General features: G+C 43.3%; 1 long non-coding RNA gene across 1 annotated transcript; it reads left to right on the top strand.

Annotated features, from left to right (window-relative positions):
* The first annotated feature begins 26,132 nt into the window (after nt 1-26,132).
* On the top strand, nt 26,133-27,257 carry LOC145803178 (uncharacterized). The gene is made up of 3 exons (XR_014345298.1): nt 26,133-26,455; nt 26,708-26,869; nt 26,956-27,257. It is a non-coding gene; the product is annotated as an uncharacterized LOC145803178 (long non-coding RNA).
* The last annotated feature ends 44,832 nt before the right edge of the window (nt 27,258-72,089 follow it).

Below are 72,089 nucleotides of genomic sequence, written 5' to 3' on the forward strand. Positions count from 1 at the left end.
AGATGCAAGAGAAGCAAAAATGAGGAAAAATGAAGAAAATGGTAAAACTTTGAAAAAGTCAACCCTAGGACAGGGGGAAAAATCAAAGAAACTCAAAGCCCGAAAATGTGTACTAACCTTGAGACAAATTCGAGGGGAATGAGCCTAGAATGGTGGAAATGAAGAAATAAGCGTCGAAATCAAATTCTGATTGGTTCAAAGTGAAGAGAGATAGAAGGTTTTAGCGAAGAAAATGTTTTTAGGGTGCTGGAAAATGCGTAGAACGGGTGGATCTAGAGAGAAGGAGTACCTAAAGAGCAAGGCAGAAGAATTTCGTGCAAGGGTTTGTGAGGAAATGAAGTGCCATCACTTGTTTTTAAAGACCCAAGTGTGAAAAGTCAAGTTTGCCCCAATCTGTCATCGATGGCCCGTAGTGCCACATCGATGGCCAGCATTGGTATATCGGCGGCCTCCCTTGATGGCCGGCAGGTAGGCTTCCACAAGCTTCCTCTGCCATTTTTCCTTTGATTTGTGTCCACGGATTTCGAGAAGTGCAAGGTATGCTCAGTGTTTGACTCAAAATGTCTTCATGGAAGGTCAGAATCGCATTTCCAATGCACGATGGTCATCGCTCATCAACACGAATAGGGTGTATCCTTTTTAACATGTTGTAACTCTTTCGAGAGGTAAATCGGAAGTTGCCTTTGAGTCGTCTTTAGCAAACATTCTTTTGTCGTTGCATAGAATGTGCATTGCTTTTATCGTTGCGTAGAGCATGCATTTTTGAATAGTTGCATAGAACATGCATTATCATGTTGGCATAGAATATGCATGTTGCATTGAATATGCGTCATTGATTATTTTGCATAAAATATGCCTCTGTTTTGTTTCTTGCTGTTGTGCACAGAAGCATGCCTCTAACATTTGGGTTACGGTTATTCATCTTGCATGGAATATGCATTTGTATTGCATTGTACCTATTGAGTTTCTTTCTTATGCAGGCACGATATTGTATGTACGGTTCATTCAGAGGAATTCCACGTAAGATCATTCCTGTCCTTTGAACACCTTTGTTGCGTAGAAACACTCAGGTACGTCCGGTGTTTACTCTTCTCCTTGGGTTGCGTGCTCGATGTTTATGCCACCCCTTTGGTTAGAAGCATTGGGTTGCGTACCCGATGTTTATACCACCCTTCCGGTTATAAGCGTTTAGGACGTGTCCGAGGCTTATACCCCCCCTTTGGTTAGAAACATTGGATTGCGTGCCCGATGTTTATACCACCCTTCCGATTAGAAGCGTTTGGGGCGTGCGTCTGACGCTTATACCACCCCTTTGGTTAGAAGCATTGGGTTGTGTGCCCGATGTTTATACTACCCTTCCAGTTAGAAGCGTTTGGAACGTGTTTCGACGCTTATACTACTCTGTTTTGGTTAGAAACATTGGAACGTGCTCTGATGTTTATACCACCCTCCAGTGTTTGCACCGCTCCCTTTTCCCTCTCGTGCGTGGCCCGTTAGGATGCTTTGGTTAAATGCATCTGGACGGATTCCGATGCTTATATCGCTCTTTGTTTTGGTTGCATAACAATTGGATGTGTTTCACTTGTTATCACTGCTTCTTTCCTCGTGTGTGCCACGCGTTGGGATCTTGTTTGCCGCCTCTGGTGCACCCGACAGTTGTTATTTTTTACCTTTTCTGCGTGAGGCGTAGTTAAGAATGGATAATTTTCTTACATCCTTTCTGCATGAAGTGTAGTTTGGTTCGTGTTAACTTGTTTATGTACGAGTTTGCTATAGCATTTCTTTGCATAACGTTTGCATCTTGATGTTTCGTTACAGCCCTCATTGCATGATCATAAGTCATGTTCTTGCATCGTACATATCATTTGCATTGTGCCCCAGCCTGCAGGTGCAGCTATATCATTACCTTGAATGTCTGTCTAAGTCTTCCGGCCTTGTCAAAATTGGTCATCTCTGGGCTTTGATATTCACTCACGTCATCTCTGTGACTCTCTCGTTCTGTCAAAGAGGGGCAACTGTAGACACCCCATTTTTTACCGTCCTCAAGACTTGGATGTTCTTGTAGGTACATCCAGTGACAAGTCTGATTGCTCATCGAGCGCTCGGACTCCACAGCAGAGCTCCCCAGGTTTGAGCTTTCCAAACCCTGCATCAGTTCTATCTCATTTTGGACCATGTTTTGGTCCTTTTAGCATGTTGCTTTTGGAGCACTGCCGACAACTTTTGGGCACTACCAGCCATGGATTCTGGCCTGTCGGCCATTAATGTGCCTTGCCGGCCATCACTGAGCCCTTGCCAGCCATCACTGATGGCCGGCCGGACACCAGTGTATCAGTAGATATTTTGTGATATTTTGTGCCAGCTGTTTGCACAGGTTGGAGCATATGCTTGCACGTGGATGGTTGGATCTTTTCAAGAGGATTTTGTGTCTTCTATATATAGAGGCCTTCCCTTGCATGCCAAGGGTTAGAAATTTTGAAGACACAAAATTTCTCTCTCTCTCTCTCTCTCTCTCTCTCTCTCTATAATCCTCTCTCTCTAAATATTTTGCCTCAAAGCTTGAATTCTCTACACTTTTGCTTGTGAGCCCTTGATCAAACTTGATCATCTTTGTGTTGAGGTTGCTTAAGGTCCTATTTAAGCTCTAAAAGAGGGTTTTAGCTTGGTTTGGCTTGCCTTTGTTGCCTATATAGCATATTCTCTTCAAAGAGGTAGAACTTCTTGTATTTTTAGCTTAATTTAAATACTTGTTTGGCCATCTTTGCATGCTATTTTGAGGCTGGTTTTGACCTCTGAAATCTCTGTTTTTATGGTTTAAAATGGTGGTTTGAGGTTTGGTTTGGAGTTAGGGGTGCTTCACCTTTTTTGTAGTTTGTTTGGTTAAGTGTTGTGCCACTTTTCAAGTTTTTAAAACAGCTTTTTTTTGGCCTTTTAACCCCTGAATTTTAGGGGAATTTCAGTGGTAAAAACTTAGTTTTGAGGTCCAAAATAGGAGGGGGCGGCCTCCCCTCCTTGTGCCTTGTTTGCAAGTGTAGATGGCCTAGCATTTGAGCATGTTTTTCTACCTGTTTATGACTTGATCTCAGCATGTTTTTGCTACTGATTTAGCATGCTTTAGCTCTATTTTGAGCCTTCTTGGCCATATGAGCGTTGTCTTGCATGGTTGTAGTGCAAATGGTCTTCATTAGCTTAGTGTTTTAAGGTCTCTAACATGTTGTGCATGTGTTGATTGCATGTTGTAGTATCTTTTAGCATGTGATTTCAGTGCATATAACTCTGTCACACTCTCACTTAGTTCACTCTTTCATTACTTTTGAGAGTTGTACCTTGAGCCTTGTTTGTAGCCTAACATGTGAGCATGTTTTTCTTGCCTTTTGTATTTCCATCTTAGCATATTTTAGCCACTATTTTGGCATGTTTTAGCTCTGTTTTGAGTTGGTTCAGTCATTTGAGCTTGATATTGTATGCCTCTAGTGTAGTGCTCTTCACTAGTTTAATGCTTTTGGTTTTTGAGCATGTCCTGCATGTGTTGCTTGCATGGTTTAGTGCCATTTTTCATGCCATTTCAGCACTGAAAAGTTTGCAACCTCCCTCTATTCTTCACTTTTTGTTTTGCTTTGGAAGTGGTCTTGAGCCCCTTGTTGGCTTAAGTGTGAACTTGAGGTTCTCATGCGTAATGGTTTTAACCCTCTCTTGAGGGTTCCTCCTAACCAACAGCATCAGACCTCTTTCATGCTCAAGGCTCTCGTGGTTTAGGCCCTCTTTCCAATTAGAGGACGTTCACTTTGGACTTAACCGGTTAAAGGATGGCTTGGTAATTCTAAAATGACTAAACAAGAATTGGACAAGTAAAACATGACCAAGATAAGCATGTTGTGTTTGCATTGCATGTGTTCAATCGGACGTTATATTGAACACAAGGTAGAATGGTCCATTTCATACTCAAAGTGATGAAATGAGCCAAAGCTCCTTTGTCTCCATCACCCTTGATCATGCATGATAGGGTGGTGGTCTTTAGAGTCTTGTTTTTGTGCATTTATTGAAAGTGTACTACTTGGATCTTTGGCCATCATGCATTGAAAATGCTTGATTGGTGGTTTTGGATCTAAGAATGCCACTCCTTTGATGTTTTGAGATGATAAGGAGGGGCATAGTACAAACATATCATTGGAAAACCCTCCATTTTCCTCTTTATGTGCTCTGTTGCAGTGTTGTGATTCAGCACACCAGTGGCCGGCAGTGGCTTTATCCTTGGCCGGCATAGCACACTCTTGGCCGGCAGATGGCCAGCAATAAGAACTCATGGCCGGCAGGGCACTGCTGCATTCCTCAGCAATGTATTGGTAAGGTGGAGCAGAAAGTTCTTGGAGTAAGCCTGCAAACAGAGCCTCTCAAGAGCAAATCAGAAGGCGTTTCGGGCGAAAATCGAGTGCATGCATATTCAATTTCCTGGAGCAGAGCTGAGGCTGTGTAGTTAGTGCTTTACATGTTTAGTTAGCATGGTTTTGTAATTTAATTAATTAGTTTGCTAATTAGTTAAGTGTTGTAATAATTAAGTAGCTTAGCTTAGCTATTTCTTTATTTTGTTGTGTAATAATTAGTCTAATTAGTTTAATTAGATTAGCTTAGCTTATTTATTCAGACCCTCCTTCGTGAGGGCATAATGTTGTAATAAGTGTGTGTGTGTGTGTGTGTGTGTGTGTGTGTGTGTGTGTGTGTGTGTGTGCATGTCTTCCAAACCCCACTTCTTTCTCCCTTTTATTTAACTGCTTTCGATGGTTACATTAGGGCACGTTTTGATTAGCATACCTTATGCTTTCATGTTTGCATCCATTCATTTGTCTTGCATGCACCGAGGCTTGGCGCATCATTCAAACTGCATTGTATTTCAATACTTATTTGAATATGTGTTTCAAAGCATGTTATCAAAATGTTGCATTCATATGCCATCTTAGATAGCCGAGCCTATTAATCGCATATTGCATGTATTGCATTAGGCATCTTAATATAGTTAGGATCATGCATTATTTCTAACTAGCTTTTTGTTTTCGCTTGGAGTAAACTATAAGTTTTACGCTTCAGCATACTTGCATGAGTATGAGTGTTGCCATGTTTCGCATGCGTGGCATGAGGCTATTTCCTTAATTGTTAAACTGCATGAATGCCTGCGGGTGAAGGTTTGGTTGCTTGAATGGGAACAATTCGACGAATGAGAGTTTTAAGCCCACTTTGTAAGGTAGAAAAATCATGTTTTAAGCTCACCCAAGGGTGGCAAATCCGTGCTTTAGCCCACTTGAGGGTGGCACCTTTAAACCATTTTCGAAAACAAACATGAGTTGTTTTGTTCCAATTATTGCGATTTAGTCTATACTTACTTGCTTGCGTGTCAAATGGTGAAGTTAGCTAATAACTAGATAAGAACACATGTGTTTATAAAACAACATATCATGCTTAGTAGAGACCAATCCTTTGATCGGGCGAGCGGGGGTGCTCATTTCATGACCTTCCCTTCTTGTACCCAAGTTCCCGAGCCGCAGCAACTTTGGTGATGATGAACACGTGGCCTTTGGCACGAGTCAGGGTTTCCCAAAATTTCCAGAACAAAATATTTAGGTGGCAACTCTGTAATCTGGCAAAGCAGTCCAGTTTTGGCATTTTTTGATTCAAAATCTGATTTTCCAAAATGATTTGCCCGATTGGACTCTTTGGTGTTTATCAGTTTCACATTGCACTTTGTGAAACTAGATTCAGAACTTTGACAGGAGACCGAATTGTAGGACCAATTTGCGTCTCTCCAAAATGGGGGCACGTGAGGAAAGTCGAGTCTACAGGTACACTCGAAGATGAAAGTGGTGTTCTGCGTAGTTCGAGGTCTCAATGAAGGGGCTATGTTTAAGTTCCGAAACAATCCCAAACCATCCATATTCCCACTGTTTAGACCCCAAAAATCCATTTTTACACATTGTGTCACCCTGTGCTAAGTCTGAAGTAGAGAAACAGGGGATTCCTTTGAGGCACAGCCATGCCTCATTGAGGGCCAACCTTGGCTATTGATGGCCGATCATGCCTTAGTAACAAGAAACACTATTCTGGGTGGAAGCCCACCAACTGTCTATTTTTGAAGATATTTATGACTCTCTTGCTCAAATTATATAAAAACAAAGTTGTATCTCTGTTTTGAGGGTTGAAGAATTTCTAAAAAGCTTATACACCTTGAACCTATATCCATACACCATATACACCTTCACACCTTAGCCTTGGAACCTTGGTTGAGCCTTGAGCACCACAATTCAAGCTTGAGTGTGTTTGGACTTAGTTTGATTCACAAACAAAAGATTACTTCCTTGATAGGAATAAGCTTGTCATCTTCTCTCTTTCTTTCATTTCTATCATTTACTATAAAGTTCTTGTATTTTTGTATTGTTTTGATCTTCCTTCAAGTGTCTAAGCTTGGGTTTGGAGAGCTACCAAAGGGTAGAGAGAGTTAACACTCTTTCTTAACCTTCACCTATAGCTCAAACTCTTTCTTTTACACCCTTTTCTTTGCTTTCTAAATTGATTTTCAGATTTTAAAAGAGGCAAAAAAATCATGCTTTGAGGTTTCAAAAATGGAGGGGTTAGCCACTTCTCCTTGTTCTTGCTTACTAGCCTAATTTTCTTTCTTTGTTGTTTATCTTGTTAGGCTCTTTTCATGCACTATGAGCCACTGTTTTTCACCCATTAAGGGATGCTTTAGGGCTATCTTGGGTTGTTTAATTAATTCATGCTTTGATTAGTTTGCTTGTTGTCTCATATATTCACATGCATACCTTGTTGTATGTTGTTCTAGCTTTTCTTTAAGTAATTTCCATGTTTACGATGCTTCATTTTAACAACCAATCTATCATCCATTTCTTTCATTTGAGAGTTGTTTCAACCGGTTGATGGTTGTTCAAAACATGAGCTAGAGATCTACTCTTAATGGTTTAATATCTACAGAGGTTCATTGCCAACGGCATAGTCTCCCTTTCATGTTGAGAATCACTTCCCGTTTGACACAATTCTCATATAGTGGATATAATCATCGCCTTGGACTTAATGGACTAAAGAATGGAAAGGACTAAGAAAAATTGCTAAAATGAACCAACCCACATAAAGAAAATGAGTTATATTGCTTGGATTCGGCTGGACGTTATGTCGAGTCCATTGAGTCAAGGGTTGACACACAACAATTCGTGGTGTTTTGATAACCCTTGAAGCGTCTCTATTTCCCTCTTTGAGTTTACTTTATGATAGGAGGGAGGGGTGGTTGTTATTCATTGCATTCATTGAATTTTGTCCAAACTGTGGCCGAAATTATCAAGAAAACAAATTGCTCATTGATGGTTTTGGAAACAATTCCAACCTTCTCTTGAGGATTTCCCATGACATAGAAGTGTGAGAGGGACAAACAGAGTTCAGAATAACTCTGTCTGCATTGTTTTCACTTCAGAGCACAAAACAAGATTTTGCTTGAAATTAAAGCACAATTAGCCCTTTTTGGACCCGACCCGCCTCATTGTGGCACGCCCAACCATCAATGTTTGGTTAGTAGTGTGTTTTGCAGAAAAACAGAGAGTAGTGGCTGAAGGTGAAATAGAGCAGACCCAGGCAGACAGAGCAGTTCTTGGACACTGTGCATGCAACCCTTGTGCATCCTTGCTTACATCGATGTTGTAGATTAATGCTTCGAGTATTGTTGTAATTAATTTATTATTATTGTTGTAGTCAATTCTTGTTATAATTATTGTTGTAATTATCATTATTGTTTATTTTTGTAATTGTTATAGTTAGTTAGCTTAGATAGCTAGTTTATTTCTCATTATCATCATTGTTGTAATAAAGTAGTTATATAGTTAATTCTTTAATTCATTCATTAGGTTTTATAATAATTAGTTTAATTTAGACTCTCGGACATTGATTCGCACCCTCTTGCACGAGGGCAAACATGTAACAAGTTGTATATCTTCCAACCCCACGTCTTTCTCCCTTTTACTTATTTGCTTACGATGGTAGTGTAGAACATCATTTTTCAAATTAGCATTCTGATGATTTACATCCATTGTCTTGCATGCATCCAAGATTCGGCTCATCATACTAACCAAATGTTCAAATTCATTGCTTGAATACGTGATTCATCACATGTCTTGAATGGAATCATATGCCATGTTCATAGGCTATTAAAAATACATAACGCATGTGTTACACTAGTCATATTGCATTAGTTAGGAGCATGCATATTTTCTAATTATTTTGCTTTGTTTTGGCTCGGAGTACTAGGTAAGCAATTTTGAATTTTGCATCTTGCATCAAATGTTTGTGTTACCATGCCAAGCATATTTCTATGAGGCTAATTGCTTAAATGTTTGAATGCCTGTGGATGGAGGCTAATTGTTAAAATTGGGACAAATTGATTAATGTGCATACAAGCTCACCTTTTCAAGTGACGAGTACTAAAAATAATTTTCCAATGAACACGAAATCAAAGTGTTCAACTCTTCGCAAATTAGTTTATACTTGTGTGCCCATCACATAGTAATGTTAGTCTAAATAATCGGAACAAGAGCATATAATGTAAATAAAAATCACATCATGATTAGTAGAGGTCGATCTTTGATCGAGCGAGTGGGGTGCTCAATTCATGACCTTCCCCTCTCGTACCTAAGTTCCTGAGCCGAGGCATTTTGGTAATGATGGCTAAGTGGCCTTTGGCGCAAGTCATGAGTTTCCTAAATTTCCTAAACATATTTAGGTGGCCACTCCGTAATCTGGCAAATCAGTCTATTTTTGGCATTTGATTCAAACATCGGTTTTCCAAAAGAATTGTCGAATTTGGACACTTTTTGTGTTTTCATTGTTTCACATTACACTTGTGAAATCAAATTTAGAACCATGGGAGTCCAAACTGTAGGGCTAGTCGTATTTGAAAGGAGCACGAAAAGTCAAGCTACAATTTCTAGCGACTCCGCTGGGAGTTAGAGAACTTGACTTAAAATTCATGATGTGAAATTTTATCTACACTTATATGTTCTTTGCATTGTATTTGCATGGTTACTTTAAGTCACTTTGTTTTCCATCTGCTATTCTTAGACGGTTTGCCAGAGGCTTGCCCAAAAGGCTAACGAGTCATGGGCTCTGCCATGTTGGAAACACAACCCTTGGATCTGGATTACCGTTGTACTGCTTGGTCCTCCTTTGACTTCGCGGTGTTAGGTGTGAGAGGTATATTAGGTAATCTTGCTAAGGTACCCTTTCGACCATTTGTCCTAGTTGCATCTAGTGAAGCTATAGTGACTATTGTAACTTAGGACAGGATGTCACCCATATACAGGATGTTGTGAAACTCATTGTTTGAAATAGTACAGCCTAGATCATGTCAAAAATCAAGGACAGGGTAACCCTACCCTCATAGGACATGTCAAAAATCATGTCAAAAATCAAGGACAGGGTAACCTCATAGGGGTGTTTTGGTTCTTTTACTTAATATGTGCTTTACTGTGAGGCTATACAAGATGGTTCATATCAGTATGAGTTTAAGAATAGAGTTCAGTGGGGATTACAGTTCAACTGAGTGCTATGACTGTTGTGAATTGGGGTTGAAATGCTATCCGATTTTGATTATGTTTTTCTTTCTTTCTTTTTGCTAGATAGTTTACCATCATAGCTTCAGAAAGACCCGATATTCCCTAAGTTATGTGGACTCATTTTGTCAAGCTTTGCAAAGCTCAAGACCTTGTTGGTGGCCAGCCAGTGTTAGTCTCACTTCTGCTAATTACTTGATGAAGAAGGAACAGACAGTCAGCAACACCAGTACAAAGCCTTTTGCAAACACTTATCAGTTCTCACTCAATCAGACCAGTATCTAGTTCACCGAGACCAGCAATGGCACAAAATACAGTGCAGAACGCGGAGGAATTTGCTGCCATGACGGCGGCTTTCCAGAGAACCATGGATACTGTAAACCAAAGGATACTTGCACATGATGAAATTATCACTGATCTACGACGTACATTTGGGGCATTAGCGTCAACCATACATCCAGTCCCCACTGCTCAGCCAAACCGGGATCTACCCCCTCCGGTTGAAAATCTGCAAGTCCTAGATCTTCAGGACATGTTTCCCCTAGCTTCATGTAATTGGCCTCCGGTTCAACCCCCCGTAGGAATTTTTCCTTTTGATATCAATGAAATTGATTCTGCTTGGTCAAGATTGCTAGATTGGAGAAAGCACTGAAGAATTCCCAAGCCTTCACTCCATTCTGGATATCGAAGATGGACACACTGAGGCGTCAGTCAGATTACTGAAGAAATTTAAGATGCCCCACATTGATAGATTTAATGGAAGTCGGGATCTGATTGTGCATGCTCGGTTGTTTTCAGATGTATTTAGGCCCGTGGGTTTGTCTCGAGCACAAAAGCTCTCGTTATTTGGTAGAACCCTATTTGAAGTGGCAGCTATTTGGTATGCTAAGTTGGAAGACTCAACAAAGCGGAATTGGGAGGAGTTATCCGAGGCATTTTTGAATCAGTACTCTTATAACACCCAGATAGAGGTAACTATTAGTGAGCTGGAGGCTATTACCCAGAACCCCAAAGAATCCTGCATCGATTTTGTCGCCCGATGAAAAGCCAATGTAGCTCAAATGACAAATAGACCTGCTGAAAGAGAGCAAGTTCGACTAGTGGTCTAGAACCTTGAGCCAGACATGCTGCAGAGAATGATAGTGGCACCGTTGTCCACATTTGCTTCCTTACACGAGCTGGGGGTCCAGATTGAGAGTGCATTCAAAAAGGGCATTGTCCATAGAACAAGCGAACCTGCAAGAAGGCCATTCTCTCAGAATACCAATGCTAGCAATAGCACTATTCCATGGCCTATGGATGTTAGTACTATTGTTTCAACGGCCAAGATGGTTGATCCCTTTGCTATTGCCATAACCTCACAACCTTCACAAAACACCAGCCTACCCCGAAACCGAAGACTTTTTACTCCCCTCCATATGAGCCCGGCTCGCGCCCCCAAACTATTAATGGAAAAGGAGCATCTCAAGCCTCTCAATCCACGTCCACTTCCGGACCCATTGCCACCCAAACGTGACGCTGCCCAGTGTTGCATCTTCCACCAAAAACATGGCCATCCCACGGACATGTGCTACCATTTACGTCAAGAGATTCAGGATCTCATTGACAACAAAGTCATTGCCCTACCCTCCAAACCAAATGTAACAACTGATCCACTTCCTATACATAACCAAGTCCCCCCGCCTAGAAACATTAACAAGATATATACACTACCGCCAACCTTCAACCCAAGCATATACATTACCTCATCCCATCTACCAAAACTGGAGGTGGTTATTCCAGAAGGCACATACATGTGCATGAAAGATTAACACCACAAACCCAATCTAGGCTCGTGGTAGTAGAAATAGAGAAAGAGGAGAATGCGTTGAAGACAGGGTCGTCTGATACCCGTGTCATGGAGAAGGGGGTCTCGCTCGCAGAGGAGTACGATCCCAGTTTATACATTGTGGCCGTCAATCAGCCAAAGCCAGTAGTCATATTACTAGATGTCATCAGCATTAATGCTATTGGAGAGGACCAGTTAGGGCAGAATCAGAACGATTGGCTGGAATAGGGCCTAAATGTCTTGGCTGAACAAGAAGAATACCTGGCTGAGTTGGAAGAGGATCTAGACAAACTCTATTTCTTTGAAGAGGAGGATACAAGCAATGATCAGATGGGGTGGTAGGACTCGAGCCAGCCAGAAACAAGTAATGGATGGTTGAGTAGGGAGGAGTCAGATGTGGAGGAACAGATGGGAGAGACTGAGAAGGAAAAGGAAATTTGTTGCTACTGGTAAGGCTAGGGTTGCACCTCTGACTGAGAAAGAATAGGCACTGGAACAATTTCAAACGGAAAGGATAGAAGAGATCTAGGCAAAGATACCTTTGGAGTAGGGAAAAGGAAAAGAGAAAAGAGAACCCGAGACAATAGTAGGTGATGCCCAAACAACCAAAAAGGTTGAATAAGAGCCCACCGACCGAAAAATAATGTAGAGGAAGCTCAGAAAATATTCGGATTTAGAAACCAAGACTGCAGTGGAGGAAGAATGGCACAATGACGGGGCGCGTGATGTTAACATGCTTCAAATAGAACTTGATGGTAGCCTAGCCATGACTACAAGAGAGTGATGGGAAGATTGCATCCTAAGTCATGTGTACACTGACGAAGGGTGAAACGATGATACCTCGGATGACACCTAGTATATTGATGAGATCAATCATATGACTTGGAGTGGTCGGTACTTCAAACCCGCAGCATTAGATTAACCGGAGTCTTCCAACAACGAGGCCGAAAGAGCAAAAGACAAGGATGTTGAAGAAAACCTGGTCTTGAAATAGCTCAAGAAGATTCAGGTGGACATATCAATTGGGGGCTAATAATGGCATCCTGGGAGCATAGGCAAGCATTGTTGGAGGCAATAAACTGGACCAAACTGCCTATCAATACCACTGCTAACCAATTGGTATCGTTGGTTACATCTGGGACATTATGCCAGTGATATCTTTTACGGATAAGGAGTTACCACCTGAGGATGCCAACCACAACTGACCCTTATATGTAACCTTGGAAAGTCGAAAAAAGTGGATTCCGGTGGTGTTAGTTAATACCAGATTGGCGATCAAAGTATGTCCAGTGAGAATTGCCTACGCCATCGGCTTGAGGCCAGTTGACTTTAAGCCTACAACTCAGGCCTTCCGGGCTTATGACAATACAAGCCGGGATGTTGTGGAAACGTTCAAGAGCCATATTCTAATTAGCCCGTCAGAACATGAGGTGGAATTACATGTCATGGACGTTTTGGCCACTTTTAATCTACTACTAGGAAAGCCCTGGCTACATCAGATGAGGGTTGTATCATAAACTATCCATCAGTTAGTGAAGTACCCCTTCAAAGGTGGGACTGCCAATATGTATGGTAATGATGTGATTCATCCTCCCCAGGAAACCACCGCGCCATTATTGAAAATCATACATGGGGAGGAGGACGTGTTCCTTTCTGGCTTCTCTCTAGAAGAAGCCCTGGTGGTCCAAACTGTCATGGCGGAGGGCAACGGAAACTACGTGAGTGCACAATCCATTTACATAATGAATAAGTAGAGGCATATGCCAGGATCAGGACTAGGCTGAACTAGTAGGCAAGGGAGCGCTGTCGCCAACGAGATGAGTTACAACCCCCACGCATTTGGGTAGGGATACAAACCTACCGCTGCAGATTGGCAAAGAAAGGGGATGGAGTTGTGAGGAAGGCTGAAAGCAAAGAGGACTGGGCGGCAGTACGAGTTAGTCCACAAACCAATACAGGGGACCTTGAATGGACGTTTTGTTTGCTAAGGGGAAGACTTCCCCTTCTGTGGATTCCCAGAATCCTGGTTTGACAACGAAACAAAAACAAGTATCCGGGGTTCGAGATCTTCTTCGGACACTAGTTACCAGAAGAGGAGGATGAATAAGTAGACCTGAGCTCTAGCACAGATCAAGATGGGACTGCAAACTTGGACATCGATCAAGGTGGGACTGCAAACCTGGACATTGAAGAGGAAGAGCTGTTGGGAAAAGCACTGGCTGACTTACTGACAAGTTCTACTGCTAGAGCTGAGACTGCCAACTTGGGGGATTGTTTTATTATCTCAATGATTGAGGATAACCCAGCAACGAATTTCTCAAACTTTATCGTGGATGCATCTGAGGCTCTACATCTGGTCCAGAAGTTTGAGCAAGGCATCATCAACAGTTCTGAATCGGATAGCGAGTCAGGATCTGATTCCACTGAGTCTGTGGAGTCGGAATCAGATTCGAGTTTGTTTGAGTCTGGTACTTCTAGGAGTGGTAACTCGGATACCAAAGTCCTGTCCAGGTCTTCTTTTAGCTTTTCTTTTGAATCCACTATAACCGAAGATCCCGACCTTTTGAATGGGAATGTTGTGAACTTTGCCTACATCTCTATTCCTTTGGTTTGTTGTACTGATCTTAATTTTCAAAAAATTTACATAAACGAAGAGGAAGAAATTCCTTGGGTTTTGAAAAATTCCATTGATCATGAGGAGGAGAGGCGTGTTAAGCCCTGTACAGATGAAATCGTATCAATTAACGTGGGTACTGAGGAAGATCCTCGCTTGGTCCAGATCGGGTCCACACTGTCTTCGGAGGAACGCGAGTGTTTAATCGCTTTGTTAAAAAATTTCAAAAATGTTTTCCCGTGGTCCTACAAAGACATGCCTGGAATCGATCCTGAGATTGTACAGCACCGGATCCCTCTTGACCCTGAGGCCTGGCCAGTTAAGAAAAAGCTGAGCAGAGTTCACCCAGATTAGGCTTTGAAGATCAAGGAAGAAGTTACCAAACAGATTGAGGCAGGGTTCTTGCTTATATCTGAGTATCCAACGTGGTTGGCCAATATTGTTCTAGTTCCGAAGAAGGATGATAGGATCAGAGTCTATGTCGACTTTAGGGTTCTAAATAAGGCTAGTCTGAAGGATGATTTTCCACTGTCGCACATAGACGAGTTGGTAGACTTCACCGTCGGCCATGCGCTGTTATCATTTATGGATGGATTTTCCAGGCATAACCAGATCTTGATGGCACCTGAGGATAGAGAGAAGACCGCATTCACTACTCCGTGGGGCACCTACTGCAACCAAGTCATGCCGTTTGGGTTAAAGAATGCTGGGGCCACTTATCAAAGGGTTACAACCACCATTCTGCATGACATGATCCACAAAGAGGTTGAGGTGTATGTGGACGATATGATTGTCAAGTCCAAAGATTGAGAGGGCCACTACACTGCCTTAGAGAAATTCTTTCAACGGATCAGCAAGTATAGATTGAGGTTGAACCAGCAAAAATACACCTTCAGTGTAACAATAGGGAAGATGCTGGGTTTCCTGATCACATGGAGAGGAATTGAGGTAGATCCTTCCAAGGACAGAAAAGGAGATACGCAGCTTTCTAGGTAAAGTGCAATTCATAAGATAGTTTATTGCCAAATTAACCTTGACTTGTGAACCACTATTTGGTCTCCTGAAGAAAGGAAAGAAGTTTCAGTGGGACGATCGCTGTCAATTTGCTTTTGAACAGGTCAAGCAGTACCTGCAATATCAGCCTGTATTATCACCACCAGAACCAGGAAAATCGTTGATCCTATACCTGTTACTGACGAACTCAACCATAGGGTGTATGTTAGCTCAGGAATCGGAGGCCAAAGTGGAGAAAGTCATTTACTACTTGAGCAAGAAAATGCTAAACTACGAGACCCGTTACACTTCCCTCGAGAAAGCTTACCTAGCCTTGGTATGGGCTACCCGAAAGTTGATGCACTACCTGTTAGCTCACTCAGTAATTTTGGTTTCGAGATTAGATCCCATCAAATATCTCATCAAGAAACCAGTGCTTACGGGTAGGCTAGCCTGTTGGTTGCTTATTCTCTCCAAATTTGATCTCAAATATGTTACACACAAGTCGGTTAAAGGGAGAGCTATAGCAGAATTCCTGGTAGATTGCCTAGTAGAGGGAGATGAAATAGTGGAGCAATTTTTCCCAGATAAAGATATTTAGCAAATAGAGGAGAAAACGTGGATGATGTACTTTGACGGAGCAGCCAATCAATACGGTTATGGGACCGGTGTGTTGCTGATAGCACCCGATGACTCCCATATACCCTTAGCCTCCGAACTCTGGTTCAAAGTATCCAATAATGGAGCAGAGTATGAGGTGTGTATTGCTAGTTTAGAAGCCGCACTGGAACTAGGGGCAAAAAGGTTAGACGTAATCGAGGATTCAAATTTGGTTGTGTTCCAAGCCAACGGAGATTGACGGGTTAAAGCAGAGAAAATGAAGGTTTACCATCAGGCCTTAGATATGTTAATTCTGAGGTTTGAAAAGATAACATTTACCCATCTGCTAAAGGAGAACAACCAATTCACTGATGCACTAGCAACTCTATCTTCTATGGTAGACATTCCATTGGGAGTCAGGATGCGTCTGATTATTATTGAACAGAAGTACACGCCGGCCTATGAAACCATTGCTGCGATAGATGAGGCTTCAGACATGAACCCCTGGCATTACGATTTGGAATTTCCTGGAAAAGGAGGCGTATCCACCAAGAGCAAATTCCAAGGACAAAAGGGAAATATGGCGTCTGGCCATCCAATTTATCATCTGCGGGGGCAAGTTGTACAAAAGAGGCCATTTGGGAATGCATAAGCTTTGTGATAAGGAAGAGGAATCGAAGCGCCTTTTGGAGGCCATTCACGGAGGAGAATGTGGGGCCCACATGAATGATGTGATGCTGGAAAATCCTTAGGTAAGGCTACTATTGGTCAACCAAGGAAGAGGATTGTATTGATTTTGTACGGCGATGCCATAAATGTCAAATTCATGCCAATCATATGAACATACCACCGTCTAAACTCTACAATATGACTTCACTATGGTCTTTCTCAGTTTAGGGAATCGACGTTATTGGTGCAATCACGCCAAATGGATCAAATGGGCATGAGTTCATTCTGGTAGCAATCGACTACTTCACCAAAAAGGTGGAGGCCCAGTCCTATTCTGTGCTAAAAGCGTCGCATGTGGCTAAGTTCATCAAAAACAACATCATCTGTCGATATGGGGTTCCGAATGAGATCATATCCGATAATGGCTCACACTTCAAGAAAGAGGTGATAGACTTGTTGGAAAAATATGACGTGGCCTTTATAAATCATCTACATATAGGCCACAAACCAATGGAGCCATTGAGGCTGCAAACAAAAATGTCAAGAGAATTCTGTAGAAGATGGTTGAGACCTACAAAGATTGGCTGGAGAAGCTGCCGTTTGTACTTTGGGGCTATAGAACCTCAATCAGAACATCTACAAGGGCAACCCCCTATTCTTTTGTCTATGGGATGGAGGTTGTTCTGCCAATCGAAATTGAAGTACCTTCACTACGAGTTATGGCTGAGTGTCAGATAGCGGAGGCGAACTGGCAATAGAGCAGGTTTGAGGAATTAATGTTGTTTGATGAGAGGAGGCTAAAGGCATTGTATCATGTCCATGGCTACCAACGCAGAATCGCTAAGACTTTTAATAAGAAAGTTAAGTCCAGAAACCTTAAAGAAGGGGACATGGTGCTGAAAGACAACCGAGCTCCCATCCATGACCCTAGGGGCAAGTTCAGACCCAATTGGACTGGTCCTTATATCATCAAATCCATTTGGTTTGGAGAGGCAATTATACTCATGGACTTGGATGGCTTGGAATTCTCACAACCGATTAATATAGACAAGTTGAAGAAATATTACCCTTGAGAGGCTTGCTAGGCCGAGAACTCAAAAGGGTGACCTAGGAAAAAGTTAGAGGAAGAAAAATTAGAAATAAAGAAAAATTGAGCTCGCAAGGTCGAAAACCCAGAAGGGCAACTTTGGCAAAAGTTAGAGCGCAAAAGGAGATAATAAATACCCGAGTGAACCTTAACCGAGCTACATAAGGCCTAATTCCCATTTTTGGGATACATAGGCAACTTCATCCCAAAGTTCGTCCGTAACCATCTCCATCTCAATTGTCCTATTCATTCATATTTGATCAGGTCATTTTTCTCCATTATCGTTTAGTTCGGTTGTGTGATCTTTATATTGGTAGAAGAGCCAGTGTGGCCAATGTAGCTATAGGTAGTTATGATCTTCTGATTTGGGATTGTGCATCTCGATGGTTGATTCTGTGTGTGTCTGTGGACGTCCCCCGAACGCCCCGGGAGGGTTAGTCCCGTTCTGCTCATTTGGGGTTACTACAGTTCGGACTCGACTTGTGTCACGGTTCTTAATCTGAACCAAAGAGTCCAAATCTGGCAAATCGTTTTGAGAAACAGATTTTTGAAAAAGTAGTGCCAAACATGGACTGCTTTGCCAGATACAGAGTCGCCACCTAAATATTTTTAAAATGGGGAAATTTAGGAAACCCTGACTCGGTGCCGAAGGCCACATGTCCATCATCACCGGAGTTGTCTCGGCTCGGGAGCTTGGGTACGATCGGGGAAGGTCAGCTATGAGCACCCCCTTTCGCCCGGTCCGAAGACCGGCCTCTACTAACCGTGATATCTGATTTTGAAAACTTTATGTGTTCTTATTCTGGTTATTAGCCTAGAATTACTATGTTATGCGCACAGCAAACAAGTATAGACTAGATTGCCTAATTTGGAAAGAAACATTGCATATCCGTTCGTTTTGAAAATGCTTTGGAATTTGCTACTCAAACAATCCAACCTTCACCCACAGGCATTCAAAACAGTTTAACACATAAGCATCTAGCCACATGGCAAGCATACTATCATGTTAACATTCACACACATGCGAGATGCTAAAGCATAAATACTAACATCGTACTCTGTGCCAAAACAGAGAACTTGTTAGCAAACATGCATGATCCAAGTCCATGCTAAGTGCCTAATGCATCGCATACAAAGTGTTTGTTAGAATAGGCTCGGTTATCCTAAACATGTCATGTGAAAATGCACAATTATCACGTATTCAGTTTGGGAATTGAAGTATTGATGCAATTAGTGTGATGTACCGAGCCTAATGCATGCAATACAAATGCATGGATGCACACATGCATAGCATGAGGTATGCTAAATTAAACGTGCCCTAATACTAACCATTAAAGCGGGTAAGTAAAAGGGAAGAAAGAAGTGAGGTTGGAAGACATACACACCACCCACACACACTTATTACAGACTTGCCCTCGCTCGGAGGGACCGAATAAATATTACAAATTAATTAACTACGCAAGCTAATTAATATTACAAATTAACTAATTTAATTAACAAATTAAATAAACTAATTAAAATAGGAAAATGCCTCGGGAAGCGCGCCACCATGCATGGGCTGCCTCTGTTTTCCTTCCTTTCCTCCTCTGGAGGCTGTCAAAGCCTCAGGACTGATCCCTTGGACAGAGAGGATCACCACCGGCTGATTGAGATTGCCACCGGCAGTGTGGTATGGCCATCGGCACAAAATTGAATCTGTCGGTAGAGAAATTGTTGCCGGTCAGCACATTACACTGCCGGTCGGCAGAGTATTCCTGCAGAACCTGCAACTCACAGCAACAGAGGGCAAGGCAAAGCATGGCAGCACAATTCAAAGCCTGTATGCACCAACCATGTCTCTTATCATTGTAATGACTCAAAGGGACATGTGTCTCGGTTCCCGGACCACCAATCACGCATTTCCATACATGATGGCCCAAAGAACCAAGTATGCAACTTTGATTTCAAATGTATGCAAACCAATCAAACAAATTAGGCCCAATTCCTATCACCAATTCAAGGAACAAGGCATGCATGCAAGATGCAATGCAATCTAGGCATACAAGCTAAGAATGCAACATGGCATGGCAAGGCACTTATGCAAGCATACGAGCATACATATGGCAATGCAAATAGATGGAAAGATGGACTTATACATGAATTAGGCAGCTCTAATAAGGCCTAAAACAGTGGCCATGGTGCTAAAAAGTGAGGGCTAAATGGCATACACACACACATGCACATAAGGACCAACACTTAAGCACAAATCAAGCAACATTCAAGCACACTTGAAAGGGACAAACATGAACAGTTAGCATGCATTATAAGCTTTGAAATCATGCCAATACATGGTGCCAAACCAAGCAACAAATCAAGCAAAGCATGCACCAAATGGCCTAAGTGTTCAAAGCGAATCAACGTGGCATTGAACTACACTCAACAAGACCAAACATGGCATGAAAGGAAGGACCAAAATCAGAGGTTTAGCATGTTAAAACAAAGCTAAAGGACTACTTAGATGGCATCTAAGTGTCTCAAAAACAAAGGCATGCATAAACACCAAAACATGGAGCATCGCTACACAAGCTTCCAAAGCATTAAAGAGGCATACAAGGCAATCAAACAAGCATGGAAATGGAACTGAAATGGCATATAGAATGATCCCAAATTACCAAAAAAATGCAAAGATGCCATGCTACACATGCACATACTCAAGGCTAACAAGCCCAAATACAAAGGAGTTATATCAAGCATGCAAAGATCAACCCAAATGACTATGGACAGAGCTAAAACATGGCAAGATATGCACAAAATCTTCACAAGACTAAGCCTAAAACATGCTCTAACAAAGGCTAACAACCTAAGACATGTTAAGGCATAAACAAGGCATTACATGGCAACTATGCTAAGCATGCATGGAGTTCCAACACCAACCTAAGATCATGTTATATTATGGATATATAAGCATGAAAAACAAACCAAACATGCTCAACACACACTTAAGCATAGGCTTCCTTTAGAGGCCAAAATATGTCCTTTTTAAGGACAACAAGGAGAGGGGGTGGCCCTCTCCTTCTTGGGACTTCAAAGCATCATCTTCACCACTGAAATCCCTCAAGATTTCAGTGGTGAAGAGACCTCAACACCAAAATCCCGGAGCTAACACAAAATGGCTCAAAATGAGGCCTTTTGAGGCCTAAGGGTGGTCAAAAACCCTCAAACAACAAAACACTCTTAATAAACAATAAAGAGGGCCTAAAAACAGAACTTTTTTATGTTATACAATAATCACAAAAACAGCTCTAAGATAGGTATAAAATCAATGCAAAAATGGGGAAAAAAAGGACTAGAATCTCACCCTTGAAGACCCCTTCACAAATGGTGCTCAAATGGCCTCCTTGAGCTTGAATCCAACACCAAAACTTCAAAACAAACTCTTTAGAACCTCAACTCCAATAGGAAGGTGAAACACTAGGTGTTTGTGTGCAATAGTAAGACACAAAGCACCTAGTGAACAAAATGAGAGGGAAAGAGAGATAGAATGTGTATCTCACCCAAACCCTAGAACAAGAGCTCAACAATGGCTGTTTTACTCTCAAAATATCCTAAGTCTCTAACCAAGCCTCTCTCTTCTTTGCCTTAGAGAGAGCTTCTCTCTATATTGTCTTGTAAAGCTTACAAGACAAGCTTTGCAAGAGGGAGATCCCTCCATACACGTGTATGGAGGGGAGCAAAAGCAAGACAGCTGTCTAAAAATATCTGCAAAAGCAGATGAACAGCAATCGGCCGGCCAAAAATGCCATCTTGGCCAAAAAGAGTGCCGGTCGGCAAAAAATAATGCTGACCGGCAACAAATAGTGCCGCCCGGCAAACTACATTGCCGGTGGCAGCAAACACCAGCCGGTGGCCTCTAGCCAGTGCCGGTGGTGGGTGGGGATGGTCTACAAGCCCCACCCTGCCTCTCAAAGGCAAGATGCAAGTGTTTGGTGCAAAACTAGACACTAAACGGTCAAGTTCGGAAATCCTGAGGCAAGGCGCGCGAGCCGAGGCCTCCGGGAACTCCAAACGAACACAAATATGGATAATCACCGAGCGTTCAAACGGTGACGTCCAAGTCTTGAGGACGGTCAAAAATGGGGTGTCTACAGTTGCCCCTCTTTGACAGAACTCGAAAGTCATAACAATGACGGGAGTGAATGTCAAAGCCCAAAGACGACCCATTTTTGACAAGGCCGAAGACTTAGACAAACATGCAAGACAAACAAGGTATGCGCCCGAAGGCAGGGGCAAAATGCAAGACAATGCACGGAGCCGAGCATAACTTATGATCATGCAAAGAAAGCTGTAATGAAGCAAACATGCGACAATTTTAAGCTAGCATACCAAACTACACTACAATGCAGAAAGGATGTAAGAGAATTATGGAATTCTCAATACGTCTCACTCGGGAGATACAATACCTGTGCGGCTCATCTGGTTGCACCAGCTTCAAATGAACCGTACATACAATATCGTGCCTGCAAGGAAAACAAACTTAACAGGTACAATATTGTTAGCAACATGCATGACAATGCAAAATGGATGCAAAACGATATGCAATATATACAAAACAATGTATAAACAATGCAAATGAAGATGCAATGTAACTGAAACAATGCAAGCTACATGCAAAGCAATTGAATCGTGATCCAATCACGAGCGGTTCGGGGCCACACCTATGTCAAATAGATTGATGGAGGTAACAAGTCTGTCTACCACAGAACGGTCAACTGAACTATGAGTATTGTAGACAGACGCAAGAACAAGTATTGGGTGGAATTGACATAAGTGGGGAAACGACCCGCTGGAGAAAAGACTACGATCCTAATGCCGGATGCAAAAATTACACTACAATGTAATGGATGGATATGGCACGCAGGCCAAACCAAATCTTGCCTAGGAAAGGCATGTATACATACAAGCCATGTGTAACACAGAAAAGGTGCCGCAACCCTCAACCAACATATCAGCGTGGAATCGGCGCGATACACATGCAGAACTGTGTTTTAACATGAAAAGTAAGGACACATACCAAACCAAGCTCAACCTGGAAAGGCGCAAACCATAGGCGGAAGGTGATGCAATGAATGCATGCAATCTACAATGCAATATCTACAAATATGCAATGGAGTGGATATTTATAACATGCATGACAATGCAGTGCAATGCGACCTACTGGGGAAAATGTAATGGATGCATGCGAGCTACAATGGAAATGCATGACAATGCACTATGATGCAATGACTATGATTGCACCTTTCCCTATCTTACCAACAGGGCGGTATACTAGGTTGGTCCAGTATCCAGAACTGAGGCGTAGACATGCCGCCTCAACCTATGGGGCTTCCATACAGATTTCAAGCCGAGGGTAAACCCCTGGGTATTTAAACCAGACTTTAGTCTCGGAACTCCCGAACCTTTGCGTTCTAGGCATAAGCCGTTCGAACTCTAGTTTCCACCGTCCCAGTTGGTCTTCTAGGAACTCATCGCAAGCATAGGTAGGTGGCTTTACCAGACCACCGAAAGTCGTTCGGGCATGACAAACACCGAAGGAATTGCACCTTCAGAGGATTTAAGGTCTCCTAGACCGGAATGCAAAATGTATGCATGACAATGCATGTTTTTGTTTGTTTTTGTTTTTTTTTTGAAATGCAAATGATGTATGAAATGCATGTTGCATGGAATGCGCGACAACACGCGGCTTAAGATATGTACAAAGCAATAGTGTGTACACCAATGCAATAAAGGTCTTGCACCTTCCAAGGAGTTAAGGTCTCCTAGACCGTACGTGTTTAAGGTCTCGCCAGACCATGCGTGTTTAAGGTCTCGCCAGACCACGGGGGTATTTACAAGACGCGTGACAATGCGCTGAAGGTTTCGCACCTCCAAAGGATTTAAGGTCTCCTAGACCGTGCGTGTTTAAGGTCTCGCCAGACCGCTAAATACCTGTCCGGTTCGTCTGGTCGCTCCAGCCTCAAATGAACCGTACATACAATATCGTTCCTGAAAAGAAAACAAACTTAACAGGTACAATGTTGTTAGCAATATGCATGACAATGCAAGAATGAGGCACGCATGCCGTATGGAATGTGAGTTGATGCAAATGGACTTATATGCCAAATAAAAAAAAAAACGTGCACATCAATGCACCGGAGGTTTCGCACCTCCCAAGGATTTAAGGTCTCCTAGACCGTACGTGTTTAAGGCCTCGCCAGACCATGTATTGCACGATGGTATGATGCGCAAAATAGCGCTATGCGTTAGGCAACGCGAGTGCACAGGACAGTGCGATGGAATGCATGCAAAATGCAATGAGATGCGCAAAATAGCGCGAAATGGATACATGCAAGATGCAAGTGAGGTGCACAAAACAGTGCGATGCGCAGAACAGCGCGAACAACTTTGAAATGCACAAAATAGTGCGATGCGCAAAACGGCGCGAACGAATTTTGAAATGCACAAAAATAGTGCGATGCGCAGAACAGCGCGAACAACTTCGAAATGCACAAAAATAGTGCGATGCGCAAAACAGCGCGAACAACTTCGAAATGCACAAAAATAGTGCGATGCGCAAAACAGCGCGAACAACTTTGAAATGCACAAGACAGTGCGATACGCTAAACAGCGCGATTGATTTTGAAATGCACAGGACAGTGCGATGCGCAGAACAGCGCGAACAATTTTGAAATGCACAAGACAGTGCGATACGCTAAACAGCGCGATTGATTTTGAAATGCACAAGACAGTGCGATGCGCAGAACGGCGCGCGGTTTGAAATGCACAAAACAGTGCGATGCGCAGAACAGCGCGAACAATTTCGAAATGCACAAAACAGTGCAATGCGCAGAACAGCGCGAGGTTTGAAATGCACAAAACAGTGCGATGACAAGTGTGACACGCATGCCACACGGAATGTAAATGGGCTTAAATGCGCAACAACGCACGTATTCCAGAATGCATGGCGATGCATGGAATGGAAATGCAATGATGATGCATGAGAAATGTGCACAACAATGCAAAGGGGTGCGTGTTATAACACATGTAACACGTGCATAACAATGCAAATGTGTGGCGCGCGACAGCGCGATGCAATGCACAGAAGTAGTGTGATGAACTCGTGCAACACACACATGGGGTAACTTTGAATTTAAAAGGATACAAAAAGGATACACCTTGTACGAATTCGAGCGCCACGCACTGAAGCCACGGTCTGCGGTCAGAACGGAGGCGGGTTGAGCGTCGGAGATGCACTTTCTTGAGCTATGAAGACCCAAAACAACTCAAATGGCCTAAACAAGGCTGTGGGAACCCCACCGGCCGAAAGATGAGGCCACCGGCTGGCCATCGGCACAAAAACAATTCCATCGGCACAAAAAAGTGCCGGCCGACACAAAACATTGCCGACCGGCAAACAGTTGCTGGTGCGGGGCAGTTTTGACTTTTCACCTTGGGTGTTATAAAATAGGGTTTCAAACCCTATTTCCTCACTTCTCCACCGCCGAAAACCTTCACACTCTCTCTCTAGAGCGTTTTTCCTTCCCCGTTTCTCCGTTTCTTCGCGTTCTACGCCCGTTTCGTCGTCGGATTCGTGTTTCTCTTCGCGTTTCGGACGTTTTCGACCGATCACATTCTCGTTTCGGTGCCTCGTTTGGCGTTCTCGCCTTTTCGGGGTTTGTTCCCCTCTCTTTCCTCTTCATTTCCGTACCTCTTCACATTTCGGCCTTCCCGGCCATTTTCGACCTTCTCGGGAGTTGACTTTCCGGTTGACTCTTCGTATTCCGACTCGGTTTTCCTTTTCCGGGCCATTTTCACATCATTCTCTACATGGCGGACGACATTGCACGTGGCGGGACTCCCCCGGACCACGAGATGGATCCTGGGGTCGAGCTCTTACCACTAAGCGAACGCCCGTTCGACCCGGCGACCTACCGGCCGGCGATCCATGTTCTGCCCCCAGACGGTCTGCGTCAGTTCCGGAGCTTTGAGAGGCATGTGGCGCCTGAGCTACTGCTGCATGAGCCTACCTCCCACCTTTCATTCGGCACTTCCGAGGTAACTCCCTTCTTTCTGCTTTACTTTCTGCAATGTAGGATACAAAACTGCCATAGTTAGTTGTATTCTCTAACTGCTGAAATCTGATATGCCGTAGACTGTAGTTGACTGTAAACATACATACAACTGATATCTGTTTGAGACTGACACATGCACACACACTGCACTAGCCCTGAATCACCCAAACACACGGCACACACTGTATTTCACTGCATACACATTGGCACCCAGTATTTGTCTGAATCTGTCAAACTTGCACACATGCTATATCTGTCCTTTCAAAACTGCATTTTGAATGTTGTCTTGCCACCGTTATTTTCTGTTTGCAGGAGGGTTCCCATACCATCCGCGGGTATGGGAATACTGGTGCACGGGAGTGGTATGATGAGCTCCCTGATGCGGTCCGACGCATCGTGGACCGAGCGGGCTTCGGGACCTTCTGCCGAGGGCTCTCTAGGTTGTCCACATACAGACCTCTTCTTGCTGCTTTGGCGGAGAGGTGGTGGGACACCACCGATTCTTTCCACTTTTCTGCTGTAGGGGACATGACGATGACCCCTTATGACTTCTCGATGCTCATAGGCATCGGGGTAGGGGGTGATCCGATCCCCTTCGACACCGACATGGATGAGTGGACCGCCACTCAGGTTTATCTGCTGGGGGAGGCGCCGCCACTAGCTCGTCCAGGTTTTGTGCGGTATTCCTGGTTCGAGGTACAGTTTCGGGTCCAGCCCGCATTGGAGGAGGAGGCGCAGATGACCCCGGAGGACGAGGAGAGGTATGCTCGCGGCTTCCTCATGTTCCTGTTCGGGACTACTATCTTCGCCGACCGGGCGAACACCGTGCCTCTCTGTCTTCTCAGCGCACTGGTGGACGTCCGAGATATTCTGCACTATGACTGGGGTGGCGCTGCTCTGGCCACTCTCTATGGGTACATGAGCTCGGCTTCTCGCGGCAGCGGCCAGCTCCTCGGAGGCTACTGGCGGGCTTGGGAGGTATACTTCTTCTCCGCTTTTCATTTCTGTCCAATATTCTCTGTACTCTGTACACTGCACCCACTGTAATCTGCTTTATACTTGCTGTATACTGTACACACGGCACACACATACATTCTGCTTTACACTGACTGTACACTGCTCACACTGTACACTGCACACAATACACTGCACAACACACGGCTCTGCCATTTCTGCTTCATTCTGTGTATCCTACTTTATCTGATGGTCATACTGACATCTGTTTTGCAGCTGTGGGTTTACGCCTACTTCCCTAGGCTTGCACCCGTACCAGTCGCGGAGCCTCCTCCGGCTGTCCCGTTCTCGAGTCGCTTCGACGGGAGATGCACCCGGCGACCACGAGAGACATTCGGCTTCTTCCGTCGATATTTTGACACCATCACCCCGGCCGAGGTATGTTTTATTTTCAGTTTATTTAGCTTCGCTTTCCCACTGTATATTTCAATAATAGTAGATAACAAACTGTCTGTCACTTTCAGATCACTTGGCGGCCATGGGCTTCCTTGCCGTCGGCGATGCGGGGTCGGTTCCCTGGTGCTGAGGAGACCTCGCGTTTCCGGATTCTGCTTGAGGGCCCGGTCTGTCGGGCTTGGTACCTGGGGGAGCGTTTTCTACGCCAGACCCGCGGGTTACCTGAGCAGATAGTCCCGGTTCCCCCTCCTGCAGACATGAGGGAGACCGAGGGGCTCACCACTGAGCAGCTAGATGATTACTCCATCGGCTGGGAGGAGGCCGGCTTCCGAGGCACCGGCGACTATCAGGAGTACGTGCGGACGTACCTGATGCGCCCCCTGAGTGGTCGTCGAGCAGAGGGGGCCAGGCCTGTAGCATCGGCGGCTGGGGCCAGAGCGAGAGCAGGGGTTGGATCTTCGAGGAGGGCCCGGGTCCGTGGTAGGGGTGGAGTGCAGGGAGGATGAGGAGTTGGCTGGCCTGCCCTGCCTGCTGTACTGACTTTCCAGGGGCAGGGTGGGTCGACCTATCAGATCCCCTTCCCCCCTCCACCGGCTGGTCACGAGTTCATTGACGTCCCCGACTTACCACCGGTATGTATCACTGCATTTTTGTGTAGTCATTCATCTCAGTTTACTTGATATTCCACAGAATATTGATGCGTCTGATACTTTTGCAGGCTTCTTCGGGGTACACCCGTCAGTCGTTGGCGATGAATGCCTCGATGATGGGGATGCTCCAGCGGACTTTTGACCTCTTAGCCGTCTACAGCATACCGGTATGTCCTTCTGACACTGGCCTGAAACCATTCATATACTGACTTGCATAATCTGATGCATGGCACAACACCCGATACACTGATCTCACAGTATCTGACACACTGTATACACTACATTCTGCACCGTACTCTGTACTGATAAACTGCTCACGGCGCTCTTACACTGTACTCATACACTGCATTCTGTACTGTTAAACTGCTCACGGCATTCATACACTGTACTCACACACTGCATTATGCACTGATAAACTGCTCACGGCATCCACGCACTGATAAACTGCCTACAGTATACTGATGCATTTCCTTTTCGTGTACTTTTCAGCCTCCTTTCCAGATTCCCATGGCGGGAGGTGCTCCAGCTAGACCTTCTTTCTCTGCCCGGGGGAGAGATGAGGAGGGCCGGATATTTCCCCGTACCAGGGGAGGGCGTACTCACATCGGGAGTAGCTCGCGAGCTCCAGTCCCGGATGATGACGACGACGAGGAGTCAGAGGCGGAGTCCGAGTCATCGGAGGAGGAGACCGGAGGCGGTTCTAGCTCGGGCTCTGACGACGCTGATGATGCTCTTGGACCCTCGTCTAGGAAGAGGACTAGGACGGACTGACGCCCCCCCCCGGAGTCACTGGATATAGATGCAGATTTTTGCTATCTTTTCTTTCTTGTACTTTTCTTTTTGTTGGTAGATAGATTACCTTGTACTGCGGCAGGCAGATTTTTTTTTCCAAAACTTGTACATTTGAAAAGATAATGAAATGAAATGGACTTTTTATCTGAAAAAGTGTTTACATTTACACATTTCATGCATTGTATCGCATCTCATCATGTTACACCTCAATGTAAATGAAATTGATTGATTGTCTGAAAATTGAACACTCGCACTGTAATAATCAGATAACTAAACAGCCGACGGCGAAATAACCCAAGCAACCCACTGCCTGATTCTTGAACACACAGTCCTTACTCTACTGGGGATTAATCTGTATACAGCCCTTAACACAACATTCGTTTCATTCTGCACACGGCGATTCTCAAACAAACAGCCCAATCTGACAAGACAGAGCTCAAATATGGAACTGGTTGGAGTCGAAACACGTTCAAATGTAGAGAATGGCACAGCATTCTGAGCATAAATGATTTTTGGAATCGAATGAGGGTTTTTCAAACCGGGATATCGAGCCTACAACTGAACGCAGCGGAAAGGACTCAAATATAAAGGTACACGACCTAGCACAACGAGACACGCTCGAAAAAGACCTAAAACAAAGGTGGAGATAAACAAAACCAAAGACACGACATACAGACGTGTTAGCGAAGATGGGGGACCTCGGACCACGAGGAGCCAGTTTCTCTAGGCAGTGTTTCCCGCCCTGTCTGATTTGTGATTCTCACATCACTTGGCTCTCGAGCTCGGATTTTTTTCTCAAAACCCTTTTCCTCACTTTTCTCTCAACTTACACCTCTCTATTCTTCATTCTCTCATTTTTCATCCCTCCCCGGGGTGATTGATGGATAAATAGCAAGGTATGGGTTCATGCTCAATACCGTTGGCTCACGGCTATTTCTTTCGGCGGGTAGAGCGCTCTTCTGGCAAGTACGTCGATGACGGGGGAAAGACAGAACGCCTGGCTCAACTGTGCCCCTAGTTCATCATTTTAACCATTCTTTGTTTTTGCTTTTTACTAAAACAGTTTTGATCAAAATGAGAGTCGGATTAACATACTTGTTCGATTTTTGATTTGAAAAGCGTGCAAGTCAGGCTGTAAGCACTGAAAATTTTCCTTTTGGGTCCAAGACAATGGTCCGATTTTGGAAAATGGAATAGTTTTCGAGAAAATAGTCAACCTCAGTAAAAATTTTCAAAAACTAGTTTTGCAAACGGCTGATGCTCAACAAGCATAGAACTTACCCTTCGAGATGCGCAACCTCGGATCGGAGGCAATGGAAAATTGCCCCTGGTTTAAAGGGGGTGGGAGGCAACGGAAAGTTGCCCCTAGTTTGAATGGCGTCTCACGACGGCTGGTGGCAACGGAAAGTTGCCCCTTGTTTGGGATGGTGCCGCAGCAATCCGCAGACAGTCTTCATTGGTGGTGGTCGAGCTTTTGGACACAGCGATGACGAAGACGGTCACAACATATATATGGACACAATCACCTTGAAGGGTGTTGGCCACTGTACTTTGGGGATGAAATCGAAACCATTGCATGGACTGAGACGCTATGAAAGCGTTGGGGGCTGGACTTCATGATGAAGTTGCCTACGTATCCCAAACATGGGAATCAAGCCTTACGTAGTTCCGGTTAAGGTACACTCGGGTATTTTAACCTTCACTTTGTTTGGCTCTCATTTTTGCCAAGGCGCCCAATGCGGGTTTTCGACCTTGCGAGCTTCTTTTCATTTTCTATTTCCTCTCTTTTTTCTTTTTCTTTTTTTTTTCTCTTTCTTTTTTTCATTTTCCTTTTCTTTTCTTTTTTGCATTTTTTTTTCTTTTTTTTTTCTTTTCTTCTTTTTTGTATTTTTTTGCTTCTTTTTTTGTATTTTTCTCTTGCTCTAACTTTTGCCTGGGTCGCCCTTCCGGGTTTTCGACCCAACGAGCCTCTCAAAGGGTAAAAGTGTAGCAAGTCCATGCCAAATGGTTTTTTTGGAATTGAAGCCTCTCTGTGTCTAGGAGAACGGCTGTTGCACTGATTTGCAGAAGAATCCATCAAGGTTGCTCCACGAGCTTCTTCCGGCGAGATCTACTCCTTCTGATTCGGCTTTTGGTGCCTCTTGCTCGAGGGCTACTTCAAAACTGGCCACACGGGCCTTTCATGGCGTTTGTCCGTTGAACTTTCTGAACGTTCTGGACGGGTTCAAACTCGGAAAACAAATAGGTTGAATCTTGAGGCTGAGAGCGATCGTAGGCTGCACAATCTCAAGAGCGATTCCACACAGGTCTTCACAGGGCCGTGTAAAACATTTGTTTTTGAAAGTTTTTAAGAAAGCGACGAATCGCTCGCGCCGAAGATAGTGTGGAACCAATCTGGATCAGGCCAGGGTCCTTCTCAGTACTCACGTCGACAAGCATGATTTTATTCATTAAAAGGCTTAGCACGCCTCTCTTTCTCAAAATGATCAAAATTTTGCAAAACCCGAGGAATTCCTTCCTCTTCGTTTTCATCACCGCAATGTTCAAAAAGTCTGTTTTTGGAAAACTTAGGTTAATGCAATGAGTTTGGCGCGCAGGAGAGCAGGCGAGATGTACTGTCAGCCCAATCAAATTCTCTGGCACTTATACTGAAAGCAAGCATGAAGTTTGAGATAGCAACAACTGTTTCAATCGGCTTTGTTGGTGCAACTGGCCCCTCGGCAGAAACAGATTCAAAACAAAAACAGATAATTATAAGACAAAATGGTGTTCGGGACAACAACCCCAGAATCACCTGGTATTATATACAAAGGGGACTGACTCGACACAACAAGACAGACCCTTAAGCAAAAAAGACTGACTCGATATCCAAGCCAGGATTTACAAAATTCGGTTTCACCGATGCTCAAAAATGCGTGCCAGACGCTTCATCCAAAATACACCAAATGTTGCCCGCAGGAGGTTCACTTTACATACTCGCAGTATCTGAGCCCTCGAAATCCAACAACTGAGTGGTGACGGGCTTGCCTGAGGTGGGTGGTAGGATAACCTTGTTATCAATCAAATCCTGCACTTCATGACGAAGGCGGGAACATCCATCGGTACTGTGACCGGACTGTTGATGGTACGCGCAGTATAAAGTAGCATCATGAGTGGTGGGAAGATTCTTCGGGACTGGCCGAGGCTCCAAAGGCTTAAGATGCCCATTCTTCGCCAATATTAACAATGCCCTAGACAAAGGCATGTGGAGGTCGTGAAAGACCCTGCGCCCTCGGGGCAGGTACTTTGCAGTTTGAGGATTCTTGCCAGATGCGCTGGCGAAAGGATCAGCTGGCGCTGCCTTGGCTTTTTGAACCTTTCCCGATGCAGGGTTGGGAACTACAGGAATTGTCTGGGCATGACGGGGCCCATCCCGGTTTTCTGCCTGGCTTGAACTGCCTTTGATTGGAGCGGGGAAAGCGTCATCTACAGCTTTGGTCACTATTGCAGATGTTTGTTGCTTGCTCATTCCTCTGACTTTCAGAGCCTCGACTGCCCACAGCAATTGTTCAATAGGGTCGGCGTCTACCTTCGCCTTGTCCTTTCCCCTGGCCTCAGCCTGATCAAGGGTCTGGGTTGGTGCTGGCATGTCGTGGCTATAGCCGGAAGCCACCTCTGGCTGGCTGAGCTCTATCACAATCCGCCCCAGTAGCGGGGGCTCCTGTGGTACGAAATTCCCGGCATACGGCGCCACTGGCGGTGAAGTCGACATTCCATAGGCCAGATCGGCCACGGACCTCTGGAGATCGCCTATCATCCCCATCAATTCGAAGGTGGTGGGCTCGCGAGCCTGGTATAACTGGGGAGCCCAGACTGGGTGCACAACGGGCATCCTGGGCGGGTGTGACATACTAATGGCGGCCTCATTCTGCGGAGCGGTTCCCTGCTCCAATGCAGCCGTCATAACCACAATTTCTTCTAAGCTTTGTGTCGCCATAAATCTTGCCTCAGCAAAGGGGAGACACTGGCTGTTCTGTATCAACTCTACAACTCTCTGAACTGAAAGAAAAACAGACAGCATTTCGGCCCAAACTGATCAAACACGGGTGTAGCCAAACAACTGTACCCTACTGCTGATCACTATTCCCAGATTTCTGTTCCCAAAATACTGAATCTGATACCCGCAGATAACTGATTCCTGATAACTGATTCTCAATAATACTGATTCTGGCGCCTTCGGGCCCGATACTCAAACTCGCAAACTGGTATATGCGTTCCTGTAGAGATACACTCTAAAAGCACATAGCAAATAAAAGAGAGCTCAATCACCCCTATGTTGGGGTAGGGTTTCCCTGTCCTATTTTGTCAGGAACTAGGGTTTCACTACGCACACAGCGGTTTCAAACAACTTAGCATCGGGTAAGCAACCTGTCCTAGCTTGGAATGGTCACTATAGATCCGAATATGCACTAGGTCGAATGGTCAAAAGGGTGCCCCGGTAAACCGGGGTTTGTGTCCCCATACTGTCAGAGCCCATAGCCGGTCAGCCTTATGGACATGCCTTGACAAGACAAGCCTCCGGCAAGCCGTTCAGGAATGGCAGATGGCAAACACTGTGTTCCTAGGCGCACCAATGCACATGCAATGTAAAGAAACACATAAATGAGATCAAAACAGGATATCACGAGTTCGAGTCAAGCTCTCTAAATCCCCAGCAGAGTCGCCAGAAACTGTGGACGTCCCCCGAACGCCCCGGGAGGGTTAGTCCCGTTCTGTTCATTTGGGGTTACTACAGTTCGGACTCGACTTGTGTCACGGTTCTTAATCTGAACCAAAGAGTCCAAATCTGGCAAATCGTTTTGAGAAACAGATTTTTGAAAAAGTAGTGCCAAACATGGACTGCTTTGCCAGATACAGAGTCGCCACCTAAATATATTTAAAATTGGGAAATTTAGGAAACCCTGACTCGGTGCCGAAGGCCACATGTCCGTCATCACCGGAGTTGTCTCGGCTCGGGAGCTTGGGTACGATCGGGGAAGGTCAGCTATGAGCACCCCCTTTCGCCCGGTCCGAAGACCGGCCTCTACTAACCGTGATATCTGATTTTGAAAACTTTATGTGTTCTTATTCTGGTTATTAGCCTAGAATTACTATGTTATGCGCACAACAAACAAGTATAGACTAGATTGCCTAATTTGGAAAGAAACATTGCATATCCGTTCGTTTTGAAAATGCTTTGGAATTTGCTACTCGCAAGTAGGCTAAAACACGGATTTCAATGAGTTCTTCCAACTCAAACAATCCAACCTTCACCCACAGGCATTCAAAACAGTTTAACACATAAGCATCTAGCCGCATGGCAAGCATACTATCATGTTAACATTCACACACATGCGAGATGCTAAAGCATAAATACTTACATCGTACTCCGTGCCAAAACAGAGAACTTGTTAGCAAACATGCATGATCCAAGTCCATGCTAAGTGCCTAATGCATCGCATACAAAGTGTTTGTTAGAATAGGCTCGGTTATCCTAAACATGTCATGTGAAAATGCACAATTATCACGTATTCAGTTTGGGAATTGAAGTATTGATGCAATTAGCGTGATGTACCGAGCCTAATGCATGCAATACAAATGCATGGATGCACACATGCATAGCATGAGGTATGCTAAATTAAACGTGCCCTAATACTAACCATTAAAGCGGGTAAGTAAAAGGGAAGAAAGAAGTGAGGTTGGAAGACATACACACCACCCACACACACTTATTACAGACTTGCCCTCGCTCGGAGGGACCGAATAAATATTACAAATTAATTAACTACGCAAGCTAATTAATATTACAAATTAACTAATTTAATTAACAAATTAAATAAACTAATTAAAATAGGAAAATGCCTCGGGAAGCGCCACCATGCATGGGCTGCCTCTGTTTTCCTTCCTTTCCTCCTCTGGAGGCTGTCAAAGCCTCAGGACTGATCCCTTGGACAGAGAGGATCACCACCGGCTGATTGAGATTGCCACCGGCAGTGTGGTATGGCCATCGGCACAAAATTGAATCTGTCGGCAGAGAAATTGTTGCCGGTCGGCACATTACACTTCCGGTCGGCAGAGTATTCCTGCAGAACCTGCAACTCACAGCAACAGAGGGCAAGGCAAAGCATGGAAGCACAATTCAAAGCATGTATGCACCAACCATGTCTCTTATCATTGTAATGACTCAAAGGGACATGTGTCTCGGTTCCCGGACCACCAATCACGCATTTCCATGCATGATGGCCCAAAGAACCAAGTATGCAACTTTGATTTCAAATGTATGCAAACCAATCAAACAAATTAGGACCAATTCCTATCACCAATTCAAGGAACAAGGCATGCATGCAAGATGCAATGCAATCTAGGCATACAAGCTAAGAATGCAACATGGCATGGCAAGGCACTTATGCAAGCATACGAGCATACATATGGCAATGCAAATAGATGGAAAGATGGACTTATACATGAATTAGGCAGCTCTAATAAGGCCTAAAACAGTGGCCATGGTGCTAAAAAGTGAGGGCTAAATGGCATACACACACACATGCACATAAGGACCAACACTTAAGCACAAATCAAGCAACATTCAAGCACACTTGAAAGGGACAAACATGAACAGTTAGCATGCATTATAAGCTTTGAAATCATGCTAATACATGGTGCCAAACCAAGCAACAAATCAAGCCAAGCATGCACCAAATGGCCTAAGTGTTCAAAGCGAATCAACGAGGCATTGAACTACACTCAACAAGACCAAACATGGCATGAAAGGAAGGACCAAAATCAGAGGTTTAGCATGTTAAAACAAAGCTAAAGGACTACTTAGATGGCATCTAAGTGTCTCAAAAACAAAGGCATGCATAAACACCAAAACATGGAGCATCGCTACACAAGCTTCCAAAGCATTAAAGAGGCATACAAGGCAATCAAACAAGCATGGAAATGGGACTGAAATGGCATATAGAATGATCCCAAATCACCAAAACAATGCAAAGATGCCATGCTACACATGCACATACTCAACGCTAACAAGCCAAATACAAAGGAGCTATATCAAGCATGCAAAGATCAACCCAAACGACTATGGACAGAGCAAAAACATGGCAAGATATGCACAAAATCTTCACAAGACTAAGCCTAAAACATGCTCCAACAAAGGCTAACAACCTAAGACATGTTAAGGCATAAACAAGGCATTACATGGCAACTATGCTAAGCATGCATGGAGTTCCAACACCAACCTAAGATCATGTTATATTATGGATATATAAGCATGAAAAACAAACCAAACATGCTCAACACACACTTAAGCATAGGCTTCCTTAAGAGGCCAAAATATGTCCTTTTCAAGGACAACAAGGAGAGGGGGTGGCCCTCTCCTTCTTGGGACTTCAAAGCATCATCTTCACCACTGAAATCCCTCAAGATTTCAGTGGTGAAGAGACCTCAACACCAAAATCCCGGAGCTAACACAAAATGGCTCAAAATGAGGCCTTTTGAGGCCTAAGGGTGGTCAACAACCCTCAAACAACAAAACACTCTTAATAAACAATAAAGAGGGCCTAAAAACAGAACTTTTTATGTTATACAATAATCACAAAAACAGCTCTAAGATAGGTATAAAATCAATGCAAAAATGGAGAAAAAAAGGACTAGAATCTCACCCTTGAAGACCCCTTCACAAATGGTGCTCCAATGGCCTCCTTGAGCTTGAATCCAACACCAAAACTTCAAAACAAACTCTTTAGAACCTCAACTCCAAGAGGAAGGTGAAACACTAGGTGTTTGTGTGCAATAGTAAGACACAAAGCACCTAGTGAACGAAATGAGAGGGAAAGAGAGATAGAATGTGTATCTCACCCAAACCCTAGAACAAGAGCTCAACAATGGCTGTTTTACTCTCAAAATATCCTAAGTCTCTAACCAAGCCTCTCTCTTCTTTGCCTTAGAGAGAGCTTCTCTCTATATTGTCTTGTAAAGCTTACAAGACAAGCTTTGCAAGAGGGAGATCCCTCCATACACGTGTATGGAGGGGAGCAAAAGCAAGACAGCTGTCTAAAAATATCTGCAAAAGCAGATGAACAGCAATCGGCCGGCCAAAAATGCCATCTTGGCCAAAAAGAGTGCCGGTCGGCAAAAAATAATGCTGACCGGCAACAAATAGTGACGGCCGGCAAACTACATTGCCGGTGGCAGCAAACACCAGCCGGTGGCCTCTAGCCAGTGCCGGTGGTGGGTGGGGATGGTCTACAAGCCCCACCCTACCTCTCAAAGGCAAGATGCAAGTGTTTGGTGCAAAACCAGACACTAAACGGTCAAGTTCGGAAATCCTGAGGCAAGGCGCGCGAGCCGAGGCCTCCGGGAACTCCAAACGAACACAAACATGGATAATCACCGAGTGTTCAAACGGTGACGTTGAGGACGGTCAAAAATGGGGTGTCTACAGTGTCATGTGGTGATTGTTTCTGAAAGTTATTTTGAAAAGTTTTAATAAAAATTGATTTTTGTTCAAAATTTTACCCTTTTACAACTTGGACCACTTTTAGAACCGAAAGGAAAATTTTTTAGTACTCGCAACTTTAATTTTATTGATTTCAACACAAGTACATTCTTCATCTCTGATTTAGATCAAAGTTGCTTTTACATCATAAAACTTGAAAAGAAAGATCAAAGCAGTAAAACTAGGGGTACAACTAAGTTAGGTAGCTCTATGTATTCTGCTCGCACTCGCGGAAGTTTCCTTAGCTAAAGATGGCCCAACTTGTTCTTCATCTTCAAGCCAAGCTAAACACTCGTGAAAAAAGGTGTAACTGGAGCTAAGGGCAGGGGCTAGAAGCTCCCTTGTCCTCCAAGCAATAAGGTATCGAGGCAAGTGCAAAGCGCGAATTGAAAATGAAGCCAAGTATTTCACTTCCTCATCTGGATGTGTCTGCTTATGCCCAAACTGGCGTCTGAACTGGAAGAGGAAATAGAACACACAGTGTGTGAGGCAAACCAACTATATGCCAAGTTGTTGAGACATGTTGTACCTCATCCCAGCCAAATTAGGCCAGGGGCGACACCGAGTTATGTTAGCTAAATTGATCAGCCGTTGGCAAAAGAGTAAGCTCGGGCTGAGTACTCAGGCAAGGGTCCACTACTTGTAGTTTATCCATTAGCCATACCTGGGAAGGGATGAAAAATAAGAAAAATTAAAGAATAGAGAGGTGTACGATGAGAGAAAAGTAAGGAAGAGGTTATGAGAGAAAAAAAGAGAGTAAGTGTTGTGTGATGTGAGAATCATAAATTAGAAGGGTGGAAAATAATACCTGGAGAAGTAACGGACTCCTTGCAAAGTGGTGGTCTCTCGCCAATGAAAGGCATCCAAACCCATCAAGGTCTCATCCAGTGTCAGGCCCATGCAACTCTTACCCCCTCTCAAACATTAGGCCACTTCGATCAATCAGATGCTAGCTCCACCAAAACTAGGGGTAATGAGGAATTGCACAAGAAGGAATAAACAAAGAGCACATTGCCGGTGGCCTCACCAAAGAAGGTCACTCCTTTCTACAATAGCGGAAAATCGATGAACTAAACCAAGGATGTCTAGCTCCCGATTATGTGCCAAAGACCGAGTCTTGTGTAATGTTAGACCACACATCCGTCCCAAAGCTTGGGCATGGCCAAAACGGGACTGTGGCATGATTTCTTCGCCGTGCCGAGATTCCATCAATGCTTGAAATTCTTCGATCATCAAATGCATCTCCTATGATCCAAAGCGAAACACATTTGTGATCGGTTCCAACATCGAACAGTGACGTTAAGGAATGGAAAGCAAAGAGAAGTGTGACTCATAGGAAAAAGGGCATTTAGGCCAAAACTGCGAAAGTTCATCTTTTTCGAGCCGTCTAAAGTGGCTACCCAGTCTCACAGCCTATTGTAGCACAATGTCTCCATCTTGAGAGCAAAATACCAAAAACTTGCTATCTTGCCAAAAAAGAAAAAAAAAAAAAAAAAAAAAAAAAGCATAGGAGCACCATTTATAGACTTTGAGAAGGAGCAGTGCATGACAGCTGGACAGCACTGACCGACCTCATATTTAGGCCCGACCATGCCTTAGTGAAGCCTGGCTATGACTATTTTGGCTCGACCAGGTCTAAATGGTGGCTCAGATCAGTGCAGTTGCAGAAAAAGCTGGTCGTTGTCCCAGTGTACCACGACTGTGTTTTGAGTCCTGTTTTGTTTAAACCAAATGTTTCTTAGTATTTTCGAGTTGTTTTCATTTTGTTTTTCTATTATCGAGTTGTATTTTACACTTTGTCCGGTTGTGGGTTGCTATCCGACTCAAGAATGAATGCAAGAGCAAATATTCGTTGTTTTAAGTCTTATACGAAGTTGCCATGCAAAGGTTACGCTATTCATCACATGCCATTCATCACATTGTGCAAGGAGATCATTCAAAAACTTGTCTTTTATAAACTAGCGGGTCCAACCTCGATCATTGTTTTACAAAGCAAAACAAAAGAAAATCCTTCAAAAACAAAAGGGTTTATATAAAGCTAGTCTTTAAATACAAAGAAAAACAGAAAACAAAAATAGAAAATCAACATCAACATCAGCAACCCATCCTCACTCTCTTCCTCCTCGGCCGTAGAGGAGGTGCATTGCTGTCATCACTGGAGCTGCTAGACTGCATGTCAACCACCTCCCCCTCATCCTCAGAAGTCGTGTACTCCTCGAACGATTCCTTAGGAGGTGAGCACTACCTTACTCTGTCTCTCCCCCAGTCAGCTTCTCCTCTGCCCCTCACTGGGCCCCGTCTCCGTCTCCTAGTTGGAGGAGGTCCTGTAAGTGCAACTGGCTCAAGCTAGAGAGAGAGAGTAAATGTATCAGAAGAGGCCAATAAAGTTATGAGCAAGACTATCATGACTGTAAATTAGGGGCAAAAGCATGCCTCAATCCCATGAGTGGCCAGAACAATCTATCTCTTCTGCCCTATTTGAAGCGGTCGATCAATCGTCTAGAGGTGATCATCAGCATATGCCATAGGTACCTGCAAAAGGAAGAGCATTTGAGAACAATGAACATAACTAATGGGGAATAGTAAACAGGAATAACAGAGAACAGTGAACAAAAATAACCGAGAGTAAGCAACACAATGGGCAGAAATAGGAAGAAATGTGTACCTTCTTAACACTAGGAGCAAGCACTAATCTGCGATCCATCTCCTCAATATGCTCAAGGGGGATCTGCTCAATCACCCCATCTGGCCATATTTATACGACCTCAATCGGAATCACAAGAAGCCTGGGAGCGGGAGCAACGGTGGGAGTGCCTCTAGAAGTAGCAGTAGCAACCTCTAGAATAACACGTGCCACACCATGGGTAAAAGGCGCCATCACCCGAGTCTGCAAGAAAGTGGTGAATTTATTGGGCTCATGATGACAGTCACCACCCTCTCCCAACATCAGGAGGTCGATCTGAGGACCGTCATGAAGCTCATCGACTACCCTCATGCCTGGAGGAGGAGGATGTGGAATGTCAGGGTCAGCAACGCCTTGTGTCTGCTGGATGAACCTCTCTCCCAAGTAATATGCCTTGCCAAAGGGACCCTCGAACAAAATCCTCATAATGCCATGCGGCAACATAGGTCATCCTCGCTACCTGAGGGATACCCGCCCAGGGGTGCCAATCAACCTATGGAAGCAGATGCCAAATGTCAAAGAACTAAGCAGTATGGAAACGCAGTATGGAAACAATAGTATAAGAAGCAACAGTATGAGAAGAACAATGCAATAGAAACAGTGCAGTGTGGAAATAGTATAGTATGAGCATAACAGCAGTATGGAAACAATAGTATGGAAATGTGAAGACTAGTATTTTGTTACCTGATCCGTAGTGATGGTGTCAAAGAAATGGCAAAAGTAGGGAAAGTCTTGACCTACGCGGCGGCGTCGCTCAAACAGGGAGTTGTAGTACCGGGAGTGGGGTACTAACAACTCAATCGGCCTCACCGAGATCGGAGCTAGACAGGAGAAATATGTGTAAACCCATAGCTGCAAGCGAAAAAAGATAAATGAAGTAAATGAGCAAATAAACCGGAAATGCAAAGCAAAGATGAGCAGGAACTGCAAAATTGAATAGAATGTAAAGCTGAACAAAAAAAAAAGTAAATATGAAGTGTACCTCCCAAACCCTCTAGTAGCCGCCGAGTGAATCCGTCTTTCGGCGGGATACGGAGCTCATGTAGCAGTACAAGGTGGCCAGGCCAGCGCCACCCCAGTCATACTCAACCACCTGTCATAGCAGCACCAGTGCCCCCAGAAGATATAACCCCATGGTATTTTCCCTGTTCGTAAACAAGGTAGTACCGAGGAGATACATAAGGAAGCCGCGGGTGTACTAGGCGACCTCATTTGGAGTAGCGGGCTAAAGATCGGTGAAGCGCTCCAAGAACCAACTATGCCTCGCCATCCCATGACTAGTGGTGCCTGGGATCACTCTGAGAAGCTGACGCTGTGCGGCTCTCCATTGTGTCATATCAGGATCGAATGGGATCGGACCGCCAACCCCGACCAGCAGGCCATTGAGCATCAAGAAGTCATATGGGGTCAGAGTCAGCTCCCCAATCGTTGAGAAGTGGAACAAGTCTATAGTGTCCTCGTATAACAGCGACTCAGCAGTCATTTGTATGAGCCCTGAACAAAAGGGCCCAAAGTTGGCAGCATCAACCAGTGTGCGGACCTCTGCGGGAAGTCTCTCACACCAGCACTAGGGGCTACATATAGATCCATAGCCAGCAATCCTCCTAGCTATCACCTATAAATGGGGAGTGTATGCAGCATTATGAGTGGTTTGCTTATGAGATTCAACATATGTACAAAATGAAGGGAAAGTTGCTTACCGCGGAGGCATCGCTAGACAAATGCTTCGCAGGCTCTCGCAGCAAGATGTCATCATCTTCCCCTGGGATGAGGCCCTCAAATCTCAAAATACAGCCTGGCGGCAAAGCATGTGTACGTGGCTGGTAGGTGGCCGCATCAAATGGCCTATCGATGAGGAGAAGCAATGTGGGAGTGACCTCAGCCTCCATATCTGCACCTAAGACGGCCCTGATACCAATGGCAGGGTCTGGGAAGGGAGCTTCATGACTAGCCATGGAGAGGAAGTGAAAAAAGTGAAGAAAAAGTGAGGGGTGAGTGAAAATAGGTGAAAACCCCAAAATTCAAACCGTAGGAGAGAGAAAGTGAAGAAATTATGGAAAATCAAAGGGGATAGAAGGAAAGTGTGGGAAAATGTGAGAAAAATCAAGGGAAAAGCTCAAACTCCACAAAATCAAGTTTTGTTCGGTTCAAAATATAGAGGAGGGGAAGGGTTTCAAAGAAAATTTTGTAAGGATTGTCAGGTAACTCAAGGAAATGGGAAATCTAGAGAGAGAAGGAGGTTAGAGGGAGGAGTGGGAGTTTTGGATGAGAGGATGTGAGAAAATAAGGGTTTGAGTTTGTTTAAAACGTACATGGTTCGCAGAATGTTCAAAACTTCCCTTGTCGTTATTGAGGCCTGGCCAGCTTTATTGATGCCCGATCGTGCTTCATCGAGGCTCAGCCGCCTCTCACTGTGAACTGCATTTTGTTTTTTTTACTTTACTTTATTTCTTGTATTACAAAGTTTTAAGCTGAAAAATAAAGAAAACAAAAAACAAAAGCAAGAAGCAAAAAAGAAAAAAAACAAACAAAACAAAACAAAAAAAACAAAAACAAAAACAAAAACAAAACAAAACAAAGAACAAAGGAAAATGAAAAAGTGAGTGAAGAAAAATAATACAAAGGAAAAGGAAAGGAAAAGAGAGGAATTTTGTTCATTCTATTCTGTTTTATTGTGTGAACGCATAGTTTGATTTATTCGATTCATAATTTAATTTGTTTAAACTCATAATTTGATTTTTTTTTGTTTCAAACTTTTAATTTGTTTAGACTGTTCCGTAAGTTTATAAATTGTTTTGCCTAAATTGTAATCTATCATGTTATTTCGTAACACACGATATCGTGTTTACGGTTCATTTAGAGGAGTTCCAGATAAAATCATTCGTGCCACAGTACAATCATCATCCATTTTACAACCAAATTGGAATGCGGAGTGTTGTGTTCAAATTAAAACCCAATGTTTGAACACATGGGCAAATTGGCTTTCACTTTACTACATCACTTTGAATGCTTTGATTTTATGTATCTTTGTGTAGAATACGTGTTTACTTCTAATTCGCGTTTATGCGTTGTATCTTGTTTTGAATTATCTCCATGAACTGCATTTTCTGAGGCCTTCGTAGGGGGAGATAGTTTTGCTTTACCAAAGTCTGAAAAGTTCTTTTGTCAATCCACCTTTCCTCTTCTCACATGCGACGCATGAGGATTGCTTACCTCGGTTAAAACAACAGGTGCACCTATTTGTTCACACTACCTTTCCTCCTCTCGCATGCGACGTGTGAGGATTGTTTACCTCGGTTAAAAACAACAGGTGCGCCTGTTTGTTCACACCACCTTTCTCCTCTCGCATGCGACGCGTGGGGATTGTTTACCATGGTTAAAAACAACATGTGCACCTGTTTGTTCACACCACCTTCCTCCTCTCACGTGCGACACGTGAGGATTGTTTACCTCGGTTAAAAACAATGGGTGCGCCTATTTGTTCACACCACCTTTCTCCTCTCGCGTGCAAGGGGTGAGGATTGTTTACCTCGGTTAAAAACATCAGGTGCACTTGTTTGTTCACACCACCTTTCTCCTCTCGTGTGCGACGCATGAGGATTGTTTACCTCGGTTAAAAACATCAAGTGCGCCTGTTTGTTCACACCACCCTTCCTCCTCTCATGTGCTATGTGTAAGGATTGTTTACCTCAGTTAACAACATCAGGTGAGCTTGTTTGTTTACACCACCCTTCCTCCTATCGTGTAAGATGCATTAGGATCTTGGTTGCAACCTCGGGTGCACTCGATGGTTACGTCGCCCTTCACCCTTTCTACGCGAGGCGTAGTTCGATTTGCATTTTCTTACATCCTTTCTACGTGAGATATAGGTTGGTTTGTTCTTTCTTTCGATGTGCCTGTTTCTCTACTTCTTTCCGTGTGAGACACACCTAGATTTTTTTTGCTCTAATTTATGCTTTCGCTAAACGTTGCGTTCTTGTATATATAGTAGCGTTGTTTCGTTACTTCATTTGCACTCAAATGTTGCATTACATTGTTTCATTGCATGATCATAAGTTATTTTCTACATTTCATTTTTGCGCTTTGCCCGTGAGTTCAATCTTTGCATTTATGTCTTGATTTGTTGCCCAAGCCTTGCGGCCTCGTCAATTGGGTCATCTCTAGGCTTTAACATTCACTCACGTCACTTTATGACTTTGAGTTCTGTCAAAGAGGGGCAACTGCAGACACCCCATTTTTGATCACCCGCAAGGCTCGAGCACTTTGCCCTGTACACTCGATGATGAAAGTGGTGTTGTGTGTAGTTCGAGGTCTCAACGAAGGGGCTATGTTTAAGTTCCGAAACAATCCCAAACCATCCATATTCCCACTGTTTATATGCCAAAAATCCATTTTTACACATTGTGTCACCTTGTGCTGAGTCTGAAGCAGAGAAACAGTGGATCCCTTTGAGGCACGACCGTGCCTCATTGGGGGTCAGCCGTGCCTTAGTAGCGAGAAACAATGTTCTGGGTGGGAGCCCGTCAGCTGTCTATTTTTGAAGATAGTTACGAACTCTCTTGCTCAAATTCTATAAAAACGAAGTTGTATCTCTGTTTTGAGAGTTGAAGAATTTCTATAAAGCTTATACACCTTCTTGAGCGCTTCTTCTTCTTGTGCAAACAACCTTTTAGCAAGCTTACAACCTTGAACCTATATCCATACGCCATATACACCTTCACACCTTAGCCTTGGAACCTTGGTTGAGCCTTGAGCACCACAATTCAAGCTTGAATGTGTTTGGACTTAGTTTGATTCAGAAACAAAAGCTTACTTCCTTGATAGGTATAAGCTTGTCATCTTCTCTCTTTCTTTCATTGCTATCATTTACTATCAAGTTCTTGTATTTTTGTATTGTTTTGATCTTCCTTCAAGTGTCTAAGCTTGGGTTTGGAGAGCTACCAAAGGGTAGAGAGAGTTAACACTCTTTCTTACACCTTCACCTATAGCTCAAACCCTTGCTTTTACACCCTTTTCTTTGTTTTCTAAATTGATTTCAAAGTTTAAAAAAGGCAAAAATTCCTGCTTTGAGATTACAAAAATGGAGGGGTTAGCCACTCCTCCTTGTTCTTGCTTACTAGCCTTATTTTTTTTTTCTTTATTGTTTAGCTTTTTCGCCTCCTTTCATGCACTTTGAGCCACTGTTTCACCCATTAATAGTTGTTTTAGGGCTGTCCTAGGTTGTTTAATTAATTCATGCTTTGATTAGTCTGTTTTTTGTCTCATATATTCACATACATAGCTTGTTGCATGTTGTTCTAGCTTTTCTTTAAGTAATTTCCATGTTTAAGATGCTTCATTTTAACAAGCAATATATCATCCATTTCTTTCATTTGAAAGTTGTTTCAACCGGTTGATGGTTGTTCAAAACATGAGCTAGAGATCTATGCTTAATGGCTTAATCTCTACGAAGGTTCATCACCAACGGCATAATCTCCATTTCATGTGGAGAATCACTTCCCGTTTGACATGCTTCTCACGTAGTGGACGTAATCATCACCTTGGACTTAATGGACTAAAGAACGGAAAGGACTAATGAAAATTGCTACAATGAACCAACCCACATAAAGCAAATGAGTTATATTGCTTGGATTCGGCTGAACGTTATGCCGAGTCTATTGTGTCAAGGGTTGTCACACAGCAATTCATCGTGTTTTGACGACCCTTGAAGCGTCTCTACTTCCCTCTTTGAGTTTACTCCATGATAGGAGTGAGGGGTGGTTGTTATTCATTGCATTCATTGAATTTTGTCCAAATTGTGACTGAAATCATCAAGCAAAGAAATTGCTCATTGATGGTTTTGGAAACAATTCCAACCTTCTCTTGACGCTTTCCCATGAGAAAAAAGTGTGAGAGGGACAAACAGAGTTCAAAATAACTCTGTCTGCACTGTTTTCACTTCAGAGCAGAATACAGGATTTTGCTTGAAATTAAGGCACGGCAGGCCCTTTGTGGACCCGGCCGGGCCTCATTGTGGCACGGCCGCCCATCAATGTTTGGTCAGCAGTGTGTTTTGCAAAAAACAGAGGGCAGTGGCTGAGGGTGAAATAGAGTAGACCTAGGCAGACAGAGCAGTTCTTGGACACTGTGCATGCAACCCTTGTGCATCCTTGCTTATATCAATGTTGTAGATGAATGCTCTGAGTATTGTTGTAATTAATTTATTATTATTGTTGTAGTCAATTCTTGTTGTAATTATTGTTATAATTATCATTATTGTTTATTTTTGTAATTGTTATAGTTAGTTAACTTAGATAGCTAGTTTATTTCTCATTATCATCCTTGTTGTAATAAAGTAGTTAGCTAGTTAATTCTTTAATTCGTTCATTCGGTTTTGTAATAATTAGTTTAATTCAGACTCTCGGACATTGATTCGCACCCTCTTGCACGAGGGCAAACATGTAATATGTCTTCCAACCCCACGTCTTTCTCCCTTTTACTTATTCGCTCACGATAGTAGTGTAGAACATCATTTTTCAAATTAGCAGTCTTATGATTTGCATCCATTGTCTTGCATGCATCAAAGGTTCGGCTCATCTTACTAACCAAATCTTTAAATTCATTGTTTGAATACGTGATTCATCACATGTCTTGAATGGAATCATATGCCATGTTCATAGCCGAGCCTATTAAAAATACATAACGCATGTGTTACACTAGTCATATTGCATTGGTTAGGAGCATGCATGTTTTTTAATTATTTTGCTTTGTTTTGGCTCGGAGTTCTAGGTGAGCAATTTTGAGTTTTAGCATCTTACATCAAATGTTTGTGTTACCATGCCAAGCATATTTCCATGACGCTAATTGCTTAAATGATATACCTGTTTGAAGGCCTGTGGATGGAGGCTAATTGCCAAAATTGGGACAAATTGATTAATGTGCATACAAACTCACATTTTCAAGTGATGAGTATCAAAAATAATTTTCAAATGAATGTGAAATCAAAGTATTCCAATCTTTGCAAATTAGTCTATACTTGTGTGCGCATCACATAGTAATGTTAGTCTAAATAACCAAAACAATAATATATAATGTATATAAAAATCACATCATGATTAGTAGAGGCCGATCTTTGATAGGGCGAGTGGGGTGCTCAATTCATGACATTCCCCTCTCGTACCTAAGTTCTCGAGCCGAGACACTTTGGTGATGACAAATAAGTGGCCTTTGGTGCGTGTGATGGGTTTCCTAAATTTTTCAAAAATATTTAGGTGGCAACTCTATAATCTGGCAAAGTAGTCCATTTTTGGCATTTGATTCAAACATCAATTTTCTAAAAGAATTGCCAAATTTGGACTCTTTTTGTGTTTTCACTATTTCATATTGCACTTGTGAAATTAGATGTAGAACCACGGTTATCCAAACTGTAGGGCTAGTCGTATCTGAAAGGAGCACAAAAAGTTGAGCTACAACGAGCATATATCTCAGTGTTACAGGTTGGAAAATTTTCACATAAGTAGACTAACCCTTGAGAGCTCCTTCTTCGTATGCAAGTTTACTTTTAGATATTTGACCATCCTTATACTATATCCATACACCATAGACAACCTTAGAGCAAAGCCTTAGGACCTTGGTTGACCATTGTGAATCATAATTCAAGCTTGAGAGTGTGCTTCGACCAAGTTTGGTTCACAAACAAGAACTTACCTTCTTCAAGAGGTACAAGCTTACCACCTTTCTATTGCTTTCATTTTTGTCTTCCTCTGTCTCTTTCTCGTGTTTTTGTATTGTTTTGATCCTATTTTAAGTGTTAGAACTTGGGTTTAAATAGCTACCAAAGGGTAGAGAGGGTTAACACCCTTTCTTGCACTCTACTTCATAGCTCACACCCTTGTTTTACACTCTTTTCTTTGGCTCTCAAACTAATTTTCAGAGTTTGAAAAAGGCTAAAAAATATGGTTTGAGGTCTCAAAAGAAGAGGGGTTAGCCTCTCCTTGCTCTTGTTCATTAGCCTTGCATTTCTTTGTTCTTTCCAACATTTTTTTTTTATATACTCTTAACATGATTTTTTGCCTCTGTTTTAGCATATTAGGGGTCGTTTTAGGGTTTTCCTAATTTATTTAATTACTGTATGGCTTGAATATCTAGCTTGTTGTGTTGCAAGTCTTCATATCTAACTAGTTGTATTATGTCACCCATGCTATGATAGTTTTTCTTTGGTTAATTTTTATGTCGAGAGTCTCATTCTAAATAATCAATTTTGTATAAGTCATTTCTGTTATTCAACTGATCGACGGTTATTCAAACCATGAGAAAGAAGCCTATGCTCAATGGCTTAATCTCTACAGAGGTTCATCGTCAAGGCATCGGCTCTCTTTCATGTTTAGGATCACTTCTCGCTTGACGTTTCTTCTCATTTAGTGGACTTAAACATTATTTTGGACAAAATTGATTAAAGAATGGCAAAGACTAATGAAATCGGGTTAAAATGAACTAAATCAACGTAAAGAAAATGTTTAAAGTTGGTTGGATTCGACCGGACATTATGTCGAGCCCATCATCCCGAGGATTGTCACATATCAATCCATGATATGTTGATAAAACTTAGAGTGTGTCTACTTCCCTCTTTGAGTTTTCATGATAGGAGGGAATGGTGGTTTTTTATCACATTTATCAAATTTCGTCCAAACATGCTCGGGATCTGTGATAATCCTGTTCCGTATTATGCTAATTGACCTTAGTTATGATTGTGATTATGTGTTTGATATGATTTTGAGTGCCATTTATAGGATTATATGTGGTTTTGAATTTCTATCTGTTCATCATAGGAAAATCTGTTCAACTTATTGTTATGAACTGAAAATTGAAGGCCTTATCAGCCACAGAAATCGAAATTGACTACGCCATTGTGATTGGCTTAATTTTTAGAGCCTATGGTGAAATTTAATTGAAAATTTATTCAGATCAAAATAATTAGATTCAAAATGATTAATTAAGTTCAATTACTTAGCCTTAATCAATTTGATTAGGCCAACACATATATAAGTGGCCTATTTACATGTTTTAACATTGTTTTGAGCTCATTTCACTTCTAAGGCTGAGATTACACTCTAAAGAGAGGGAGAGTGCCGAATTTAGAGAGAGAGGGAGCTCAAGATAGAGAATTGACCAAGGAGCTTGGTGATCTTGAAGATTAACTCAAGAATAAGCTATAATTTGGAAGATTTGAGCTTCTAGGTGAGTAAATTCATGAGTTGAGGTTGTGATTTTGATGAATTTGAAGTCAATGAATACATCCATGTAAGAAATTGCCATGTAATTGCATATTTGAATGTAAAGCATGTTGATCATGATGAAATTCAGAAAAATGTGTGCATGCATGTAACAAATTGTTATGAGTCTTCATGTTTGTGTATAAGACATGTTAAATGAGTTGAATTGGAAGTCATTTAAGACATGCATCCATGAAAAATGAAGTAATGGTACTCAACTATATGCTTTGAAGATGATGAACCTATGAAAGATCATACATGCATGAGCCTCAAAAATTATGACATGGAATTGAATGATTTGAACTTGATTTTGAACAATTGGCCTCATATTGCTTATATCCTCATGATATATAATGTGTTTCTATGTTTTTGAATAAAAAACAAGAGTTTTGGGCCTTTGAATGCTAAGTTTGAACTTCAAGAACAATTATGGAAATCCCAGAATTTAGCATGTCCGCTCGAGCGGGGAAAGCGCCGCCCGAGCGTGAAATGTTAGTTCCCAGAACTTTTGTAAACATTGATGTCCGCTCAAGCGGGGTGAGTCATGCTCGAGTGTCAGTCATATGTTTTGACTCTCAGCTCAAGCGTCTGGCGTAATGCTCGAGCATAAATATGAGGTAACCATTACTTTTGCAGACCAAGGGGGTCCGCTCGAGCGGCAGAAACCGCGCTCGAGCAAGGAGCCCTGCTTTAGAAATTTTATAAAGATGATTTTATGTTTTGTTTACATTCTCTTTCACTCCTAAGCACTCTTAGGCATACATTGAGCATTGTAAATGGACTAAGAAGATTAAAAAAAAATAAAAAAAAAATAAAAAAAAGGCCTAAGAGGAATGTATGAGTTAAGAATGGATTGAATCGTTTGTGACCCGACATGTGTTATGTATTATGTAGGGTTGAGCACAAGGACAAATCCACCGGCAGATGTAGGCTACCCGAACTTCCTCCGCCCGCCCCTCTCTCGGAGAGGGCGCGAATTGGGTTCTAGCTACTACAGTTCGGACTCCTGTCACGATTTTGAATCTAATCTCACAAAGTGCAATGTAAGACTGATAAATCACCAAAGAGTCCAAATCCGGCAAATCGTTTTGGAAAACTGATTTTAATCAAAAAGCGCCAAACATGGACTGCTTTGCTAGATTTCAGAGCCGCCACCTAAATATTTTGTTTTGGGAAATTTAGGAAACCCTGACTCGTGCCTAAGGCCACGTGTCCATCATCACCTAAGTTGTTTCGGCTCGGGAACTTGGGTACGAGGGGGAAAGGTTATGAAATGAGCACCCCCACTCGCCCGATCAAAGGATCGGCCTCTACTAATCATGATATGTTGTTTTTGAAAACACATGTGTTCTTATTCCGATTATTAATCTAGAATTACTATATGATGCACACAGCATACAAGTATAGACTAAATTGCTCGATTTGGAACAAAACATCTCATGTTTGTCGTTTTCGAAAAATGGTTTGAAAATGCTACTCGCAAGTAGGCTAAAACGTAGATTTGCCACCAAACAATGTGGGCTTAAAACATGATGACTTGCCACTTCAAGTTGGCTTAAAACTCACATTTTGATGAATTGTTCCAATTCAAGTAATGAAGCCTTCATCCACAAGCAGTCATGTAGTTAATCATTTAAGCACATAGCCTCATGGCATGCATGCTATCATGGCAGCCACTTACACACATGCAAGGATGCTAAAGCGAAAACACTTACAGTGTACTCCGAGCCAAAACAGAAAACTAGTTAGAAATCAATCCATGATCCTAGCTATGTTAACAATGCCTAATGCAACACATGCAAAAATGCAACTAAAATAGGCTCGGCTATCTAAGATGGCATATGAATGCAACACTTGATAACATGTTGTTAAACACGTATTCAAGTAAGTGAATTGAAATACAATGCAGTTTGAATGATGCGCCGAGCCCGGTGCATGCAAAACAAATGAATAATGCACTCATGAAAGCATAAGGATGTTAATCAAAACATGCCCTAAAACTAACCTTCGAAAGTTGATAAGTAAAGGGGAGAAAGAAATGGGGTTAGAAGACATTCACACACACACGTACACTTATTACAACATTTGCCCTCTCGACGGAGGGTCCGAATGAAATGAAAGCTAACTAACTACGCTAATTAAGCTAACTATTACAAATCACAACTATTTAACTAATTAGTTAACTGTGGAGAAGTGGATTTGGAAATACTCTTCTGGTCCTGGAGACGCTAGTGATCCTCTTCTTGTCACCTGAAAAGGATAAACACTCCGGTTGGGGGTGCCGTAATTAGCACTCCGACGGTCAAGTCAGTCTTTACACTCAAGTTTACTTGTATTCTAGATTAAGCACAATAGTTCTCACATACCTTTCTAGAACTGAAGACCTTGTATTTATAGTATTCTCTATGGGCCTTGGGGCCTGGCCCAACCCTAATCCTTTACATGTACTTCTACTCGGCCCTTGTTTCACTGGAAGGAATGCCAGCTACTTTATTCAGCCCTTTAATTGAATACGATCAATGCCAAATAGAGGTTATGTTCTGGACTAGACTGGTCCACTCCTGTTGATCCAACTATTATTTGGCTCTCATAATTGTCCCCCAAACTCCCTGCTAGCATTAGTTAGTCGGCGTGCTTGGCTTCTAGTCTGGAGGTCAAAAATTCAGCGGTTACTCCTCTTCGCAATGCGTGTCAGGACCCGTACATGTTTTTTGACCATTGTAACGCTTTCCCGCCCCTGTACACTGCCTCCATTTAATGCGATTTGAATTTGTCTCTTCGAATGTATGTTCTGAATACTCAAAGATATTTGGCTCGCCTTCTAGAGCAACTCCTACATTTCGCGGCTTCTGCAACCCTTTGTTTCTCGCTCTTTCCTTCGTCTCCTGTAAGTTTTCTTCTCCTTCAATTTTTGATCCCCCTTCTTTATCTGCTCTTAGTTTTCCATAATCCTTGGGTTGGCCAAAATGGTAAAACATCTGAAGGTTCTCCTTTCTGCGGATCGAATTTGCGGCTTTCGACGCCATTTCTCCATCCCCAACGACGTCCATCTATCACTTTTGGCAACAACACCACTGATATGGTGAGGGAAGATGAGAGCACCATCGTCTTTCCTCTCCTATCAATTGCTGAGGGCGGTGTCCATTTTCCTCTCCACCCACTTTTGAGGGCTGTTCTTCGGTACTGGGGTCTCATCCTTTCCCAGACCAATGTGAACTTCTTTCGCATCATAATGGGGAATGTGGAGATAAATCGGCGTCTTAGAATTAATTTAGGTATTACCGCCATTCGGCACTGTTATATCCTAACCAAATCTACCGACCGGCTAGGACGCTACTTTCTCAGAGCCAAGGATGCTGATCATCACTTAGTGACCATGCTTGCCAGCTCTGGCAAGCGTGTCGATGACGTGATGATCGTTGTCCGTGGCAATTGGGAATTCAGCGAAGGTGAAGATCGCCTAGACCCTGTGCCAAGGCGAAAAGGCAAACCAGGTGGCCGATAAGATCACGTTGTTTTTGTTGTTTACATATGTATGTGTTCGGAACTAACCTCATCAAATCGTTTTCTTTATGCAGGCAGCGACTTGAAGAGTGTGTTGGTTTCAGACGACGACGTTGTACTCGCAGACATTAAGACCGTGCTACAATTCGTCGGCCGTCCAGACCTTCAAAAACAAAGGAGGGCAGCCCACATTCTATTGCTGTATGAGCTAACCTACACGATGTTCTCGGCGGTAGACAATATTTCGATCGCGCGAGGCGACAACCATTTTACAGCCCTCATCTTCCCCAGCTTCAAAAACCTGAGACAGATCGGCTTAGAATCATCTGATTTTGAACAGGTGGAAGAACAAGTGGCCGAACCAATTGCCGAGGACCAGGACAGATCGGCCGTGGAAGTTGACGAAGCTATTAATTCGGCTTTTGAGGAAGCCTGATTGAACTCTTTTGACCTCCGTCTACATCAGGCCGAGGGGACGCCTTCGAAGATATTTTTTCTAACTTGGAAGATCTTGCCGGCGATTTTTCTGAAGATATGGCTGGGAAAAATCTCACGCAGATGGCACGAGAAAGAAAAGCTGAATGCATGGCCGCCCGACAGAAGGCCATAGCCATCCGTTCCGGACTTGTCCTGACTGAATCTGTTGCCCCTGCCGTTGTAGAAGAAACGACTCACATTGCCGTGGCCGAGACGGACAAGGAGGTCGAGCGCCCGACTATGGAAGGGCAGCCGATTTCGGAGGATTGGGGTGGAAAACGAAGTGCTATGGGCGAGGACGGCTCGGAAGAGGGCCCTATCGAAAAACGGCCACACTTGGAAGAGTCGGCTGTAGTTGCTCCTTTCGTTATTGAGCCAAAGATGAAAAACGTGTCGATCCCCTCTGAAGCGTTGGCTCTAAAAGATCCAGCTGTGGTACTGAGCTAGGCTGCCTCGGTCTCCCTGCCGGCTGACAAGGCGACCTTTCGTGCCGAGCTGGAGTTGGTGACGATAGCATTAGCCGACCAGTCGACTCTTCTGGTACGTGACTGACTCTTCCGCCGCCAGCATGACGTTGTTGAAAGGATTGGCCGTTTGCAATATGAAATCGAGGGTCAAAGGAGCAGGGCGGAGTTTGAGGCAATAAGAGCCGCGATGGAAAGTGTGCGGACCGAGGCTGAGAAGGAAAGGGCCAAGACTGCTGATCAACTCAGATCTGATGCCAAGGAGAGGGCAAACGCGAGCGAGGAATCGCTAAAGTTAGCCAAGGAGGCGCTTGCCAAGCTGGAGGCCGAGTTGGGAGAGTTGAAGCCGGCTAAGGAGAAAGCCGACTCTGAAGCTTCGGCGGCGTTCGAGGCTGGGAAGAGCTCCGCCCTTAGTGACTATGTAAAAGAAGTCCCTAAATTCAAGAATCGGGGATTCAAACATGGCTGGCACAAAGCCCTTGCTACCGTTGGAGTTACATTGGCCACGCCAATTCCATACGAGCAAGTGGACGTTGAGCCGCTTGAGTCTGACCCTGAAACTTGATTTGGGAGATATTCTAGTTTTGTTAGGTTTTTCTCAATTTCACAGTATGTTTTTGTTGAGTAGATTTCTGTTAGTTCAAGGTAATTTTCATGTATAAATTGGTTACTATTTGCGCCTAATTTATTAATGAAAATTTCTTTTTCATTTCATAATTCATTGTACGCAGTTTTTGATATTAATGAAGAGTTCTCCTTTTGCTTTTCACTACTTTGGATAAGATGATCATTGTATGTTGTACATGAGATGTGTAAATTAAATTTCCCATTGCATAGTCGTTGATTAGGTAACAGTGTAAATCCGAATAAGTAAATCCATTTGGTGCGGTCGTATGCCCTTGGTGCCGAATAATGTTAGTTCATAGGTAATGTACTAATAAATCGGTTCATGGAACGGCTGGGGCACTCAAGCTGACTAGATTGATGAATCTGCCCTTGCCCCAGCTGGTTCATGAACGTTGGACGTCGAATAACACGTACTCATAAAGTACCGATGAATTGATTTCTGGAGCGGCTAGGGAGTTCGAGCCGAATAGATCGATGAATCTACCCTTGCCCCAGCTGGTTCATGAACGATGGACGCCGAATAACACGTATTCATGAGGTACTGATGAATAGATTTATGGAGCGGCTGGGGCATTCGAGCCGAATAGATTGATGAATCTGCCCTTGCCCCAGCTGGTTCATGAACGTTTGACGCCGAATAACACGTACTCATGAAGTACTGATGAGTTGATTCATGGAGCGGCTGGGGCATTCGAGCCGAATAGATCGATGAATCTGCCCTTGCCCCAGCTGGTTCATGAACGATGGACGCCGAATAACACGTATTCATGAGGTACTGATGAATAGATTGATGAATCTGCCCTTGCCCCAGCTAGTTCATGAGCGTTAGACACCGAATAATAGAGGGGGCAATTGGGGCACGTGACTCGATCGACACCGGGCTGTTGAAGTTTCGAAATTAATGAAATTGCCTCGGAGGTGCTGCCTTCGTAGGGAGTAAAAGGGTGTGTACTGCATGAATGAAGGTCTTATTTATATGTTTTGACAACAACTCAATCCAGTTCTTAGTGGAAAATTAAACAAGTGTGAATGTCGAATAGACTTTTCTTCAACAGCAGAGGTGAGGCGAAGATGTTGGCTGACCTGGGAGGAAACTTGAATCGAAGTGGCGAACCTTCACGCACGGGCAGTAGGACTTCGAGGGATCGGGAGAGACACCAATCTCCCCGTCATCGAAGTAGGTCGCCCAGAAGGGACAAGCAGCCACAGCGCAAGTCTCCTAATCCACGTCCTAGAAGGGAATCCGACGCGACTCCTTGCCCATTAAGTTTTGCGGTCTTTGTGGGTAATAGACCAATGACAGAGGCGGATTAGATCATTCAAGATCCAAATGTGGCAGTCGAGTTCGCTCGACAAATCTTTCCGCCCGAAGTTCGGCAATCGATGGTAGGTCGTCAGGACTTCGAAGTGTTTCGTGAAGGTGTTCACAGGGCGGTAAGGGGACTGTACACTGCTTATGAGATCGGCATGCGTCTCCGAGCCGCTCATCGCGATATAGAACAAAGAGATGAACGCATTTCGAAGTTAGAAGCTCGCGCCAAGAAGGCTGAGCGTGGGCTATAGAAAATCAAGTCCCTCGAGCCCCAATTGGCCAGCCACCTAAACCCAGTTGTGGAAGAGAGGGTTACTCAAAGGTTGATTAGTCGTACGATCGCCGATTGGAACACGGCCAGCATGTTCGCGATTCTAGACTGCGAGGATTGTGGCGTATGAAAAAGGCTTCCATGACGGCCGAAAGGTCGGAATTCAGAATACCAAGGAGAAACTCACCGAAGAAGTTTGCCGATGTGAAAATCGTGGATTTAGGCATGGTTGGATCAAGGCACTTCAGCGACCTAAGAGTCTCAAGGAAGCAGGGTTGGATTCGGCGTTTCCGTTGTACCGACAGAAGGATTTCCCCTTCTCCGCTTTCGAAATTGAGAAGAGTGATGATGAATGAGCCACTGAACCGAAGAAAACCTCGTAATGATAACGTAGATTGAAAGTGAAATTATGTATTTATTAGCAGATTTTAATAAAATGCTTATTTCTCAATTTGTAGCGTACTTCGTTATTTATATTAGTACACATTTTATTCCGAATGTGCGCATGTTTTAGATTACGTTTACGCGGCTTGAACAATCTATTTGAACTGTTTGTTATCGTTTGAATGATCTTCTTCAGCACATGCATGTCTGAACAAGTGTATAAACATTGCACAATCATTAAGATAATTGTATAAACATTGATCGGTATAGTCATCCGAAGGCTTTTTCAGCCCAAAGACGTCATGCGCCGATGGGGCTCCAAATCCGGAGGCTCCCGTTTAGATAATCAGGCCATTGTAACTCCAGAAAGCCGAAAATTAGTACATGGAATGGGTGCGGCCAATATCGATCGGCGTCCGTCTTTTGGAGTTCAGTGTTAATGAAATCGCCTCAATTTAAAACAATTTTGGTCGCGTGGGGTTAGATAAGTGTGAACGTCAAATGGAGTTTTCTTCAATAGCAGACGAGAAGCTCGAACTTTCGCGGAGCTTGATACTGCAATGAATCGCAGCAAACAACCCGCCCGTGTGAGAGGTAGAGCGTTCAAAGAACAGAAAAAATGCCAGCCTCCAAGTCGTCGAAGCAAATCACCCCGAAGGGAGAAACAACAACGGGGAAGTTCTCTGCAACCGCGATCAAGAAATGAGGCCGACGTAGCGCCGCAACCGTTGAGTTTTACTATTTTCGTGGGGATTTCCTTTCTTGTCCTAGATCTTGGCCTTGACGTTGTCTATGGTGTCAGAACTCTTCACTTCGAGGGTGATTGTCTCGCTGGAGTAAACATCATGGATTCAAGCGCGGTCAAATCGAAGCATTTCAAACTGCGGATGCTCTCCGAACCGAGGGCGTTGATTTGGCGCTGCCGCTGTACCAACGCGACCACTTCTCCTTTTTCGCCTTCGAAGTTAATGAGGGTGAGGACGAAGGCAACGCCGTATAAAAATAAATATTGTATTGCCCGAACGCAGATTGTGTTTTTGTAATTACTGTCTAATCGAATAAAATGTTTTATTTTAAAAGTTTTATCTCATTCTGAATTTTTTATGCTTAATTAAGCATCTTATTTCGAATGTTGGCACGTTTTGTTGTGTTCATGCGGTTTTTCCGGCTCAACTTACATATCCCTGCTTCGATGTGTAAATGTTACTCGAAATTCGGAATATTACTCGGCCCTTGAGCGTCGCCTGGTGACACCATTTGGTCAGCCGAATTTGGAGGCCTTTTTGGCCCAAAGACGTCATGCACCGATGGGGCTCCGAATTCGGAGACTTTTATTGGCCAATGGTGATATCCACGAAGGGTGCTCCGAATCCGGAGGCTTTTTCGGCCCAAAGACGTCATGCGCTGATGGGGCTCCGAATCCGGAGACTAATTGGCCAATCGTGACATCCACGAAGGGTGCTCCGAATCCGGAGACTTTAATTGGCCAATCGTGATATCCACGAAAGGCGCTCTGAATTCGGAGGCTTTTTCGGCCCAAAGACGTCATGCGCTGATGGGGCTCCGAATCCGGAGAATAATTGGCCAATCGTGATATCCACGAAGGGCGCTCCGAATCCGGAGTCTTTTTCGGCCCAAAGACGTCATGCGTCGATGGGGCTTCGAATCTGGAGACTTTAATTGGCCAATCGTGATATCCACGAAGGGCGCTTCAAATCCGGAGGCATTTTTGGCCCAAAGACGTCATGCGCCGATGGGGCTCCGAATCCGGAGACTAATTGGCCAATCGTGATATCCACGAAGGGCGCTCCGAATTCAGAGGCTTTTTCAGCCCAAAAACGTCATGCGCCGATAGGGCTCCGAATCTGGAGACTTTAATTGGCCAATCGTGATATCCACCAAGGGCGCTATAAATCCAGAGGCTTTTTTGGCCCAAAGGCGTCATACGCTGATGGGGCTCCTAATCCGGAGACTTATTGGCCAATCATGATATCCACGAAGGGCGCTCCGAATCCGGAGGCTTTTTCGGCCCAAAGACGTCATGCGCAGATGGGGCTCCGAATCCAGAGAGTAATTGGCCAATCGCGATATCCACGAAGGGCGCTCCGAATTCGGAGACTTTTTTCGCCCAAAGACGTCATGCGCCGATGGGGCTCCGAATCCGGAGACTTTAATTGGCCAATCGTGATATCCACAAAGGGCACTCCGAATCCGAAGGCTTTCTCGGCCCAAAGGCGTCTTGCGCTGATAAGGCTCCGAATCCGAAGGATTTTTCAACCCAAAGGCGTCATGCGCCGATGGGGCTCCGAATCCGGAGACTTATTGGCCAATCGTGATATCCACGAAGGGCGCTCCGAATCTAGAGGCTTTTTCGGCCCAAGGACATCATATGCCGATGGGGCTCCAAATCCGGAGACTTTAATTGGCCAATCGTGATATCCACGAAGGGAGCTCCGAATCCGGAGGCTTTTTTGGCCCAAAGACATCATGTGCCGATGGGGCTCCGAATACGGGGACTAATTGGCCAATCGTGAGATCCACGAAGGGCGCTCCGAATCCGGAGACTTTAATTGGCCAATCATGATAACCACGAAGGGCGCTCCGCATCCAGAGGCTTTTTCGGCCCAAAGACGTCATGCGCCGAGGGGATTACAACTTTTCAACAAGAATCCTTGCAGTACAAAAGTGGAATGTGAACATTTAGAACTAGGATCACTCCCCACAAGTCGGGTTTAGTGACAGAATTTTTGCAAGTGCGTCGCGTTCCAGGGCCGTAACAGACTCCTTCCTGACATATTTCTGAGCCGATATGGAATCTATCCGATAATGGCCATCTCAGTTAGGACCCAATATTCTATCCACCAGTTTCTTGTCATCCAGAAGTACGTCGGGATCAACTCTCCCGATGTGTAGCGGCGCAGCTGAACGCGTTGATTATACGACTTGGCAAGTTGCTGCTGGTATCGCCTAGGGCTTCCGTGGCTTTTCGTTAGGGAGCCGTCCGACATCGTCGAGGCTGTTTCGATTTGGCACTTCAGTGGAGTTGACCTGCGACTCCATTGGTGTCTTTCCAGAAAGGAGATAACATGCTTGTACGAATTGCTGGAAACTACGGATTTGCTCAATGTCGTGTTCGGTCAGGAAGCGTAGCAACTGATCATAGGTGCTTGGCACGGTCTGAATAGTATGCAACCAAGTTCGCCCCATGATGAGATTATACGGCGAAGGGAGCTTGATGACCAAGAATTCCACATCCACTGTTTGGGAGCCCACACGAACGGGTAGTGTGATTTTCTCCAACGGGTACTCTGGATTTGCGGTGAAGCCGAATAATGGATAAGGAGCCGGAGACAGGTCTGATTCCTTGAAGCCGAGTTTGATGAAGGTCTCGTTGTACATAACCTCCGAAGTGTTCCCCTGGTCTATGACGACACGTTCAATGGTAAATCGGTTTACGTGTAGTTCAATGACTAATGGATCAATGTGGGGGAATGTTATGCCGATTAGATCGAAATCGTCGAAGATAATACTCGGAGCTTCATGGGGCCGTTTCGTTAGTGTACGCTGCTCCTGGGGGGCTGACTGAATGGCGTGTACGGTGAGAGGCGTTGGAAGGTTGTATATCATATGAATGACGCCGACCGGAGGTGAATCCTACTGCAGGGCAACTGTTTTGATTGCGTTCTTTCAGACATGTTGTTGGAGCCGACCATCATGCACCAATTCCTCAAGGTGGTCTTTCAAATCATAGCAACTGTCTGTATCATGACTGTGATCTTTGTGATATTCACACCGCCTATCCCGCCTTCTCATGTCAGGGGCCACCATTTTGGACGGCCATTTGAAGAACGGAAGATGTTGGATTTTGGACATAACCGAGCTGATTGGCTCTGACAACTCTGTATACTTCTTGTCGGCGTGCTTTGTGCGTCTACTATCAACTTGCAGTTGCTCATTTGCTCGGTGTGAGCATTGATCACTTGATCGGTGAGAATCCCGTCTCTTGTCTCGTTTAGCCCGCTATCGTGGTTCAGGGCTCTGAGGTGGTACGGAGCTTATTGGTTGAGCAATTTCAAGAGGAGCCTTTTTTGTCGGCCATGTGTTCGGCTTTAACCCACAGGGCGTCATCTTCCCTTGCAGTATTCCTCTACTTTTTTCATCAACCCCCAGACTGTTTTGGGAGGTCTTCTAGTTAAGGAACTGCGGAGGGCACTATCTGGATGTAACCCCATTTTGAAGGCGGTGATGGCCATGGAGTCGTTGCAAGCGTCATCAACAAGATTAATGCATTCCCAATATCGGGCCAATATGCTCTTAGTGTTTCTCCTGGCAGGATTTGCATTGCCCAAAGAGAGTCAGCTTGTTTCAGCTGGGCCTCGTTGGTGATGAATCTGGCCCTGAAGGATTTTTGCAATTGATGGAAGGTTTTGATCGAAGCCGGCTCCAGTTTATAGTACCACCTGACAGCCAATGGTCCCAAACTGTTGGGAAATATTCGGCACATGAGGGCCTCGTCGTCTGCATACAATGTCATGGCTTGCTTATAGTGGCGGATGTGGTCGGTGGGGTCTGATTTGCCGTTGTACAAGGTGAATGACGATGCTTTGAATTTCTTGGGTAGCACTGGCTTTGCAATCCGTCGTACGAAGGGATCGTGTTGATCTTCGTCCGAACTGTTCCTTCTTTGCTTGTGCCTTATACGGAGACTTTCTTTATAAGAATTGGTGGTTTCAGGTCACCCTTTCTTCCTGGGCTCCGGGGATAACGAGTCGGAGTCGCTATCAGTGTCGTCTTGTTGGGCTCAAGGTCGTCGACCACCTGCCATCAGAGATCGTTCCGGATTTAGGCTTACAGCTTGTTTGGACTTCGCCACTTCCAAGGCCAAATCTTCACAAAGACGTTCGTTCTCAGCGATCATGTTCTCTAACCTCTGTTCATTTTGTTTGCTTGTTCCATGATCGCCTGCATTGTCTCGTGCTTCGAAGTCGAGGGTGAGGCGAAGTTCAAGGCACGTCTTGCGGTGATAGTCTCCGGTCCAACCATGTTTGTTACAGTGAGGTTGTCTCTTTGCATGATTTCATCAGTGACTATTGGAGGATCTTTTGTTACGCCTGCCATGGATATATTTGAGTATTCCCACAAATGGCGCCAATTGTGGAGAAGTGGTTTTGGAAATACTCTTTTGGTCCTGGAGACGCTAGTGATCCTCTTCTTGTCACCTGAAAAGGAATAAACACTCCGGTTGGGGGTGCCGGAATTAGCACTCCGACAATCAAGTCAGTCTTTACACTCAAGTTTACTTGTATTCTAAATTAAGCACAATAGTTCTCACATACCTTTCTAGAACTGAAGACCTTGTATTTATAGTATTCTCTTTGGGCCTTGGGGCCTAGCCCAACCCTAATCGTTTGCATGTACTTCTGCTCGGCCCTTGTTTCACTGGAAGGAATGCCGGCTACTTTATTTGGCCCTTCAATTGAATACGGTCAATGATGAATAGAGGTTATGTTCTGGACTAGACTGGTCCACTCCTGTTGATCCAAATATTATTCGGCTCCCACATTAACTAATTACAACACCAGTGAATATCTAAGCGCATTAACTATTTCAGTATAGAATCAACAGTTTAACCATCTAAGCAAAGTAGATAAAAGGAGCCTCGGGGTGAGGAATGCATGCATGCTCGGTTGGTTTTTCCCGAAATCCCGTTGCCTTGCCACCGGTTGCCTCTGCTTGCATGCGCTTTGATTCTGAACACCAAACCAATTCCCAAACTGCTTCTGCTCCAAAACCAGAACAACTTCGAATCATCTTCAAGCTGGTGGACTGTCGACCACCAGGGGAGGCTCTAGGCCACTTGTCGGCCACTTAAGGAGGCTGTAGGCCACTTAAAGTGGCCAGTCGGCCAGTTGCTTCTGCATACTCCAGTTTTGCTGCAAACAGAGTACAAAAGGGGCAAGGCAAGGCATTTGCAGGGTATATGTGTACAACCACCCTCTTTATAATTTCTGAAGCTCAAAGAAGTGTGGTACTCGACTCTCGGGCCACCAACCGACCATCGCAATGCACGATGGCTGAGAAGCCAAGTTTGTACAAGTTAATGAATGCACAAGTAACACACAAGACTCAAGAGGCCTCCACCCTATCATGCACAATCAACGAGGACGGTGACTAAGAAATAAGGCACGTTTCATCACTTCTGGTATGAAACGTCCCTCGTTTCTCGTGTTTGGATTAACGTCCGATCCAAGCACAATGCAATGCGAACAACATGCTTATCTATCAATGCTAAAGTAGAATGAAAAACAAGACTCTAACATGCAAACACTTCATATACAACATGCTAGAAGGCTTAAGCATTAAAACTAGTGAAGGACACAACACTAGAACCATGCAATGCAATGCTTAATGGACTAAACCAGCCCTAAACGGACCTTATGCATGCCAAAACAATGGCTAAAATGAGTTGAAATGAAAGCTCAAAATGCTACAAGAACATGCACACATGTTGGCCTATAAGCAAGGCATGATACACAACCCTCAAACACAATTAAAGAGCGATATATATGAGTGTATGATGGAAGTATATGCTCTGAAATTTCATACCAAATGATGCCATATCACACAAACATCACAAATAAAGCATGTTAGGGTCTTCAAAACACAGGACTAGCAAGGCCAACTGCACTATAGCTATACAAAGCATGAGCCACATGACCAAGACCACTCAAATCAGACCTAAAGCATGCTAAATTAGAGCCAAAAACATGCTGGGGTGGACCATACACATGCTAGGTTAAGAGGCTAAACCCTCAAGTACACTAGGCTAGTGAGCTAGTTTACACTACAAGTGTAAGAAGCATGCAAGAGGTGACCAAACAAACCAAAAATAGAGTTATGGCAGGTCTAAAAAGTCACAAAAATATGCTGAGATAGAGCTAACACAAGCTAGGATGAGAGGCATAAAGCATGATGCATGTTAGGCCAACAAGTAGGATTGCACTACAAGTACAAAAACCAAGCAAGGGGTGACGCCACCAACCAAAATCAGAGTTAAAGAATGTCAAAATAACACCAAAAACATGCTTTAACTAAGCTAACAAATGGTAGAAAGATGGGCTAACTCATGAGTCATGCTAGGCTAATGAGTGGTATTACACTACAAGTACCAAAACCAAGCAAGTGGCGACCCCACCAACCAAAATCAGAGTTATAACATGGCAAAATAAGACCAAAAACATGTTGAGATGGTAGCCCAAAAGCCTAAACAAGCATGCATACAATTTAGATCATGATCAAGGCATAAGGCATAACTCTCCAAAAGCATTGAAAGAGTGAAACATGTAAGAGTATGACTACACTACATACACTGAAATCAGGTAAGAAATGAGGCCTAGGCATGCAAACAACTCAAGTAGAGCATGCTAGAGACTTTGAAACTCAAAGCTAGTCAAGGGCCTTTACACTACAACCATGCACAACAAGTCTCACATGGCCAAGACCACTTAAAACAAAGCTTAAACATGTTAAAACATGGGTAAAATCATGCTGGAGTGGAGCCAAAACATGCTAGAATTATAGGCTAAGACATGAAGCATGTTAGGCTAACAAGGAGGATTGCACTACAAGTACATGAAGCATGCAACCAATGATCAAACAAGCCAAAAACAGAGTTATGGCAGGTCTAAAAAGTCACAAAAATATGCTTGAACAAAGCCTAAAGAAGTAGAAACACATGCTCATTTCATAGGCCAACAACACATGCAAACAAGGTACAAAAGGTGGGGGACCACCCCCACCTTTTTTGGGTTCCAAAACACACTTTCCACTACTGAAATTCCTCTGGAATTCAGTGATGAAACGGCCAAACAAAGGTGATCTCAAAGGCCTAAAGAGATGGTACAAAGCAAAGAAAAATAAGCCACCAAAGGGGGTAGACCACCCCTAACTCAAACAAGGCCTTAGACAATCATTTTTAACACTTAAAAACAAAGGTTTTTGTAGTTGCAAGTTAGGCCTAAGACATCATGGAAAGATGGCCAAGTAGGCAAACAAAACAAGGCTTTAAAAGGAATATGGCTCACCCTTGAAGCATAGCAACAACAGCAGAACTTCTGAGCCAAAAACTAGCTTTTAGGCTCCAAACAAGACCTCCAAGTACCTTAGCAGCAAGGCAGTTCAATTTGGATAGGAGGTTGTGTGCAAAAATGTGAAGAAAACTCAGTTTCAAGCAATATAGAGAGATAGAGAGAGAGAGAGAGAGAGAGAGAGAGAGATAGGGAATTCTAGAGAGAGAGTCAAATTTTGGCTCCTTCAAAATCTGAACCCTTGAGAAGGGGGAGGCACCTCCCCTTATATAAGCAAAGCAAGGAGAAGCTTGCTTGACAAGCTTAGAGCTTGCTTGAATCCCTCCCTACACGTGTAGGGAGGATGCATTCAGTGACCAACAACTGACACAGTTGGCACCAAAAATATCTAAAAAAGTAGAAAAATGGCCGACCGGCCACTTCAAGTGACCTACAGGAGGAAAAAGTGGCCTACAATTGCCAAAAGTGGCCAACAAGCCTGTCCCTCCTTCTAGGCAAGAGGTAACAAGGTATGGTCCAAAAAGAAACCAAAAAGAAAGGATCCAAGAGGCCCCGAGACAAGGCGCTCAGCCGAAAGCCCCGGAAACTAGCCCATCGACCATTGCAAGTGGCCTACAAGAGGAAAAAGTAGCCTACAGCTACAAAAAGTGGCCTACAGGCCTCTTTCTCCCTCCAGGCAAAGGCACCAAGGCATGTGCCAAAAACAAACCAAGAAAGAAGAGAATTAAGAGGTCCTGAGACACGACACTCAGCCGAAAGCCCCGGAAACTAGCCTATCGGCCACTGCAAATGGCCTACAAGAGGGAAAAGTAGCCTACAACTACAAAAAGTGGCCTACAGGCCTCTCTCTCCCTCCAGGCAAATGCACCAAGGTCCGGTCAAAAAACCAAACCAAAACATAGAGGGTTTAGAGGCTCAAAGACAAGGCGCAAGGCCTAGATCTTCGGGCACTCAAAACGAGCACGAACATGCATAATCATCGCGCGCACAAACGATGACGTTTGAGTCTTAAGGTCGGTCAAAAATGGGGTGTCTACAGCAGAATACTGTGAGTAATATCTTAGTAAAGGTTTTTTGAAGTATGCTATTTGTCCAATTGCTTACTCCTATTTGAGTTTCATAAATCTGTTAATTCGAATTATGGACAATTATTCGTTAGACATGAATGATTGGGCCAAAGGCTGTTTGACATAAATGATTGGGCCAAAGGCCATTGGATGTTAATGATTGGGCCAAAGGCCGTCGGATATGAATCAATTGGGCCCGAGGCCGTTCGATACGTCTAGATCTGTAGTCACTTGATACACTAAATAGAAATATGAATTGGACCCAAGGCCGTCTGATGTGTTTGTTTCACATTCCGTTCATTTATCTTTTGTATTTGATATTATTCACTGGGCTTTCGCTCACTCTCATTCATGTGTCTGTAGATGAGCCAAGAGATGTCCAAATCTAGCCTCAGTGAAGTATGTGAGAGACAGTCAAAGTTTTGAGGAGTCAGCCCATACGTCTCACACACGAGACTTGTTTTCGCCCTTTTGTTCTTTTGTTATATTTTTGCTATGTTGGTGGAAACGTTGAATCACCTTTGTATATAAGTTTTGTTTGGCTGACTACGTAATTGAAAGTTCTTGGATATAAATTAACTCTATGAGTATGTGTGAGTTATTATGAAATACTTTTGGAATGTTTTGGCTATACCATGTAAGCACAGTTTTACGGACAAAGTTTTAAGTTTGCTTCCGTTTCGGCCCCTTAACTCTGTTGAAATATGCTTTTATTTGGTTTGAGGCCATAGGTAATCTCATGATTACTGGCCGGTTATGTCCTTAACCCATAAGGGCAGGTACGGGTCATGACAGAGTGGTGTTAGAGCACAAGTTAATTACTCACACACTTGTCCAAAAGAGCAGTAAGCATCTAGGAAAGATCTAGGATGCATTCATGTGATAAATAGGGATCTGTAAACATTAAGAATGTGTTTAAATGCTTCGAGATAAATGATTATGTGCTATATGTTTGTGATTTAGTTGCATTACGAATTATGTGAATATGTATGCTCCTTAGTATATGCATACTTGTGAAACTTTTGTATAAAGAATAATACTAGTCTAATCAGATGGTGAGAACGAGAGGTGATGAGATAGAGGAGTCCTCTACTGCTAGAATGGATAAGATGGAAAGATTGATTCAGGAAATGGAAAAAACATTAAGGCAACAACAACAATGGCAACAACAGTGATAGCAACCACATCCTCCACCTCCACCTCCGACACCACCTGTGCCAGACTTACAGAACGATTACCGAATAATAGCTCTCACCAAAGAGTTTAAGAAAATGAAACCACCATAGTTTCATGGGGGATTAGATCTGTTGAAGGTTGAAGCGTGGGTTCTCGGCATCAAAAAACTATTCGAGGTGTTCCCTTGTTCAGAGACACAGAAAGTACTTCTAGCCAACTTTATGCTAGAAGATGAAGCAAGAAGATGGTAGATGTTAATGCGTGAGAATCATAAAGACATTGGCTAGACGCAATTCCTGGAAATTTTCTATGACAAGTACTTTCCACAGTGTGTCCGTGATAGGAAAGTGTCGGAGTTCATGGAACTTAAGCAAAACAGCATGACAGTAGCTGAGTATGAGGCCAAGTTCACTGAGTTGGCCAGATTTGCACCACATGTGGTCGACACCGACTACAAGAAAGCGAGGCATTTTGAAGGTGGGCTTCGCGATGATATTTTAAAGAGAGTGAATGTCCTCAAGCTGGAGACCTATATTGGGGTGCTGGACCGAGCCATAATATCAGAAGCTAACATAGCCAGACAGGCCAAAACAACAACTGACTGGAAGGGTAGTAAAAGACAAGGCTTCTTTTCAAAGAAGAAATTTTCAAAGAAGCAGAATACGGGCTCCTCAAGTACTTCGAATTCTTCCCGAGTTACATCTCCAATGTGCAATATTTGTCGTAAAAGGCATCGTGGAGTTTGTTATCGTGTGTCAGGAGCTTGCTTTAAATGTGGTAAACGAGGCATATAGCCATAGATTGTAATTAGAACAGTGAAAAGATAGCTGCTAGCTCAACTACATCAATCCCAAAACCGGGAACTACTGCGAGGCCTACTATCACCAGAGATACCGTGAGGTAAGGGAGGGTTTTTACGCTTGTTCTGGGAGATCCACGGAATGCCGCAACCGTTGTCTCAGGTATTATCTCTATATGCAATCAGGATGCTTTTGTGTTAATCGACACTGGATCAACACACTCTTTCGTGACATATGCATTTGCATCAAGATTGGGTAGACCCCTAGAATTATTGCCATATTTGTTGTGTGTATCTGCTCCATCTAGGGAGTCTGTGTTGTATACATCTGTATGTCGATTTTGTGATATACAGATTGGGAATGCTACTTTGTATGTAGACTTACTACCCTTCGACTTTAGACATTTTGATATAATTCTGGGCATGGATTGGTTAACTAAATATTATGCCACCATTGATTGTGTAACAAAACGGGTTATATTTAGACCTCCGAAACAAGAAGAAATTGTGTTTGTGGGTAACGGGGTAGTGCCTCCACCTTATTTGATATCTGCAATGAAAGCATGTAAATTGATCAGGAAGGGGTGCCAGGGTTATTTGTGTTGTGTGCTATCTGAACCATCCAAGAATGTTGAATTGAACAGTGTCCCTATTGTTAGAGAATTTCCAGATGTGTTTCCAAATGAATTACTAGGGGAATTAGTACACAGAGAGATAGAGTTTACTATTGAAATTATGCTAGGCACTCAGCCTATCTCTAAAACTCTCTATAGAATGGCTACTACTGAAATGAAAGAATTGAAAGAACAATTACAAGATCTACTTGACAAAGGGTTTATTCGACCTAGTAGCTCACCATGGGGTGCACCGGTGTTATTTGTGAAGAAGAAAGATAGAACCTTATGCTTGTGTATTGATTATCGAGAACTGAACAAGGTAAAAATAAAGAATAAACATCCCTTACCTCGTATTGATGACCTATTTGACCAATTGCAGGGATCACAAGTGTTCTCCAAAATTGATTTGAGGTCTGGGTATCACCAGTTGAAAGTAAAAGCAGAAGATGTTGAGAAAATTGCGTTTCGAACAAGGTATGGTCATTATGAATTTCTTGTTATGCCATTTGGGGTGACTAATGCTCCTGTAACTTTTTATGGACCTAATGAACAGAATTTTTAAGACCTACCTTGATGAATTTGTTGTAGTTTTTATTGATGATATTTTGATATATTCAAAGAAAAGACTTGAACATGAACAACATCTGAGGATTGTTTTGCAAACACTTAGGGAAAAGAAATTATTTGCCAAACTAAAGAAATGTGAATTTTGGTTGGATGAGGTTATCTTCTTAGGGCATGTTATCAACAAGGAGGGAATTTCCGTGGACCCACAGAAAGTAGAGGCAATTGTGAATTGGCCTACACCGACAAATGTAGCAGAGGTACGCAGTTTCATGGGCTTAGCCGGGTACTACAGGAGATTTGTGAAGGACTTTTCAAAAATAATTGTGCCTCTTACCCAACTGACACGCAAAGGGCAATCGTTTGAATGGAATGACGAAAGAGAATCTGCCTTCCATGAACTAAAAACGAAATTGACCACTGCACTAGTTTTGACATTACCCACAGGTACGTAAAACATTGTAATTTTCAATGATACATCTTATAAGGGTTTGGGTTGTGTATTGATGCAGAATGGAAGAGTGATTGCCTACGCCTCCCGACAGTTGAGACCACACGAGACGAGTTACCCAACACATGATTTAGAATTGCCTGCAGTCGTATTTACTTTAAAGATCTGGCGGCATTATTTGTATGGGGCAAAATGCGAAGCCTACACTGATCACCAAAGTCTGAAGTACTGCAGAAAGAGTTAAATATGTGACAGAGAATATGGCTTGAATTGATAAAAGACTATGACCTTGAGATTCAGTATCACCCTGGGAAAGCTAATACAGTTGCTGATGCCTTGAGCAGAAAATCGATGGGGAGTTTGGCTTGTTTACTCACTGGACAGAAAGAGATCTTGCAAGATTTTGAGAAGTCCAAAATCGAAGTGATATTGTGTGAACAGGGCTAATTGATAGCCGCCATTTCAGCCGAACCAGCAATCATTGATGAGATTAAATAGAAACAGAAGGAGGATGAATTCCTTAAAGGATAGTTGATGAATTTGAAATGAATCCGAGACCAAAATATAGTGTGATAAATGAGGTGCTGAAATTCCAAGACAGATTATGTATTCTAAACATTCCTGAGTTGAAAAAGAGAATTCTAGATGAAGCCCATAAATCAGTGTTTGCTATGCATCCGGGTAATAACAAAATGTATCAGGATTTGAAGCAAAGCTATTGGTGGCCCAAAATGAAGAAAGAAATTGCAAAGTATGTGTCCAAGTGCCTTCAGTGTCAGCAAGTTAAAGCTGAACATCAGAAACCGGGCGGTCTACTTCAACCTCTCCCTATTCCTGAATGGAAGTGGGAGCATGTGACTATGGACTTTGTTGTTAGTCTACCTCGGCCTCCTTGAGATATGGATTCTATTTGGGTTGTAGTTGATAGACTAACTAAATCTGGACATTTTCTGCCCGTTAAAACTACAGTTGATGCTTATAGATTGGCTATTATATATGTTGTTGAGATTGTTCGTTTACATGGAGTTCCAGTATCCATTGTCTCAGATAGAGATCCGAAATTTCTGTCTAGATTGTGGAAAAGCCTACAAAGAGCTATGGGAACAAAATTGAGATTCAGTACCGCGTTCCATCCGTAAACCGATGGGCAATCAAAATGGACAATACAGACCTTGGAAGATATACTTCGGATGTGTGCTTTAGATTTCCAAGGGAGTTAGGAAGATTATTTGCCACTAGCAGAATTTGCATACAATAATAGCTTCCACTCCAGCATCAGCATGGCACCATACAAAGTTTTGTACGGTAGAAAGTGTAGATCACCAATTTGTTAGAAAGAGGTCGGAGATAAGGCCTTACTTGGGCCTAAAATTGTGCAAGACACTTCTGAGAAGATCAAAATTATTCAATAAAGGCTCAAAACAGCTCAGAGTCGACAAAAGAATTATGCAGATGTTCGAAGAAGACCTCTTGAATATGAGGTTAGTGATCATGTGTTTATTCGTGTGACGCCGATGAAGGGTCAAGTAAGATTTGGAAAGAAAGGTAAATTGTCGCCCCGTTACATTAGACTGTTCCAAATTCTAGAAAGGCTTGGTCCTGTTGCTTACCGGGTCGCTTTGCTACAGGGATTCGAACAAATGCATAATGTATTCCACGTATCAATGTTAAGGGGTTATCTTTGAGATCCGTTTCATGTGATTGACTATCATCGGATACCTTTTGATGAAAACATGGAGTACGCAGAATGGCCGGAACGAATCATTGACCGGCAAGTGAAACAAATGAAAAGCAAGTCCATCCCGATGGTGAAAGTTGAATGGAAATAACACTATGGGACAGATGCTACATGGGAAAAAAAGGATGAAATGCGACTACGCTATCTACATTTGTTTCCCGACGAAGGTAAAATAAGTTTGGAGGACCAAACTTATTAATGGAGGGAAGACTGTGATAACCTTGTTCTGTATTATGTTAATTGACCTTAATTATGATTGTGATTATGTGTTTGATATCATTTTGAGTGCCATTTATATGATTATATGTGCTTTTGAATTTCTATCTGTTCAACGTAGGAAAATCTGTTCAACTTACTGTTATGAATTGAAAATTGAAGACCTTATCGGCCACAAAAACTGAAATTGACTACGCCATTGTGATTGGCGTAATTTTTAGAACCTATGGTGAAATTTAATTGAAAATTTATTCGGATCAAAATAATTAGATTTAGAATGATTAATTAAGCTCAATTACTTAGCCTTAATCAATTTGATTAGGCCAACACATATATAAGTGGCATATTTACATTTTTTAGCATTGTTTTGAGCTCATTTCATTCCTAAGGCTGAGATTACACTCTAGAGAGAAGGAGAGTGCCGAATTTAGAGAGAGAGGGAGCTCAAGATAGAGAATTGACCAAGGAGCTTGGTGATCTTAAAGATTAACTCAAGAATTAGCTATAATTTGGAAGATTTGAGCTTCTAGGTGAGTAAATTCATGAGTTGAGGTTGTGATTTTGATGAATTTGAAGTTAATGAATACATGTATGTAAGAAATTGCCATGTAATTTCATATTTGAATGTAAATCATGTTGATCATGATGAAATTGAGAACAATGTGTCCATGCATGTAACAAATTGTTATGAGTCTTCATGTTTGTGTATAAGACATGTTAAATGAGTTGAATTGGAAGTCATTTAAGACATGCATCCATGAAAAATGAAGTAATGGGACTCAACTATATGCTTTGAAGATGATGAACCTATGAAAGATCATACATGCATGAGCCTAAAAAATTATGAACATGGAATTGAATGATTTGAACTTGATTTTGAACAATTAGCCTCATATTGCTTATATCCTCATGATATATAATGTGTTTCCACGTTTTTTAATCAAAAACAAGAGTTTTGGGCCTTTGAATGCTAAGTTTTAACTTCAAGAACAATTATGGAAATCCCAGAATTTAGCATGTCTGCTCGAGCGGGGAAAGCGCCGCTCGAGCGTGAAATGTTAGTTCCCAGAACTTTTGCAGACATTGATGTCCGCTCGAGCAGGGAGAGTCACCCTCAAGCGTCTGTCACATGTTTCGACTCTCAGCTCGAGCATCTGAAGTCAAGCTCAAGCATAAATATGAGGTAACCAGTACTTTTGCAAACCAAGGGGGTCCACTCGAGCAGTAGAAACCGCGCTCGAGCAGGGAGCCCTGTTTCAGAAATTTTGTAAAGATGATTTTATGTTTTTTTTCCATTCTCTTTCACTCCTAAGCACTCTTAGGCATACATTGAGCATTGTAAATGGACTAAGAAGACGAAAAAAAAAAGAGGCCTACGAGGAATGTATTAGTTAAGAATGGATTGAATCGTTTGTGACCCGACATGTGTTATGTATTATGTAGGGTTGAGCACAAGGACAAATCCATTGGCAGAACATTGTGAGTAATATCTTAGTAAAGGTATTTTGTAGTATGCTATTTGTCCATTTGCTTACTCATATTTGAGTTTCATAA

The sequence above is a fragment of the Camellia sinensis genome, chromosome 11 (genome assembly GCF_055761805.1).
Source record: "Camellia sinensis isolate YWXY chromosome 11, ASM5576180v1, whole genome shotgun sequence".
Classification (NCBI taxonomy): domain Eukaryota; kingdom Viridiplantae; phylum Streptophyta; class Magnoliopsida; order Ericales; family Theaceae; genus Camellia; species Camellia sinensis.